Raw genomic sequence first — 72,089 nt, forward strand, 5'->3', positions numbered from 1 at the left:
CTAAAGCCGATAAGGAGAGGGGAAGAAAGAGAACAAGTAACTACTAAGTCCATCAGATGTGTATAAAAGTATATATTATCACACTCGACTAGTAAGAGTAATATCCCGACCCAACCCGAGGAACCCATTTTTCCAACCCGACCCGACCCAACCTAATTTCCATCCCGGCTGGGCTTAACCCGACTCAACCTGAATTGCAATTTCCTCAACCCGGCCCAACCCGATTTCCAATTTGGGTTGGGTTCCCATCATGCACATGTTTTTTTTTGTGGGCCCCACTTTTTTTTTTTGCTCACATTCCTACACAGGTGTGTTCATATAAATAGCCTTCTCATTTGGAAAAGAAAAGACAAGCTAGGAGGTGTAATTATCAAAGTTGTTGAAGATAAATCGAGGAAAAGACAAATGAATTGGTGCAATTATCAAAGTATAGCGTGCTAAAATCATCACAAAGTAAAAGAGCATTTGCCCTGCTCCTTCCCCTTACCCAAACTACCCATATGGGTTAAAAGAGTAGTCGTAAATCCACTACAAGGCTGTCCAAGGTAGGTGTGGGGGCTTCAATATATCATTTCCCCTAATAAGAGGCTCGATGAGGGTTTCGAAGGGAGGGGGTTTTTTCTTCTTGATCCGCCCATTTCCACCAAAGCAGCCCCCATTTTTAACATCAGCCACCATTCTCTCTTGGATACCAAACCCACTTCAAAATCCACTTTGATTTCCATCAATCTCTCTCACTCTTCCCAGATCTAAAGAGGGTTTTGATTTTCTCTCCCATTTGCAGACAAGTGGAGGGGAATAAACCAGAAAAAAAAATAGAAGAGAGAGAGAGAGAGAGAGAGAGAGAGAGAGAGAGAGATTACCTGCAACTCTGCAAGGAGGGGAGAGGCGGAGAGCGGCGGCGGCGGCGTCGATGGAGGAGTAACGAGTTAAAAGAGAGAGAGCTTACGTTTCTGTTTTTGGTTCTTTGGGTTAGGGGTTTTTTTAACCTCTTATACATATATGTTTATTTTTAGGTAATTACAAAATAGTAAAATAGTAATATACGGGAAAGATGGAAACTAGAAAATAGTTACGGGAAAGATGGAAGAAAATCCGGAAATTTCAAATTGGAATATTCACTCATTTGCTGTTTTAACTTTTAAAATTTTATACATATGGGAATACTTGTCGGGTTTCAGGTCAGGTCGGGTTGCCCGACCCAACCCGATTTCTAATTCGGGTTGGTTTTTCCCAACCCAACCTAACCCGATTTTTAAAAAAGCTTAACCCGACCCAACCCAAATTTGGGTTCAACCCGACCCGAGTTGCACCCCTAGGTGAGTCAACGGGTTGGCAGCTACACATGTGCATTAGCTGTGTTGATCGAATCGGGAAGAGTCAGAACCAAGATGATTCGAGGGTGTGTAGCTGGTACTTTGGAAGGCCAATAGTGGTTTGCAGTGATAGCGGACCGGTGGTGACATCAGCGGAAAAATCTTCAGGTGGCTGGGAAATAAGCCAATGTGGAGATTGTTGGAAAGTTGCCTTATTTCCCACCCACGTTGAGTTGCTTGGGTGGGGAGGCAAGAGGCAAAAAGGAAAACCTAAATACCAAAAGAGAGTGGGTTTTCTCTAGGGGAAGGACAACAAGAGAGGACGAGCGAGACGCTTGGGGTGTGATGGCTACCCTAAGTCTCTGTTCACTTGCCTTCCCTGGAAAGCAAATCCCTGGAAAACAACCTCTTTTTTTCTTGACAAGACAGAATTCTAGTGTTCACTTGCTTTCCAGAGAAAATAGAATTACACATGTGGAATTTCTACAATAAGTCAAAAAATGATATGGAAAAGCCCATTTTCCCCCCATTTAGGGATTTCATTTCTGACAAAAAACACACGGATTTCGTTTCCCTGGAAAACTAGTGCAAAAAGAAGGGCAAGCAGTTTCCCTGGAAATCTTTTCCTGCGCAAGTGAACAGTCCAGGGAAACCTTTTCCTACACAGATTCCCTAGATTTCTTTTCCTATTGCCACGTCAGATTCCCGGGAAACATTTTCTTTTCCTTTCCCGGGAAAACAAGTGAAGAGCGCCTAAGGGAGAGAGAAAAAGAGAGAGAAGAAGAAGGAAGAAAAGGGTTTTTTCTTGGGTTTCTTCTTGGGTTCCTCTTGGGTTTTCTTTCGGGTTTTCTCGGGTTTCTCTTGTACGGTCTTGGGTTGGGAAACAAAGGAAAGGGTTGCGGGTTTGGGGTTTGGGGTTAAATCTATTGTAATCCTTGTATATTGTTTTTCTCATAGTGGAAGATCGTGTTTCTCGCCCGTGGACTACGCTTGGCCGAACCACGTAAAATCTCGGTGTTCATCTTGTGGCTTATTTGATTGCTTTTACTTTCCGTTAAATTTGTGCACGATTGGATTGATTTGCCCCGTGGATTTTCTCAACACAACCTATTCTATTTTAAATATGAATTTTACTGAGAATCTCTTTCACTTAACAAATATGAAATGTAAAGAGATTTTCACGTCGTTTTATCTAGCATGAATTTAAAGGCCAAGATCATCTGATGGTTGTTTGTTTTCCATTTACTGTCTCTTTATCAAATAAATCGGTAGGGGTCCCCGCTAAACCCCAGCTTACCCATCAATTTAAAAAAAAAAAAAAAACTTTTGAAAAAAATACATGCACATACATACAGGTACCGTGTAATATATATTTTCATTAGGCAAGCCGGGGTTTGGCGGACCCCTACCAGTTAAAAAAAAAAAAAAAAATACATGCAGATACATACAGCCATACAGGTACCATGTAATATATATTTTCGGTAGGCAAGCCGGGGTTTGGCGGACCCCTACCAGTTCATTAATATGATAAAGAAGGTACCATATAATATTTGCTATATGAGAAAGCCCACTCCATTATCTAAAACTTTGATAGTCAAAATTATTGTTTGTACTCGAGTAATTTATAATCAAATTTGGAGTCATTTGTACACGTGGATTTTATAATCCTAGATTCAACAGGCTAAAACTTGGTTTTTTAGAGCTAAAACCTGGACTTTATAAGCTAAAATTCAGGTTCTAGCTCAAGAATACATGATAGGGGTGCAACTCGGGTCGGGTTGGGTCGGGTTGAGGCCAACCCGACCCGACCCAACCTGAGGAACCCATTTTTCTAACCCAACCCGATTTCCAACTCGGCTGGGCTCAACCCGACGCAACCCGATTTGCAATCGGGTCAACCCGCCCCAATCCGATTTCCAATTCATGCACATGTTTTTTCTGGGCCCCACTGTTTTTTTTCTCACATTCCTACACAGGCATCCACCATATAAAAACTCTTTGTAACTGAACTGAAGGATAAATTTATGTTGAAATTCAAGCACATTTCTAGCTTCAATGGGAAATGTGTTCAGTTGAAATCAGGTTTTAAGCACATTTAAGCACATATCGGAATTGGAAATCGGATTTCGGGACGGGTCGGGTTGCCCGACACCCCAACTCGACCCAACCCGATTTCCAATTCGGGTTGATTTTTCCCAACCCAAATTCGGGTTCAACCCAACCCGAGTTGCACCCCTAACATGATTGTAAAATCCAGGTTCTAGCTCAAGAATACCTGATTGTAAAATCCAGGTTTTGGGTTATAAAATCTAAGTTTTTAGTTTGTAAAATCCAGGATCATAAAGTCCATGTATCCAAAAGTTTGAAAACATTCATTTACCATTTTGTTACTTATTTAATAGCACTGCAAATTAGATGTCCATATGTTTGAGATTAAATGAAAGGATAGTTTGGGCTTTTTCTCTCAATCAAATGCAACTGTCATCAATGTTTTCATAAAAAATCTAGTAGGAAGTGTTTTTACAATATTTGAAATACCAGCTGGTCTTTTACAAATACCTCAAAACTGAGGTAGTCTTTTGCAAAAATCCCTTCTCAAAACCAATCCTCCCTAAGAAAGTGATATATCCACCCCTTTGTTTTCATACTTTCCAAACTCTCGCTATTGGCTATTTCAGTTTAAATGAGTCATCCCAACCAATGAAAAAATTCCAAATAAAGGTACCCCAATAGCCTACATATAAACCAACTCAAAACTCTTGTGTGGGCCCGACACATTAAACCTTCTGACTGTTGGTCTACACACATGACAACCATCCGATCAAGATCGGACGGCTGTTACTAATACCAGGTCAATTGTCATTTTCTTAATTTATGTTTTTTTTGTAGACTTTTTCAAACATGCCAAGACTTGAAAATAAGAGTCAAGGTCGAGACATAGACACGGTGACTCAAGTCTTCTCTTCCGAAAACTATTACAATACCCTCCATTTTAAATATAATTACAAAACTGCTCTAATTTAAATAAATATTTAATACAAGGGATTTGCTAGCTTCCTTTCGCAGAAGCATCTTCGTTCACATGCCGTGTCGAGCAAAAGTCAACATGTGCGCATCCCTTGCAGTGGACGGAGCACGAAGTTGCTTATGCAAAGGAGGCTAGCAAATCCCTTCATTCAATATTGGTGTTACATGCAAGGCTAACATGGATATTTATACGGTGTAAGCCCTTATAGTCCCGTATTTTTCAAAAAGTAATGTACGGACCACATCATAGGATGATCCAAACCGTCCATGTGATGGAACACAATGTAAATAGGTTGTGCCCCAAAAATTATTTCAATAGGATGATCCTAACCCTAAGATCTATAGAGGTTTCCATAATATGAGTTCCTTTATAGAACGGAGGGTTAGGATCAACCTATAGAAATGATTTTTTGGGCATAACATATTTACGTTGGGGCCCATCATATGGACAGTTTGGATCATCCTATAGTGTGGTCTTGACAGTACTTTAAAAAAAAAAATGAGACCATAAGGGCTCACACCATATAAATGGACGGGTAGGCGTGAAATTTGTTTGACACTTCAAACGAAGCAGCGCCGTCTAATATGTTTTCGGGAAATGTTATCAGCACTACTGTATTTTGATGAGGGCACACCTCAGTTTATTAAAAGTACGGTATGGCTCGCACCATTAGGTGATCCAAACAGTCTGTTAGATGAGCCACAACCTAAATAGGTTGTGCCGCAAAAATGATTTCCGTAAGGGTTAGGATCAACCCTCTAACATTCAAATCGGAGGGTTAGGAGCAACCTATGGAAATGATTTGTGAGGCACACAACATATTTAGGCTGTGGCCTATCTAATATAGACGGTTTGAATCATCCTATGGTGCGGGTCATACCGTACTTTTAATAAAGTGAGGAGTGCCTAACATTTCCCCGTGTTTTCCTATTGATAATTATTTTAAGGGCATTCTCTTAATTAATTCCATCTCTAGGGGCGTAAAGGTACAGTTAAAGGTTCCTTTCTATTTATAAATATCCTTTTCCCGACTGCTATTTTCTGGAAGAGCCGGACATGGCGGAAAAATCTCTAGTATTGAAGTTGCTGCTCTTTCTACTTCTTCATTTCTCTTCTCTTGCTCTCTCCGAAATCATCTTCGAAGAGAGATTCGAAGGTAAATATCTCAACATCTTTGATTCCGTTGGTCTTTTTCTCCTTACTATTTCTATCCATTCCTTGTTTATTTTCTGGGAAAAAGCTTATGTGAGATTGAGTTTCATCTTGTTTGGGTTCGATTTGTACCTGTTCAATGATAAATTCGCACCCCCTGTAGGATAATTGGCGCCCCTTTAAAAGACGGTATGGTGCAGATTTTAATGCTTTTGATGTTCAAGGGGTGCGAATTATCCTACAGGGGGTGCGAATTTATCACTGCCCAAAAAAAAATTTGTAAAATTGCCTCTCTTTTTTTACCCATGTAATCAAATCACTTGAACCAACCTTGTTCTATTTTGATTTAGAGGGACCTTCAATTTATGATGACATTCCTCTTAATTAACCACAATCCCATTATTTCCCTCTAAATTGTGGAAAGAAAGAATTTCTCTGAGAAAAGTTATTCCATTAGAAATGTTTTTCTTGGTATCCAAACAGGGCCTTAGTTTATTTCTAAGTTTGGAGGTCCTTTCTTCGTATTTGTTTTACTTTTTCTCTCTTAATTTTCTGCCCTTTTTGTATTGGAAATTCTCTATATTTTAGATAGTCTACAAGGATTAATTCCACTATTCCATTGCTACTTTTTCTTTTTGTAATTGGTACAAGTGCAATTATTGTCTATAATCTGTCATATGGCAATTTTGATTAAATAACACCAACTCTAAGACCCTGTTAGATTATGAAAAACAATTGTGGGTGCTAAACCAATTATTGGAATCAAATTTAAATGTAATTGTGGGTCCAGTAATAGGTTCGGAATTCGCAATTGCTTGACATAATCTTAAACGAACAGGGCCTAACGTAAGTCACAAGTATCGTTTTTGGGAATTTCCCGGCGAGGGAAAATCTCGGGATATTAATTGTTTTTTTTTTTTTAATTTTCGGGTTTATATCAGTAAAAATAAATTAAAATAAAATTATTAAAATATATAAAAATATATAATTTAAGAAAAATATAAAATAAAAAATATCAAAAAATACTAAATGATTAAAAATGAAAATATCGCTATATTATTTCACATGGTACCGGGCCTATTGCCTCACGGCAGGTCCTGTGCATAGTTTTAAAACTCCATCACGTCATCGTGTACTCTCCCGAGTCGACTCCCTTTTTACCTTGGCAGTGGTCCGCGTTTTGCCAACGTGTTCCACGTTTTGCCAAATGTGTTCCGCATTTCGCCCTATAAAGTCAATAAAAACTTTGACTCTCCCAAATTATGACTGCATCAACCAAGTACTCAGCCGCGTCAACCGAGTATTCAACCGCATAGTGTCAAGTTGACTAGGATTTCCTTTGGCCGTGTTCCACTCCACATCCGCATTTTTAAACATTGCCCCAGGGTTCATAACCGAACAACTAATTGATGTTAAAAATCCATGTGTATGTCCAACCCAAAAGAGGGGCCACACGTGAGGGGGAGTGTTGAAGTATAAATGATTAAATAACACCAGCTCTAACAGCTTAATCTTTTGGAGTAATTGGTTATTTCACATGTAGGACTTGCCTGCAAGTGGAATTTTTCCCTTTTGCCACAAAATAAAAGAATTCATGCCAAATGTATTCATACGCTCAAGAACATGGAAGTTTAATTGGTTTAGTACATGATTTAAGAACATGGAAGTTAAATTGGTTTGGTGCATGAGCCACTATTGAAATCGTTGCATTGCCTTGATTAAGCATGATTTTGTTGATCGTCTTTCTTTCACCTTATAGCTGTTTCTTTATATTAATCAGATGCAGGTGCTTTATCTACTTTTTTCATTTCTTTGTCATGTTGATTTTTTATTGTTGTCAAATTTAAGCATATATTGAGTTTGATTGATCTTTTTCTCTTATATGGTGCACGAAAGATGGATGGGAGAGCCATTGGGTTAAGTCTGACTGGAAAAGGAGTCAGGGAAAAGCCGGCTCATTTAAGCACACTCCAGGAAAATGGTCTGGTGATCCAGATGATAAAGGTATATTTTTCCTTTTCCTGATCAATCGAATCCTTTATTTATTTACTGGAGAAAAATGAAAGAAGCTACACAGATTCCATTCACAAGGTGCGTAGGAATCCCAAATACTGAACTGAGGGAGACTAGAGTGCCCAAAAATTATAAAAATAAAAGAGTTTACACATCGTGATGATTGACAATCATCCTTAATCACACATTGCAAATGATAAATCAGAGTGTTTATCCTTTCATTTGGTTTTTGTCTGATAAGAAAGATGGCAAATCATAGAATCTCCCCTTCTTTTAATGAATTTTGGGAAGGAGCCTAGTTTTATTTTAAATTGTTAATATGCTTTTCTGGTGATCCGGATGTGAAAAATGCACTTTTCCTCCAATATTCTGTTGTATGTAAAGTTACATCTAGCTGTAAATTTCGGATAGAGTTCATTTTTTTATGCAACTTTTGGTATAATAGCAAAAGCACCAATCATTTTTAAGGTATCAAGAAAATTTTCCTTCGCAACTATTCAAAAAAGAAAAAAATTTGATCTTTTGAACTTGATCAGGATATCTACGCTACGTGTAAGAGTCAATCTGTTTACATCCGAACAAGGTGTTACCTTTCTGTTTCATATTGGCTCCTTGATTTTATAATCAACTGTAATGCCACTGATTTAGGCCCTATTTGTTTTAGATTATGATAACTGATTGTGGAGTCCCCAACCGATTATTGGACCGCAAATTGTACTAAATTTGAGTCCAAGGACTGCACAATCGGTTGTCATAATCTAAAATAAACAGGCACATAGCAATCCAAGTTATTCACTATGGTTTGTTGCATGAAAGATTGCAAACATAGGGGTGGGGGGTGGGTGGGGGGGAATTGGTTTGATAATCCACATCATGGAAATTGGTCCCTTCCAATCTTTCATTTATTTTTTGCCGTCTGTTTTTGGCCATTTTTATAGTTGAGGAATGGAATAAGAGTCCAGTAACTGACTGGTGTTGGTATCCACCTGTGAATAAAACAATTCCCATCATCAAGTTGTATTTATTGACATGCTTTTTATTGTGGATAATTTGTGCAGGTATTCAGACGTATCCTGATGCCAGGCATTTTGCTATATCCGCAAAGATACCAGAGTTCAGTAACAAGGACAGAACTCTGGTTCTCCAATATTCTGTAAAACTTGAGCAGGATATTGAATGTGGCGGAGCTTACATAAAGCTTCATTCTGGTTATGTCAACCAAAAGAAATTTGGTGGTGATACTCCCTACAGGTTTGTCATGTTGTTCCTTGAAATATGTCATGTGCTTCCTTTATTCTTCCTAATCAAAACTTTCAGCTTGCACTGGTTTAGCTTAGAAGATAATTTTATGAACAGTAAAGGGGGAATATGGCGAATTGGGCAAGAATAGAGAGACGAATTGAATGGGTCCCTCTCTCTCACTCTCTCTATTTCTCTAGTCTCTAGTCAACATCAGTTATCAACTACCATTCAAAAAAATATATATCAGTTTTTTTTTTTGAAATGACAATATATATATATATATATATATATATATATATATATATATATATATATGAGAAAAGTGTCTCTAGTCGGCCGACTAGAGAACCTTCTCTAGTCCGCCGACCCAAAACACAGTGTGCCCACAATGTTTGGATGATCCAAAGCATTCATTTGATAGGCCCTGACATAGATAGGGTGTGCCCAAAAAATCAGTTCCATAGGACCATCTTAACCCTTCGATGTGTGGAGCTAAAAATTGGGCAAATTAGTGAAGTTTTATACCCATCCATTTTAACCTCCACAAATCGTAGGGTTGGGATGATCCTATGGAGCTGATTTTTTGGGCACACCCTATCCATGTCAAGGCCTATTAAATGAATGCTTCGGATCACACAAAAACTGTGGGCCCACACTGATTTTTTGGCGGACGGACTAGAAAACTTTTCTAGTCGGTCGACTAGAAACATCAACCCCTATAGAGAGAGAGAGAGAGAGAGAGAGAGAGAGAGAGAGAGAGAGAGAGAATGGTTGCTGCGCTCGAGCACAGAAACAGGGGGGTGGTGCCATTGCGGGGGGGGGGGGGGGGGGGGGGGGGTGATCCTAAGCATTCATTTGGAAGGTCCCATCATGGATGGGGGGCCTACCAAAAATCAGCTCCATTGGATCACCAATGGATTTCCATTTGTGGGGCCAAAAATGGATAGATACTGTTTGTCCACTAATTTGTCCATTTTTGGCCCCACAAATGGACACCCTAAGGTGATCCAATGGAGCTGATTTTTGGTGGACACCCTACCCATGAAAGGGCCCATCAAATGAATGCTTTGGATCCCACCCAAAATGTGGCCCCACCCTGTTTCTGTGCTCGAGCGCAGCAAATGCATGCTCATATATATATATGAGAAAAGCGTTCCTGCGTTGCAGCGCAGGGAGCTTAACTGCGCTTAAGTTGTTTATAAAGCCTCCCATTGGTTCCTTCTTGTGGACCCGCTATACGTTTCAAAGGGGGACCTGCTATACGAACCAATGGGAGGCTTTATAAACAACTAAAGCGCAGTTAAGCTCCCATTTGTGTTCATCTCTCTCTCTCTCTCTCTCTCTCTCTCTCTCTCTCTATATATATATATATATATATATATATATGAGGAAAGTGCCGACTAGAGAACCTTCTCTAGTCCGCCACCCAAAAACAAAGTGGGCCAACATTGTTTGGGTGATCCGAAACATTCATTTGATTGTTTTTGGGGGGCGGGCTATAGAAGGTTCTCTAGTCGGCCGACTAGAAACACTCTCCTCTCTCTCTCTCTCTCTCTCTCTCTCTCTCTCTCTCTCTCTATATATATATATATATATATATATATATATATATATATATATATATATATATATATATATCAGTTATCAACTCAAAAGGAATAAGATACAGAAATGTTTATCTAGATGAACACAAATTCATTTAAACTATATAAATAGTATATAAGTAATAGAAGGAAGCATTTTAAAAATTGTTTTAAGTTCTTTTTTCCCTATTAACTGCCTCATCATGTGTTCAACACGAGACATTCTTTATCTCATGATCTTGCAATTTTCCTTTATGCAGTGTAATGTTTGGTCCGGACTTATGTGGCACACAGACAAAGAAGCTCCATCTTATACTTTCGTACCAGGGGCAGAACTATCCTATCAAGAAAGATTTACAGTGCGAAACAGACAAGTTAACACATTTTTACACATTTATTCTTAGGCCGGATGCTACTTATAGTGTTTTGGTTGATAATCGGGAGAGAGAATCTGGAAGCATGTATACAGATTGGGATATTCTTCCTCCTCGAAAAATCAAAGATGTCTATGCAAAAAAGGTTCGGCCTTGCTCTAGGTTCTTTTTGCATTTTTGTGGTTTGTATTATAACACACCTTATGATTTTTCTCACTTTTTTTGTTCACAGCCCAAAGACTGGGATGAAAGAGAGTACATTGATGATCCTAATAATGTCAAACCAGAGGTCCTCTACACATTTTTTTTGTAAATATGTTAGGTCTTCATGCCAAATAATTGCTGTTTAAATAATGCGGTCTTACATTTTTGCTTTTGCACTGCAGGGATATGATAAAATTCCAGCTGAAATTCCTGATCCCAAGGCAAAAGAGGTCTGCTAATTGCTATAGGAATCTTTTTCATTTATTTCGAGGCCCCAAAAAATGACTACAATGTTCAAGGAAGGGTCATATTATAATGCATGTGTTCATTGTCTTCTCTATCTTAAAACCATAACCTTTTTCCTGATTTTATCTACCAAATCCTAGTTTGAGGTTATTGACAATGCACTCTCCATCCCAAATATCTGTTTCCCCTTTGCCTTTTTTTCTCATTTTACCCATTTTCTAGCCGACCCCAACTAGTTTGGGACAAAGGCTTAGTTTAGTTGAGTTTACCTATTTTCTAGTTTTTTTGAAATTTAAACTCACAAAAAAACTGAACTTTTAGCGCATGTTTTGCTTTGCTGGAATTTTTTTATGGAAAATGTTTTTCCCTTCAATTTTTTTCCTGTAAACTTTCTCAGGAAAAACCACACCTATAGTATTTTTTTTCAATGGAGTCATAAATTTGATTTTTGCAGAGAAACAAATTCATTAAGAATTTTCCATTGTAGTCATACATGCCCTTAGGATTACTTAATGTATAAATTCAAATTGAGCATATTCCTGTTTCATTTTTCTTTTCAACCAACAAACTCTGGTCAAGCTCATGGCCACTTGAGCACAAGGCTCAAACCTGACTCATATGTTGTAAAATACTACATTTGAATAAATAAGAAAGTGCTTGTTTTGCCTTTCAAAAAAAAGAAAGAAAGAAAGTGCTTATTTTTTAAGCCTAAAAAAGTGCTTAGTTTTCTAATTGATAGAAGAAATGAAATATTGCTCTTCTTTCAGCCTGACAACTGGGATGAAGATGAAGATGGTATGTGGAAGCGACCAAAGATACCAAATCCGGCATATAAGGGACCATGGAAGCCCAAGGTCTCATGATGAGCTGTTTATTAATTTCAAGAACTGCAAATAGCTTGGTGCACTTTTGTTTTTGTTTTTCATTTTTAATATATTTTATGACGTTACAGAGGATCAAAAATCCAAACTATAAGGGAAAATGGAAGATTCCGTGGATCGATAACCCGGGTATGATGTTTCTTAGCTAATTTCCGTGGCTAAATGTTAAAGCAATATATACATTGAAATGTACATTGACTATCATAGTACTAGCTTCTCAGAGCTTGTTTCCTTTGGGGAAGAAAGGTCATAAAAATTCATTGGTCATTGATTTGAACAAGATTTTAAAATTTCTGTTGGATTTGAAGAGTTTGCATTTCCGAGTTTCAAGTAAACTCGATCGAGTAATCATGTAACTACTTAAGTTTTTTCTTTTTAAATTATCCTGTACAATGTAGTTGAGTTTCATGTAAATTTTCTAAAGGATTCATTAGCTGACCCCAACTAGTTTGGTACAAAGGCTTAGTTGAGTTGAGTTGATTTGAGTACAATGTAGTTGAGTGAATTTTTTTGAGGTGTAAAGAAATGTGCTATCTTTACTTTGAAAAGAAAAAAAGAAAAAAAAAAGAAATGTGCTATCTTTTATTGGGTTGTGCTGATTGGTGAGCTCTCCAAGTGCTCAACCATGTTTTTTAAAAATCTTAAGTGCTCGTAATGCTTGGAGCATGGGTTACTCACAATTGTGTATTTACTTTTTTACAAACATAATAAGAATCTGCATTTTGAAAGCCTATCTTAGTAGGTTCACCTGTTTTTTGCAGAATTTGAAGATGACCCCGACCTTTATGTGCTGAAACCACTGCAATATGTAGGAATTGAAGTTTGGCAGGTAAGAGACTTGCCTTGAGAAACAAAATTAAAACAATATTTTGTAACTTTAACGACTGCCCGAATGACAAGGCGGCCGGTCTGGTCGGACTGGCCTACATGAGACCAATTCAACCAAAAAGATTTAGATGAATAGAAAATCAGTTAATTAATTAATGGAAGGAGAGAATCATAATGAAAACAATAACAATTGATGAAGTCGGAATATAACTAAGAAATTACAGATACTTTCGAACACTAATTGGCACTAACATGATTAACCAAAAACCATCAATTAACTTTAACAAGCACTAGAAAATAGAAACTTAAATAGCAAAGAAAACCGTAACAAAATAGTTCACTTCTCTATGGTTTGACGTATAGTTACCGGAAGTTCCCAAATTGGGTCGGAAGATCCCAAGTTGGGTTGGAAGCTTTCATCTACAGAAACTCCCCTCGGAAGCTAAATTCTTCTCTTTTCCCAAAATTAGTGCATGCTTCCTCTTAATGAAGACGACACTTCATATTTAGGTGATTATTTTTCCTAGAAGTGTACTTTCCTCTTTTGGTAATGCAAAAGGGCTGTATCTAAAAACAAAGTGTATTTAAAACTCGAAAAAAACTCATCTTAAGTTTCAAATAGAACTTAAGTGATTTTTTTTTTCAAAAACCTAATATTAAATCCAAATGAATAAGTTATCTATATGGTAAAGCCCTAAATCCTTAAAGCTTGTAATTCTAATCAACCGTGATGTCCTCTTTTACTACTTGCAACCGTAACCCACATTAAACCTTTCTCCCTTACCTACGATAACCCCATTTCGTTCTATACTCGTGTTCGCTTCTATTGAGGCTTGTTACATGCTTCATGTTCACTTTCCATGACGCTTCTCACACGGTTCCTCTCTACATTCCCTATTGGGTCTTAACGTTCCTTTGTGCTTTTTGATTCATGCATTTTCTCTTTTTTCGACTCGTCGTTTCCTGCCTTCTCGCATTTGCTTCCCACTTTGGAAACTATGGTTTGAGGTTCCTTTTTCCAGCCTTCTCTCATTTGCTTCCCACTTTGGAAACTATGGTTTGAGGTTCCTTTTTTATTTTTTATTTTCATCCATATAAAGTTCTGAACTTAGGTGGACTTCCAGCCAAAAAAGAATGAAATTTGTTATTCTCCATCCACTTCTTAACACAATGGAAAAGAGATGGATATCCTTGTGAAGCAACTGGTTCATATTTAGCAAAGTGATCAAATCTAGTTTTAGAAACATTGATCTAAAGGAATTTCCCCATGACCAAATACTGGTCAAGCCACTTTTATTTATTCATGACATATTTAGCAATGCTTGGAACATTCACAATCTGATACTTTATACTGTAATGCAGGTGAAGGCTGGATCTGTTTTTGACAACATTCTAATTTGTGATGATCCAGTATATGCAAAACAAGTTGTGGAGGAAATATGGGCCAAAAATAGGGAGGTGGGCTGAACTTCATAGTCTCTGTTGCCTTAGTTTTCAGCACAATGCCAACTTCTAAAATTTTGCCTATCTTTTTCTTACCTTTTTTCTTTTTGGGATTTCAGGCTGAGAAAGAGGCCTTTGAGGAGGCAGAGAAAGTGAGGCTTGCTAAAGAGGAAGAGGTGACTAACAAAATGTCTAATATCTAGGCTGTCAATGGTCTGCAATATCCAATAGGCTAATTAACAACCACATTTGGACTGATTTAGGTCTACATTGACAACCTATCCAACTAGATGGGTCTTGTCCTGGCTTTATAATCCACCTAAATATATGCTGATAAATTTTCTGGTAAAAAGGTCTTTCTGCCAAAACTAGGCTGATAATGAGAAAGTATTTACAAAACAAGAGGCATTTTCTTGTAGGTACTCTGAATTTTGAGCAAGCAAATGCGTTATTTTCAATAAATGCTGTTACCAGTTCTAATTGTGGTTATGCAACTAATTGGTGGGTTGATACTTGGTAAAGGTTCAATATCTTTGGGTGGAACAGGCAAGCACCTCGATATAGTTTGACTTTGACATATAAAGGGCCTCTTTGGATTTCACCCAAATTCATCCTTATTTGCAAATAAGATTATTTTAATTTGATCTTATTTGCACATGGATTCTTTGGAAGCCATTATATCATTTTGAAAACTATTATAACCATTATTTGTAAATAACCATATTTAACTTCAAAAAAGTTTGCATTAAATAAGTCTTAGTCTAAAGAGACCCTTCATTTTGACATACACCAGTTATCCCCTGGCCTGGTCCATTGATGCACCTCTGCTAATTGCTCTCAAGTTTCCGGCACTTTTGCTCCAATAACATTCTATAAAGCATTGCTGCTTTTCTGTATTTATGTAATTTGTCTACAGTTACATTCCTTCCCTTGACCTCAGGTCCAATGGCCAAGCTTGGGGAACTCTCAATTTAATAATTATTTTGTGCATCATTTGAAATCTTTTGAGCGATAATTTGTACAGGAAGCTCGACAGGCAAGAGAGGAAGGCGAACGAAGGAGAAAGGAGCGCGATCGTGATCGGGGACATCGAGACGGGGAGCGCTACCGGGACAAATACAGAAGGGTATATCATTTGCTTTCATAACTTCTGTTCACTTATGACAATTGAAGCCCCCTTACTGGTTTTGAGAGTACCCCTTTTGACTTACAGAGTTTTGAACAATGAAAATTCAAAACAAAACAAAAAACATTAATAACCTTTAAATAGCTCTTCAAATACTAAAAGACAAGATGCTTTAGTGGAAATATCAAAACATGGTAGTGCTTATGCCATTTCCCTATATATATTGTAAGTATTCTTAATCTACACATTAATGATTGATTATCTGTGAATAGAAAAGCTTTGCTAACTAAAAAGTGCTTGTTTTTGCAGCGTGATCGCCATGATTACCACGTAAGCCTTAAAAACCCTATGCTTTTTTAAGATTCTTTTTTTCTTTTTCCATAAATCAAATTCTTATTCTCCTGTGCTAATAACATTTTCTCCTTTCATTTCTATCATTTCATCTCATGCAGGATGAATTATGAGGAGCTCTACAACTATTTTTCGTTTTGTATTTTACTGTCCATCAGAAAAGGAAGACGGAAAATGTGCATTCCTGATTATTCTTACTGTGCTAAATCAGCACCATTCTCCTTTTTCTGGTTAAGTAGAAACTACTGCTTACACATTGTAGTATGATGTGCTTTTGTATCTGTTGTATGAACTGGGTAGCTATAAGGCCTTTGAAAGCCCAAGATATATTGGGTTGGTTTTGAGCCTTGATTTAGTGTATGGAAAATGTCCCTTTTTCGTTGGAGAACTACTAGGTGGATTGCCAGCAATGTGATCAAAACTGGAGATCAATTTTTGGGTCCCACATTGGAACATGTATTTGTAATCTAGACTGTTGATCTTCTAGATCATCATGAGTCAATCTAAGCTCGATACCGGGATAGCCAAAAGATTTAGATTTGGATTTCTCACATTTGCAGTTGAGATTTTGAACTGGATCAGATCCTTAGATTTCCAAATCAGCTACAACCGGGAAAAAAATCCGATTTTCAAATCTGTTCTGCAAGACATTATTTGGAAATCAAAATTTGTGGCAATTACCGTCACCTTTGCTGCTCCTCAACCTTGCTGCACCAGCAGCGAGACCTCGCTCCCTCCCTCCCACCCTCGTACAACAATGAGGATGATTGATGTATTTTGTATCCAAAACTCAAATCCAAATCCAAATACAAAAGCATGAGGTATCCAAACTTGGCCTTAATCTCAAAGTAATCTCAAAGTAATTATCACTTCTTTCTAAAAATGAATGGGCTTTTGAAAATAGGAGAATGATTTGAGGCCGCAGCAGGAGGGGGCCATGATATGATTATGGTTTTTAAAATTTTCCCATCCTACTGCAGCTTTTAAAATTTTTGAATTCTCTCTTCATAATATGGTTATCTCCAAAATGATAATGCTTGGATCATCACATCTAAGGTCATCAATTAACAAGCTCTAGATGTGATTAAATATTCTCCTATAACTTGGTATACTGTGAAAGTTTGCAATATTTTTGTCCCATTTTTTAAGTACTTATTATGAGCCCTATATCTCCGTTCAATATCCTCTTGAGAAATCATCATAATATTGCCTTCTTTATGCTTCCCTGAAGTAGAGCACAAAGGCGAGAGTGATCGGAAAATTTTCAGATTTGATCTAGGTCTGAAAAATATCAGATCAAATATGAAATCCAACATAGCCAATGTGCATGAAATTTAATGAAAAGAGGGTTGATTTTGCAAGAATTTAGTGACTGGTTTTCAATTCAGTTCTTGTTTTTGTCTCATCAAACTACGAATGGAAAACCAATTCCAAATGCAAAATTAACAATTCGAACATAAATTCATACGAACTAAGAAAAGTAAAGGAAGATAATGAAGGGAAAATATATAGAATTTCAAAGAGGAAAATTGAAAGTTACAACTCTAAAGGTAATCTTGCACTTGACAAGATTTACTCACATGATCATGTAACTCACATGAAGGTGCTAGATCTTGTACTCTACAAGATGATCCAACGATCCGAAGAGGAAATTCACACCGATTCATGATGGTGTAAATCTCTAACGGATGAAACCTCTTTCTCCTTCCTCTCTTGGAGCTCCTCCAAGCTCCATCCAAACTCTAAGTCTCCAGAAAATTACATTAAAAAAAAACACTCCCTAATCTCTACACAACCCAGCCCCCTATTTATAGACACTTCAGCCCCTTTAAGTGGCATACACATTAGTGATCACTCACATATTTACGCTTGTAAATACACAATTACACACATCCGTCATTATCAAACCACATCATAGCTTCCATGTCCAAGCCAAAATTATAGATTCTCCATCTTTAAATCACGCCTAGCCAAATTTTAGCCCTTGATCAATGCCACGCCAAGGCTTGGCCTGATCTACATCATTCTCCTCCTGAGAGAAAAGAAATGATTATCTTCTTTCTTACTATCCAAAGATATGATCCGTCTCATTGAGTCCACCTTCATTGCCTTTATCATATCCTTATTACACTAACCTTCATTCGTCGCCAAACAAACATTGACAAATTTTGGTATAATTAAATATTTGTTTTACGCCCATTGTACAGAAAAACAAAACCCAACAAAATTTAAGGAAAACAGTCATCATATGCATGGACCCATTGCCACGTGAACGATGATTGGCTCCACAAATATTGTTGGCCATCACAAGGCCTTATTGCTCTTTGTCTCACCCATAGTCAGCAAAACCCCGTTGTTGGAAAGTTGCCTTATTTCCCACCCACCGCAGCTTGTTTGGGTGGCAAGGCAAGAGGCAAAAAGGAAAGCTACTTTTTTAGGTTTTGGGGAAAACCTAAATACCAAAAGAGAGTGGGTTTTCTCTTGTGAGAAGGAAATCAAGAGAGAACGAGCGAGAGGCTTGGGGTGTGATGGCTACCCTAAGGGAGAAAGAGGAAAAGAGAGAGAAGAAGAAGGAAGAAAAGGATTTTTTCTTGGGTTCCTCTTGGGTTTTCTTTCGGGTTTTCTCGGGGTTCTCTTGTCTACAATCTTGGGTTTGAGAAGCAAGGAAAGGGTTGCTGGTTTTGGGTTTGGTTTTAAATCCATTGTAATCCTTGTATATTGTTTTTCTCATAGTGGAAGATCCTTGTATATTGTTTTTCGCCCGTGGAGTAGGCTTGGCCGAACCACGTAAAATCTTGGTGTTCATCTTATGGCATGTTTGTTTATTACTTTTATCTTTTCCTTTAATTTGTGCACGATCGGATTGGATTGCCCGGTGGATTTTCTCAACAAGTGGTATCAGAGCTCAGGTGGAGCGATCGTCGAGGTCGGGGTGGAGTGATCGTGTGTGTTGTTGTTGGATCGCGGTTTGAGTGGTCTTTGGGAGTAGAAAGATTGTCCAGGAAAGATTTTCGTTCTAGGCGGGGCGCTACACCGTGAAGTGCGGAGTAATCTGAGATGACGGTAAAATAAAGTTCTACTTAGTTCAACATCGACAAATTTGACGGAAATGGGAGTTTCACCCTATGACATATGAGCGTGAAGGCCATCCTAGTTCAACAGGGCTTGGCTAAGGTGTTGAAGGAAAAGGATGGGAAGCCGGAGAAGATGACGGATGCCGAGTGGGAAGACATTGCGTCGAAGGCGGTCATCACGATTCGACTATGTCTGGTAGATAGAGTTATGTTTAACGCTATGGAAGAGGAATATGCGCCTAAATTATGGGAGAAGCTTTACATGTCAAAAAGCTTGACCAACCGGTTGTATCTGAAGTGGTAATTGCACGGGTTGAAGATGCAGGAAGGCAGTGATCTTCTAGAACACATTACAGTGTTCAACGGGCTTGTGAATCAGCTCCACAAGGTTGATGAAAAGTTGAAGGAAGAAGACAAGGCCCTTTTGCTTCTTACTTCGCTTCTTGATTCGTATGATAAACTGGTGACGAGTTTGTTGTATGATAAGGATACAATAAAGTTAGAGGAAGTCACGGTGTTGCTCTTATCGAATGAGATGCGAAAGAAACATGTTCTTGGTGTAAGTGAAGAACAAGGGTTGGTTGTTCATGGTGGGAATCAAAGAGGAAGGTCGTCTGACAGGGGATTAGGAAAAGGCAGGTCAAGATCCAGGGTCGGCGGAAAGGGCGTGCAATGTTACCGTTGCAAGGAATATGACCACATCAAGCGGGATTGTCCAAAGTGAGCTGACCAGGTGGACAATGGTGCTACGAATACTGTGGTGACGGTAATGGATGAACATAGTGAAGAGTTTGGAGACGTTCTCACAGTCTCCACAGGTAATCGCACTTCTCCTCATGATGAGTGGATTTTAGATTCATGGTGCTCTGTTCATGTATGCTCCAGGATGGAATATTCTAATACGTTATAGGAGATAAGGGCTGGTGTAGTGTCCTTGAGTGACGGGTCTACTTGTAATGTCACGGGTGTTGGGACGGTGAAGATCAAGATGTTCGATGGAGTGGTTCGTACTTTGGGTGGTGTGGAGTATGTCCCAAAGATACTGAGGAATCTAATATCTCTTGGCCAGTTGGACTCCAGGGGTTGCAGTTTTTCAGCTGCAGGTGGAGCCATGAAAATCACACGCGGTTGTATGGTTCTGATGAAAGGCGAGAAGTGTGGAGGATTGTATCATCTGGCTAGGGACACGTTGACTAGTGTTCCTAAGATCTCGATGGTTAGTAGGAAACAAAGTGGTAACGCGTGCACGCGTAGGGTCTCTTCCGCAGTTGGTGCAGAGACAGGTTTCCAGGTTGCAGACGATTGTGAGAGGATGACAGTACCTGGGTTGGGGAGGATGGATCGAGATCCCTCTCCAAGGTTGACTGGTGAGTCAACGGGTTGGCAGCTACACATGTGCATTGGCCATGTTGATATAATCGGGAGGAGGCAGAACTAAGGTGATTCGAGGGTATGTAGCTGGTACTTTAGAAGGCCAATGGTGGTTTGCGGTAATAACAGACTGGTGACAACATCAACGGAAAATCTTCAGATGGCTGGAAAATAAGCCAAGGTGGAGATTGTTGGAAAGTTGCCTTATTTCCCACCCACCGTAGCTTGCTTGGGTGGGAAGGCAAGAGGCAAAAAGGAAAGCTACTTTTTTAGGTTTTGGGGAAAACCTAAATACCAAAAGAGAGTGGGTTTTCTCTTGTGAAAAAGAAATCAAGAGAGGACGAGCGAGAGGCTTGGGGTGTGACGGCTACCCTAAGGGAGAAAGAGAAAAAGAGAGAGAAGAAGAAGGAAGAAAAGGGTTTTTTCTTGGGTTCCTCTTGGGTTCTCTTTCAGGTTTTCTCAGGGTTCTCTTGTCTACGATCTTGGGTTTGAGAAGCAAGGAAATGGTTGCGGGTTTTGGGTTTGGTTTTAAATCCATTGTAATCATTGTATATTGTTTTTCTCATAGTGATCGTGTTTCTCGTCCGTGGAGTAGGCTTGACCGAACCACGTAAAATCTTGGTGTTCATCTTGTGGCATGTTTGTTTATTACTTTTATCTTTTCCGTTAATTTGTGCACGATCAGATCGGATTGTCCGGCGGATTTTCTCAACATCTGTTTTAAATGGCGATTTTTTGAAAAAAAAAAAAAACACACCTTTTAATGGTGTGCCATTTAAAACTCTGTTTTAAACTTTTACAACGAATAAAACTTTCACTAAATCCCATAAAGTATAGGAAACAAGGCAACTTTCTCAACAATATACAACCTATTTACACTGTGGTCCAACAAATGAACAGTTTTGGATCATCCTATGAAGTGGGCACACGATACTTTTTTTTTCAATATTTCACATTCACACACCATATAAAATCTCTCCGCCCGTGAAATCATCCGTTGCTTTAGAGGCGTAAAACAAATTTTACATCAATTTTTTACTCAAGGCTCCATTCCTTTCCACGTAAAAGTGGACACAAAATTTGTTTTATTTTGAACATAAAACAAAATTTATGTCCATTTTTACTTGTTAAGAAACTGAGCCTTAAAAATGGGCATAAATTTTGTTTTACACGTCCCTTTAAGTAAGAAAGAGAATATAACTGTGTGAATATTTTTGGCCAACACAACTTTGACCTGTTGCTATTGAGCCAACCCTTATCAGATGGAGAATAGAATATAAATGGTGTGTGGGCATCAAGTCCAATATTTTTCAAAAAGCATGGTGGGGCCCACTTCATAAGATGATCCAAACCGCATTTGTTGGGCCACAATGTAAACAAGCTGTGTCTCGTAAATCATATGCATAAAATGATCCTAACCCTCCGATCTATAGAGGTTTCTATTATCTATGGAAATGATTTCCTGATACAGCCTCTTTACATTGTAGCCCAATAAATGTGCGGTTTGGATCATCCTAGGAATGAGCTCATTTATGGTCCACACACCATATAAAATCTCCATCAGATGATTCTAGCATGTCTTTTAAGCCATTGATTTTGGACCACCTCAATCCTGCATAGACCTGGCAAACAGGTGTTCTGGGCCGGGTTTCACCTAACCCGTACGGGTCTGCATGGTACGGACCGGGTCATAAATGACCCATAATTTTATGGGCCACAATTTGGTAAACTTGGACCCCACTCGTACGGGGACTTGCGTGTCACCCAATCTTTTTTCTGCTATTTTTATTCCCACACTATAATAGGATGATCCAAACCGTCCATGTGATGGGCCATACCGTATATAGGTTGTGCCCAAAAAATCATTTCCATAGGATGGTCCTAGCCCTCTGATCTATGGACTTTCATAGATCAGAGGGCTAGGATCATCCTATCATGTGGTCTGTATGGTACTTTACTTTCTGAAAAATAGAGGACTATGAGGGCTTACACCATATAAAATCTCGATCATTTGGGTTTTTGGCCCGGCCAAATTTTGATGGGACCTGTACGGGCCAGGTCAAATTTCAACGGGTCAATAATTTAGTGACCCGGGCCTATAAATTACGGGTGGGCCGGGTGGACCCACGGGTCCAGGTCACATTTTGCCAGGTCTAATCTTGCAAATGAGATCCCTTTCTGGCACATTAGCAAAACGTGATTTGGCAAAAAAAAAAAAAAAAAGCAGGACCCCAAAAATTCGAGTTTAATACGGTACTCGTTAAAAAAGAGAAAAGTAGTAAAAAACAAAAAATGAAAACTTAAGAAAATGAGTTTAGAATTTTGTCATTTGTAAAGAATGATAGGGGTAAAATTGGAAAGTTGCCAAAAAAACGTGTTTAAAACGTTTAAGACGCATTTTAAACGTTATTAAACGGAGTTTTAAACGGCACACCGATAAAACGCGTTTTTTTCCTTTGGAGTTTCGCTTACTATCACTATACACATGCCAGCCACGCATGCATTGTATCTGGTCGTAAGATTCAAAGAGAAAGAATTCTTCTTTAAGATACGCGGCAACTTTTCGAAAAAATTTCGGAAAATTTAATGCGCGAAATATTTTTTTCCCATTAAAATTAGAAAAAGCCAAGAAAGAATGTCTGATTTTGTTTTGATGTTTGGTTTTGCATTTCTTCTCTACCAGAGAGCTCTCTCTTGAAATACTACCAAGCTGAGGTAGATCTCTCCTTATTAAGGTTTTGAAGAACACTTTCTTTCTCTCCAAAGGTTTTGATTTTAGGGTTTCTGCAGTTGTTTTTTATTTTTCTCTGCATTTTGCTATGAGGGTTTTGAATGTATTTGAAAAAGAATTTCAATTTGTTCTTGAAAAAGGGATTTTGCTAGAGGCTACATAGTCTCCATTTATTTCTAGGGTTTATTGTTTGTGATGATCATTTTTCTAAGGTTTTCGTTTAAACATGTTAGGTTTTGAATGTTTCTTATTCATTTTTCTAGGGTTTTGAAGGTTTCTTATTCATTTTTCTAGGGTTTTGGTATGTCTGGGGATTCAAGCAGCTTTAGCCATGACATTAGCAAAATGCCAGAATTTCCGCCAAAGAACATTGGCCACAGGAGAGCTCATTCAGAAATAGTTGGATTGCCTGATGACATTAGCTTTGATAATGATCTTGGCATTGTAGGCTCTGCTTATGGCCCATCTTTGTCTAATGAGACTGAAGAAGACTTATTCTCCATGTTCATTGACATGGACAAATTCAATTCATCATCTGCTACATCTGGCTTACAACTTGGTGAGCCTTCAGGGACTGCAGTTGGGGCTTCTGCGGGCGAAAATATGGTTACTGTGGCTAGTGTGAGGCCTAGGGTTAGGCACCAGCATAGCCAGTCCTTGGATGGATCCATTTCGATCAAACCCGAGTTGTTTGTTTCAGGAACAGAAGGTGCTTCTAGGGAGGATAAGAAAGCTATGTCAGCGGCAAATCTTGCGGATCTAGCCCTTATTGATCCAAAACGAGCAAAGAGGTAGGGTTTTTCTACCTGTAAATGGAAAGTAGATTATAGTTGAATTACCAATTGTTATATGATAACTCTGCATATTTCTTTGTAGTTGGAGTTCACTATTGTTCCAAAGGCTACAGTAACTTGTACATGGGCACTTCTTTTTATTGTTTGTTTTCCTTAAAGAGTATCATATCAAATCATGGATGTTATATTACTTTTATGCTAGTGTTAAGGGTAAAAATCGACACCCAATCGGAGACCGACATGTCAATTTTTTTAATTAAAATTTTAGCCAATGTCAAGTCTTTCCCATAGAAAAAAAATCTGCAAAGCTAATCTAGGTGGTTGCTACCCTATCCAGGAAACAGGCTACCTTATCCAGGTCCCTGTCGAAAAATTTTCTTCTGAACCGAATGTTCCAAGCCAATTGAGAACTCTCACCCACCATGCAATCCTTTACAAACACTTCTTTATTCATCACAAACGCAAACAAATCATGAAAAACCACCTTTAAAGAGGTATCCTCACACCACTTATGCTGCCACAATTTTATCCTTTCCCCATAATAAACTCTGAACCTAATACCCTCATAAAAAAACATTTTTGATTTACTGTTAATTAATGATTGATATATGTTTATGACACAGTAGGACAAACATAATTTTAAACCCAAGTTAGCAAAAAGCATGCAATAGCTTAAACGGGTACTCCTGAATTATAAGTTGTTTCAAGTTGTACTGCATGGAATGCCTTTGTTCTAATTGATTTCGGAATCTGCTATCAGGTTTGTATTCTATAGCTGACGTTCACTGGCTTCCTGATTGTAAGCTGCATATTTAAGCTCTGGTTTCATTATATTTAGGGATTTGCTAGCGTCCATCGCAGAAGGCATTTTGCGGATGGCCTATTGCATGTGAGAGCAGCCACCTTGTGAATGAAGACAAAATCTGCTGAAAAGTGAGCCTGTGTGGTTGCTCTCACATGCAACAGCCCATCCGTGAAATGTCTTTTGCGATGGATGCTCGCAAATCCCTTATGTTTATAGTCCACCTTCAAGTTGATTATACAAGTTATGTTGAAGGTTCATATATGTTATAATGGTGTATTTTACTCCACAACATCTATATTACATCTGTAATTTCTTTATGTCTGTGGGATAGGATTTTGGCAAATAGGCAATCAGCTGCAAGATCAAAGGAAAGGAAGATGCGCTACATAGCAGAGCTTGAGCGGAAAGTCCAGACCCTGCAAACTGAAACAACCACGATGTCTGCCCAATTGACCTTGCTGCAGGTGTTTTGCTCTCTTATGCATCATATTCTTCAAATTAAGAATGCATACTTAATTTTTTTTTTTGAATGGTGAATGCATACTTAGTTAGTATAGAATTCAATATTGTAGAAACTGTGTAGGTACCTGTGACCATTTTTTTTGAAAATTAAATATGTTATTGCCAAGAGCAAAAAGCGTACAAGGAGGGATAAGATGTCTCAGGTAATAACAGTGCAAAAAAAAAAAACACCCCTATGAACCCTCTAATGGTTCATAGCAGGTAACAATGGTACTCGGGATATTAACTCCCTCTTTAGCTAGCCCATTGGCCGTTGAATTAGCAAATCTCCTCCTATGCACGACACACGAGCCCTCCGTTATGATATTACCCTGTTAAAATTTTTGAGTATGGTCTCAGTGGAATAGGGAAAGGTCCCCTTATTCTAAATCATGTAATTAACGCCATCTTGACAGCTAAAGCAATATGATTCTAGCGCCTTTCCTTCCCCTCAAAGATCCTGTTGTTCCTCTCAGCCCATATATGCCATATGATGGCATAGGTTACAAAAAACCACAAATCTTGGCCCAAACAATCATGGAATGTATCACCCCAGTTCAGAATTACCGTATCAATACTTCTTTGCCCGACCCACGATATGCCGATTTTTTTTTTTTTTTTTGAAAAGTGACATATTTCATTAATATTCAGGTAGCATTCGGGACCAGGAGTCCCGGCTTGCCGTACAAAATATTAAGGTGAACTGGAACGGGCATACCCGAGACCAATTCAAAGTGCACAAAATATCCAAAATTACAATAGAACCCAAGCATTCAGTTTCTGTCTTATGCTTGAATGCAATCTCTTCATATCTTCTATAACCAGATTAGAACTATCACTCATACCGCCCCCCCTTTTTTTTCAATAGATATAGACCTCCTAAACAAAACGTCTAGAGACTTCATTCTAAATGAATGATCAGACACTACCTAAAACCACCTTCAAATTGGTGAAATCATTAGGACCTACAAAAACTGCATCCAGGAGCTCCACAACAAGGTAAAGAAACTACCCATGAGATAAAGCACCCTAAAAGAATCCAGATAGGATAAGCCAAGTGAAAGAACGAATCTCTCAAGCTATGGCTATTGGAAAGTGACAATTTTTGGATACTAGCAAAACAATTCTCAGTGCTTTTCAACAATAGAAAGAGTTGTATCTACCTTTTTCCAACATTTCTCTATCTTATCAAATGCAGATTCCTTCTTCTTCTGTTTCATTTATCCCTCTTCTCTTGTCCTTCATCCCCTAGCAATTTTTTTTCCAGGCCTGAAGGCCTTTCAAATAGGGTTACTACCCTCGGCCCCCTTTTCCTCATCTTTCTTCTCATTACCGACCTTTCTTAATTCCTTCAAATCCCTAATGGCCATTGATCGAAACAGATTTTTTGTGGCTTCCAAATCATCATCGAAACCTATTCCGAAGACATCCCCAATAGCCAACAATTCATCAATTTCATCAGTGGGAATGACACTTTGCTCTTCTGATTCCAGAAAGTCTATTAACCTTGAATCCGCTTCTTGTCTTTCCAAATCCTCTTCCATCTGAGTCCGAACTTCCAAACTTACCTTCCGATCCAAGGAATCCCGTGACTTTTGAGGTACATCATCTGAGTAATCCATCAGTTTTTCCAGTCGCTCAATCTCAGCCGCTCTAACCTCTTCCCAACGCTGACGACGGGCTCGTTGCTCTTCTTCTAGAGCATCCTTAAAGAAAGAAAGTTTATAGATTCTGACCAAGGCCTCTTTTGGGTCGGACTTCCCTGAAACCTTTAGAAGGCTATCCTTGTTTGCCAATGCTTCCTTCTTAAATTGTTTCCACTGTTTCTTCCAGATACCCATAGAGATTTCCTTAGGCGTAGGACATACTTCTTCCGCCATCGCTTCATCATATTGTAGAGCCCTAAGAAACTATAGATCATCCATCTCAAATGTGACCGCTTTCCTTTTCCTAGATGAAGAACCAGACTCAGTTGGCATAAAGGCTGAAGGAGTCTTGAAAGGCTTATCAAAATCTTTGAGGAGGCGACTAAAATTGGAGGCTAACTTAGATTTTCTTGGTTCTTTTCTTCGAGAATCCAAGAGGTTTCTTTTAAAAAGAGAAAGACCTCCTTTAGTGGCTAAAAGGTAATTCTCGGGAAACACGCCTCTCCACTTCTGGCTGACTTTACTTGTCTGAAATGACGAGCCCTTTTTCGGTGGATTGACACGAAACCTATTGATGTGAAATTGGGGTCCTTCAATGCTTTTAAATTTCCTTTATTCTTTTTGCTCTTAAAGAGGCGGTTTTTAATCTTAACCGCCTTTTCCACTGACGTGGGTTGAAGATTACGACAGTCGAAGATTTTCCAGTGAAAATACTTGGTTTAACTTTTGGGGTGCGTCTGGATTGATGGAATCAAAATTAAAGAATCGGTGTTTGATTCTATCCCCACGATTCTTGCGTTTGGGTGATCTTACTCGGTGCAAAGAGAATGCCCAACCGGAATTTCAGGTGGAATCTTGGGTGGATTTTGATACCGCCCTAGGTAGGTGGTATTCTAATTCCCAAAACAAAATAACCGATTTGGTTGACAAAATTAGGGAGAAAACACCTCCATGATTTAAGGGAGAAAATCTCTCTCTCTCTCTCTCCATGATTTAAAGGAGAGAATCTCTCTCTCTCTCTCTCTCTCTCTCTCTCTCTCTCTCTCTGGCAAATGCTTCGTCTCATACGTGAGACCCTAAACCTGCTATTTTTTCTGAAAATGCTTTGTTGATAACGATTCTTCATTATAATGGGTAACCAAACACAAGAATTGGAATCCGCATTCCCTTACCATGGGAAATGGAATAGGAATGGAATTTGATTTCTATACCCATTCTTGATTCCTGGTATCCAAACGCACCCTTGGGGTCTTCTGACACGGTCCTTTCCTAGGACTGACCACTTTCCTCTTCAATGATGAGACTAAATTTTTGGGGGCTTCAGCCGGCTTCTCCATTTCCAAAGTAGAAGATAATTCAAATTCTGGGACAGAGTTATCCAACGGCTCTTTTGACCTGGGAATGACAGATTTACCCCCAGAGATTTCTAGCGGCCCAACCGCAGGCAGGTCAATCACCGGCGGAGGGCTAGCAGAGACATCTGAAGAAGGGGCCAAAGGAACGGAATTTTTAACTGCTAAAGGATTATTAAAAGACCTTAAAGACTCATCCGCCATCTTAACTCCAACTGGATAAACCGTAGAATCTACCAGAAGGTTAATTAAAGAAGTCAAACAATTCCACAAAGAGGTTAGAACCTTAACAGAAGCGAATTCCAGGCAGTGGTCATGACTACCTGACATCTGAGTTTCCAGAACTTGACCAAAATGGTGACCCAGAGTCTCCACCGTGGAAAGAGACCATGCTTGGAGCGGGATGTTAAAGCACTTAAGTGTCACTGTTCTTGCACCAGTATTTAAGGCAGGTGACCACGGATGGAGGGAAACTAGGTATCCACCCAAAGCATCACCTCCCCGCCGAAGAATAGACGTGGCCTGACTTTGAGACTCAAAACAAAAGAGAACCAATGAGGGACTAATGCAAAATGGTTTGCTTAAAAGCGGCAGAGCCCATTTCCTCTTCGCCCAAGACCAGACTTCTTCCAACAAAGACTTATTCCTCAAAGAACCTATCAAACAACTTTCTAAAGTCTTCTTCCTCTCGATGATCAGATCGTTTGGGATAGTAAACATGGGGTTTTTTTTCCCTCCACTCTGGGTATGTGGTGCTCCTTATGGATCTCCTTAGGGATCGAAGACTTAGCGGCCTCGGCCTTTTTAGTAGACTTCGGCCCCAAACATTTTCTACAGATACGACAAGTCCCATAATTGCTATAGCTACACTTCAAACACCTCTAGTCAGCAAATCTTTGGTTTGGTTGTGTCCACCTTCTTCGAGTAGTTCCATTTCGAAAGTCAAATCTTCTTGTTATCAAGTCCAGATCCTCCTGACTTCCTACAGATCGAGGAAAGGATCTAGGGGGACACCATGGAAATCTCCCTCTACTCTCCCCCTGACTTATCAGGATCAGAGATCTCCGACAACAACTGTTAAAAACTCCAGATGAATAGAAAGCTTCCTCAGCTGAGTATCCGTTTTCTACTAGATCAAGGAACGTTGGGGCCACCCAGTCAATCCTGGCCTAGCGGGGGGTTCGTCTGCCGGCGATTGAAGAATTCTCGGACGGACATTATCTCCTGGCGATTATCTTATCCATCTCTTTCAATATGCCAAAAAATCTAAATGTGCTTGTCCAGATCATATGAGTATGTGCAATGTAGGAAGATGTGATCCCCTCTTCCGCCGCGCGGCAAAGCACGCACCAGCTAGCAAGCTGGATTGATCTTTTTTTGAGCCGCTCGCACGTATTGATACAACAGTGAGTGACAGTCCATGCAATACCAAAATACGCGGTGAGATAACTGAACGCCATATGCGTGCGCGGCTGGGATTCAGGTTCCGACATTCGGCGAGTTTTAGGAAGAAATAGGGAACAGTAAAACCTCCCTGAGGTTCCAGCAACCATATGAAACGATCCTGTCCGTGAGCCAACATATAAGTATATAACAAGGGGACAAAGTTTGAAGAAGATTAGTGAAACTGGCAATCTCCGATTACTTTTGATTCCGCCTTAGGCGCACATCCCATGCCAAATTCCCAGTAGCTTCACTTCTCACCAAGTTATCCGCCACTAGCGAATCCGGGCTTGATGCCAATCTAAACAAATCCAGGCAAGTCTCTCACAAGCAGGATTCTCCGAGCCATAGATCCAGCCAAAAACGTACGTTATCCCCCTTCCCAACCTGAAATCGAACCAGTGGAATAAATTCCGCTTGAACAGAAGCAATGGACGCCCAAGCACCAGACCCCTTACCCGCAACCATTGAAATCTTGTGACCATTATCAGTCACAACAGATGCTTCAACTCTGATTTTTTTTATTTTATTTTTTTATTTTATTATTTTTTTGGTCACTATCACAGGCTTATAAGATTAATGGATTTAGTTTAATTGACTATTTGGAATATGCTTTAAACCTTTTTTTTTCTAAATTTGCTTGTCATGGACAGAGAGATACAAATGGTTTGACTGCCGAAAACAATGAACTGAAACTTCGTTTGCAGACCATGGAGCAGCAGGTTCACCTACAAGATGGTAAGGTTTCATGCACTACTGTTGCATACTACCGCTTTTCTGTTTGGCTCTGCTTTTTTTATATTTTTAATGAACAATAATACAACATATACAGCAGTTACAAGTTACTCAAGATTCTTGTTGGCATGGGTATGCATCTTACCATTTCAGTGTTTCAGATATTCAGCTCAAACAGATATGGTTGACTTTAAATAGATTGATGCCTTAGTATGCAAGCATGTGTTTTTCTATGTGGATGGTTAACCCCATGCATGAGAAGTCATGGCTTGTATTTGGAACCCTCACCAGTTAATTTTGTCAGGTATTAAGCACAGACTCCTAAAAGAAAAGACCCTGCAAAACTTGGCTAGTTGTTCTGTCAGTGATCAACTTGCTAAATTTTCACCAACTCTGCCAAGTTTTATGGAAGGCTGAAAACTTATTTTCCGTTTTCCTCTGGATTTTATCTTATCTTATATTATATTGGGCCTAGTTTCTCTAAACACTATTTTTCATATCTATTCCCCCATTTGAAATCCCTCCTTGAAAAGTTGAAAGATGCGCTTGCACACTTCACTCTCTTGTACTTCTGGATTCTTCCTGAGTCTACTGCTTCTATTCTTATTCCTCCATTTTTTATGCATCAAGGTTTCATATCATCCAGGCTAATTTTGAACCATTTTCAATATCATTAAAAAAACTTTAGTGGTCAATATGGCTACAGTATTTAACAGTCACCGAAGAAGCAAAACGTAATCATAATTATGTGCATGTCTTGTCTGTACAGCAAAAAAAATATATCATATCAATGACCGGTTTGACTCTATATACGACAATAGTTACTCCTCTTTTGTTTAAACAACACAGATTCAAGAGAAATAAAGGAGAACCGAAATGAAATATGCCTAAAAACATTAAAATCAAGCATCATATCCTTAATCATCCAAACTCTAGCTTTTAGAGATTGAAACTATGGCCTTTTCTATCATTAGTGACCTAAGATCATGCGGACATAATAAGGGCCCCTTTCAGAACTTGTCATGTTGGAAAATTCTTGACAAATCTACAATGGCAAAGCATCAAATTATTATTTATTTTACTTTTTGTAGCATCCACTAATTAGATATTTATAATGTTTTCCCTTTCAAAAGTAAGCAACCCTAAAATGATATATAATATCTGTCATTATTATCGATTGTACTGTATAGTGTATACACATGTCGGTGTGCAGAATTTTCCTTTTTTTTTGTTACCTTATTTCTGACATGTAATAGACTTTCATTGCCAAAGTTACATGGTCTCCAATTATATTATATCTGCATAGAGCTGCACCAAACATCAATTTATAATAGTAGATTTGCATATAATCTTGTGGGCAAATGGTTTTGAAGTTAAATATGACTTTTTTAAAATTGGTTTTGAAGTTTACTATAACTATTTGCAAATAATGGTTATAATAGTTTTAAAAATGATATGATTTGCAGAAGGGCCAATTTTGGTGGCATCCTAAGAGGCTCTTTGTTATCTGCCCAATGCCATGCCATTGGCATTGTCTGGGGATGCTATGATTGGGTGCAAAACAAATCCCTTCTTTGTTTTGCATTCTGATAGGAACCCGTTGATCTTACATCCCTAGCCATGTATCAACGGAGCCAATTTTTGCTATTACAGCTTTTTCATCATTCACAAATAAAAATATGAAGTATCACTAAAGAAGTTCGGATTACAATGTAATCTTTCTTAAATTTACCGACTACCCCACCGAGTTTTGAGTTCAATCTAGTCCTGGTTGAGTGCAATTCATATTTCAAGTTTTCTAAATTTACCAGCCTGCTTCAATACTTGTATAATGTATATTTTATGCACGTTCTTTTCTTCCTGTTGTGGTAGCTCTGAATGATGTATTGAGAGAGGAAATCCAGCGTCTAAAGTTGCTGGCCGGGCAAGGAAGTCCCAATGGTGGACAGATGATGAATTTAGGGTCATCCTTCGAGGCCAATCAACAATTCTATCCCCACAACAATTCCATGAACACTCTTTTAGCTGCGCACCAACTTCAACAACTTCAAATCCATTCTCACCAACAGCAACACCAGCAGAAATCTCCGCCGCAGCAACACCAACAGCAGCGGCGGCAGCCACCATCTCTGCATCAACAGTGGCAGCAGCAACACCACCAACCTACTGATTTAAAGATGAAAGAACCCTTGCCTTCTCCAAACCAAGGTGACAATTCATCAGACACCAGCTGATCATCATATCATCCATTACTTTTTGGTAAATGGAGAGCTTAGCAACTTCAAAAAATGTGATAGAATACATCTCTATTTATTTATTTATTTTGGGTAAATAAAGACAGATATATGTATGCATACATCTGTATTTATTGATCATCATGTCTTCTATAGTAGCCATTAAATTCTCTTTTGTGTAAAAACAGTCTATAGATACTTCATAATAGATTGGCGGCAGGTATTTTAGTTCTCAATTCTTTAATTATCATTTCTTTAGTTTACATTCAGTCTTTTATTTTTGAATTTCATCCTGGGAGAATGATATATTCATTTCCTTTTTTTTTATATTGGCACGGTAGCACCCTTCTCTTTATTTTACACTTTTGTCATTGGCTTCTACAGTTCCCAACAAGCTATCACCATACAAGGAAATAAGTTAAAAATAGAGTGCCAATATCAAAGCCAGGGAGTTTGGAAATGCTTCTGATTTATGTTCCTTGTGTCTATTTTTGTAAAAAAAAATCTTGAGCTACGTAGTTGGAAGTACCATTTTCACAAAAAAAAGAATCTACTCACACAAAAAAAGAATCTACTTACATGATTTTTTCTTTGTATAGATTGATATAGGATCTAAGGGGCAATTACTTATAAGTACATTTTGTACAACAGCCCTTCTTATCTAATAGAAAAGGATCTCATGATCCTAAACCGATCTTACTTGGGCCCAAGTTTTTCAAAACTCCATGGACAAGCAAAAGAGAAATGCTATCACAATTTGGACCAAGACATAACTTTTATCGAAAGTTTATTTTGATCTTTTTGTTTAAATAACAATTAAGGTGAAGTAGAGTTAGGAACAACTAATCACTTTACGATAAACGGATCCATTTTGCAAGTTTGTTATTACAGGTAATTTGTACAAAGTATTGGACCAATGACGTATGCAATACTTGTGTCCTAGATCGTATGATCTCTTCTGATTGTCCTGATTGATTGATCCAATAACCAATTTGATGTAGTTGGTACCGTGTGGGGACCATCATGCTGTCTGGTTCTCTCTGTCTTTATGTTTCAGCTATTGATATTCAATTGAGAGTTAATTTATGCTTAATTGAACCTCAGTATGGTGGATGCACCACTTGATTTGGTATTTCTATTGATAAATTTAACTTTGTTGATGTTTTGAATTGAATTATTTTGATGTGTGCCATGTCTGTTGAGGTGGCTCCTGGCTCCCAATTGCTTGATTAAAGCTTGATCTCATCTTACATGATGGGCTATGTGAATGCCCATTTCTATTACTCAGATATCTATTTTTCATAAATATTTAGATTTTCCACATAGAACAACCCATGATAATCTCTTAGGTCCTATTTGGATTGACAAGTCAGACAACGGTGCTAGAAATCTAATGGACAGTAATGAATGAGTGGAACAAAATAGTTAGTGATGTTCTCACAATCTCCATATGTAATCACATTTCTCATGATGAGTGAATTTTAGATTCATAGTACTCTGTTTAATGTTTTCTCCAGGAGAGAATATTTTGATAAGTTCCATGCAAAAAAGTCAAATATTATGTTCTTGAGTGATGAATTGACTTGTAACGTCACGCGATTTGGGATTAGAAGATTAGAATGTTCGATGGAGTGATGTACACTTTAGTGTGACGTCTGTCCAAAGATGTGGAATCTAGTGTCTGTGGGATAGTTAAGACTCCGGGACTTGCAGGTGAAGCCATGAAAATTACATGCAGTTGTAATGGTTTTGATGAAGAGAGAGGAGTGCGATGGTTTCTAGTGTCTAGTGAGGAACATGGTAAACGATGGTATTCCTAGTACCTCGATGGTTGATTGGAAACGGAGTGAACTGTGTGCAGACATAGTATCTTTTATAGTTTGTGTAGATATGGGCTTCTAGGTTACAAACAATAGTGAGGAGATAATAATTTCTGCTGGTGGGGAGAAAGGATTGAGGTCCCTCTCTAGAGTTGGCTGAGCGAGTTGAATCGGTGCAGCTAAACGTGTGCATTGGGCATTTTGATGACCTCGCCGGGGGAAGGGGGGTAGAACTAGGATGATTTGATGGTGTGCAACTGGTACTTTAGAAGGCTAATGTAGTTTGCGATGACAGTGAACCAATGGAGAAGCCATTAGAAAATCTTCAAGGTGGCTAGGAAATAAGCCAATGTGGAGATTGTTGGGTTTAGGTGTCCTCTTTCCTACGTTAGTAGAAAGAGATCCCCCCTTTGATTCCTAGTTGGACGCACATCATGGTAAATCTATTTCTTTGCTCTTGGAAAATCGCTGATCTTTTTGAATTTCAATGTGTTAGGCTTTTTTGGGTCTTGGAAAAGCCCCGATCTTATTGAATTTCAATGTGTTAGGTTCTCAGATTTTGTTGATTTTTGTTTTGTTTTCCTTATTCTTTGTTCAACGATGTTTGAGCAACGTAATTTGTAACATTTTATCATATATAATCCTTGTGGGGTTTTGATTTTGTTATTTCTAATCTCGTTCTGATCAAAAGAAGCAGTTCAAGAGTTGCCGCTTCTTCGATTTTAACAATGTTTGAGCAAAACGGCCGTCCTTTTTTTCTTTATTTTTTGATTTTAATAGTGTTTATGGGTTTTTAGTTTTTACTGCTTATAACGGTGGTTGGTAACAGAAATCTGTTTGGGTTATATTTCTTTCCTTTTTTTTCGAGATTGAGGAAAGAAACATTGGTGGTCTTGTGGTATTTTGTGCTCCTAATCATGTTTGATGGCAGAAATATATGTGTATATTTGGTTTATTTGAATATAGCATATCCGATGGGTGAATTTATGTTGCTTCATGTTTTCACTTTTATGATCACGGGCAGTTCTGTGTTTAAAAAACTTCACTTGGGCCACCTTGTTAAAGATCCAAACCATTCATCTGTTCGCCTCAATATAAATAGGTTTGCCCATAAAATTTTCTCCATGGGATGATCCTAACCTCCAATCCGGAGATGGACGACACCATATATAAACCTCTACAAAATATATATATTTCCATATGATGATCCTAACCCTTCGATTTATATATAGATGAAATCTCGTTGCAGAGTAATTTAAAGGATGATCCGTGTAACCTTCCAATCTGTAGATGAATGACACCATAGTCCGACATATCAAAGTGAGATTATTTCTAGAGAAAGGCCTATTTACATTGAGACCAAATAGATGAACGGTTTGGATCTTCCAACAAGGTGGACCCCAATGATATTTTCTAATAAATACGCGTTATATGGTGTCCGTACGTAGGTGCACTTACTTTTTAACAAAATTGAGTGGGACCTACCTTGTTCAAAGAGCTAAACCTAAACCATTTAGTTGGTTTGGCTCAATGTAATTTAGTTGGTTTGGCTCAATGTAAATAGGCCATCCCCAAAAATCAGTATCTCTAGCTCAGTTGGTTAAGGCTTTGTTCTCCAACCTTCAGGTCAGAGGTTCAATCCAGCTTAGCTACCAAGAAAACCACATTAATTGTATAAGAATGCGTTAATTTAAAAAAAAATATATAAAAAATAAAAATAAAAATTAGTATCTCCTCTTTTGTTAGATATAATAGGTAGGCCTCATTGTACAAGGGACCCCACTTTGTTCAGAGATCCAATCCATTCATATATTCTGCCCCAATATGAGTAAGTCATGCCCCAAAAGTCATCTCTATTGGACGATCGTAACCAACTACAACATATTGAAATCTTTACAGATGGGAACATTAGGATGATTTTATTGGTATAGCCTATTTTGTTGTGCTTCAACAACTTATTATTTAGATGTTTTGACAACACGGGCCCCACTTTATTTAAAAAAAAATACATGCACCTATGTACAGACCTCACATAATAAGTATTTATTAGAAAATTCATTGGGGCCCACCTTTTTTAAGATTCAAAATCTTCATTTGTTATTCCCAAAAAATAATCTGCATAGGATGATCCTAACTCTCCGATCTTAGAGGTTTATGTATGGTGTTGTCTGTCTAGTGATCGGACGGTTCTGATCATCCTATAGAGAGAGAGAGAGGAGTGTTGTTGGCCCCACCAATGGTGTGGAGAGAGTGCTATTGGGCCCACCAAAGGTATGAAGGAGAGAGAGAGAGAGAGAGAGAGAGAGAGAGAGGGTTAGAGGAGGGTATGTGTCAGACTTTAACAATTTTCATGTTGCAAGTCACATTAAAGGGAGAGAATTTATCATACAACATGGGAATTTATCATCGTCCTTTATCAATCTTACAGTTTTCAATTCGCAAGTGTCACGCACCAAACCATACTCATGGGCTAAGACATAACAACGCCGTATACCTGGAAAGTTACCTCTAAAAGTATATAAGGCTGAGCAACTAATATCAGATCCGATCATAGTATTATCCAACATATCAAGTCTTACATGAATTTCAAATTAAAATCACAACTATCTCACTCTACAACTACTCAAAGATACACATACTCACTAATCTAAATAAATCAAAAAGTTCAAAATCCACTATGATGTTCAAGCACCCGCTCCTTGGACATCTTCACTAGGATCAAAATTTGGAAAGGTTAAGGGAAGTGATATTTGCGCCCCTTTTCATCACCAAGGACACCCAACGTCAGTGTATCAATGACAAAAGAGGGGCTATTGTACTTGATGTCAGAAAAATTCGGTGGGATTGATTGCAATGTACACTTGCACTAGGTGTCCTTGGTGATCAAAAGGGGCGTAAATATCATTTCTCAATTTTTATTCTATACGATTTTTATTCCGCTGCGCATTGCAATTTTTCTCGGGGATGACAACCCTCTCTAACACTCTTGTCTGTGAGTATTCTTTGAACTTGTGCTATTCTGCTATGGCATGATGAATTGCTATAACCTTTGTTCTCAAAGCTTGTTTTGATTTTGAACTATGAAATATCTTTAATCATTTGAGATTTGACTCCGACTTCGATAAATAGATGTTCTACCCTTTTGATCTTCATATAAATCCTATGAACTATGAACACTTCTGTGAGGCTTAGATTTATTATGAACTTGGAATAGCCCTCGCCAATGGGACTACAATGCGTTGACCATTTTAATATAAGAAATTAGATCCCGCCAATGGGGGACATACGTTGGCCCTGTCGACAGCTATATGTGAATAAGAATCGGAACTAGTTCCAACATCGTTGACTGTTGGTGCAAAATAGCAGGTCATTAGAACCATGATATAACATGGTATTATATGATTAGGCCGATGACATAGAAGTGCTATAAGAACTTTATTCATTTGACATTTGCATATTTTTCTTTGAAACGTCAACTTATGTGAATCCTTGGAACGTACACCTTTGACCACCCATTCATTTGGATATGATCCCCTTGTCTTTTGTCCACAATTAGACCAATTGAAACTTGTTAACAACTTTGTATTTCTGATTGGTTACATTCTTCATTTATGATTTCCTTCTTTGAACTCTTTATGGCATGTGTGACCCAACTAAAATGATATGTTATTATGCACTGGGCTTTAGTTGACTATGGATTTAACATTGGGAAATGATATTTACGCCCCTTTTGATCACCAGGGACACCCAGTGCAAGTGTACGTTGCAATCAATCCCACCAAATTTTTCTGACATCAAGTACAATAGCCCCTCTTTTTGTTAGAGTAATTAGGTCAAGCAAGAGGTTGCTTGAAGCATTACACCCAAGGTATCTAATTTGGAATACCAAGTTTGTTGCCTCCAGCCCCTATATATATTAGATACACTAGGGTTTTAATAGGTTAGTAAGCTCTAGCCCAAATAGGCCCACTACACTGGTCCATTATCTTATTCGGCTTATATTAGAACATACATGGGTTATATTATATACCCAACAATCTCCTCCTATGTTCTACATATAGCACAATCCAATAGATAGATAGTGTAATGTTCAAAACAAAATATTGAATCATCCACATCACCATATGGTCTATATCATAAAAGATCTGTAATCCAACTGAAAACACGAATCATTTTATGACAAACCAAGAGTTTTAGATATACAACAAGCTAAACTCAACCAAAAAGTAGTTTCACATATAAGTGAACCCCACTGATCTTAGAGGAATTCATCCATGGGGTATGATTCTCATCGAGATCCAAAATAAAGTTCCACAAAAAGTGAACTCTATACATACTGAAATAAAAGCATAGTTTTTATGACTTTCGAAGATTTAAGTAAGTCATCTTCATCAAAGTTCAAATCAAGACAAGCTCCTCCTTTTTCGTCAATCCCTATGAATTACCAAATATGGATTTCATGAAAATAAATCCAATCATTTGTGTGTAAAACACTAAAGCATCTAGTTCTACCTGAAGAAGAACTTAGCACAATTTCATAATTCACGAAAGTATCTAGTTCTACCTGAAGAAGAACTTAGTACAATTTCAAAATGACTGAAAAAGTATCAATATCACTTTCACCATAAGCATCATTTTCAAGTTTCAATAAAGAACAAGACCTAAACAGCTTCTTTTGCAAATAACCATTCCTAGTTGTCAAGTTTCAATAAAGAACAAGACCAAATAGTTTCTTTTGTAAAGAACCATTTCATGTTTCTTTTTGGAATGTTACAGTCATCTTATCCGTATTTGAGTTAAGCTGTATCATCAAGTTTGGAATGTACAACCTTTCCCAAAAAAGGACATGTCATCAAATGTGGAATGACATACAACAACTGTAAACATCATTGAAACATATCAAGTGCCTATCTTGGCCAAAACAGAGGGAGATTTGAAAAATTCAAAATAACATGGATGTAGGTTAAGACATGTCTACAAGGTCTTTAACCCCATCTCCCCCACAATTTTGAATTTCGATCTTTGGTCAGTCCCTGTTGTGAGAGCTTCGGCCTATTATCCTTCAATTTCGTATCAATCAAAGTGATAATCCCCTGTTCTTGAGATAAATCAGCATATGGCCTGTTGCACCCTAAGATGTCTCCTCGTACCATTAAAGAGTGAGTTCTTCACAACCATTGTTGTAGCTTGATTATCACATAACACACATAAGGAACTAATCCTTAACCTACTAATGAACTAATCTTTAACCGGGTCAGTGGAATGCCATAACCATAATCAGATTCTTTATCCCTTAGCTTTCATCTATAGCTGAAATTAGGGCATAAAGTCCCAATTCGACTTCCACATAACAACAATAAATTGGCTGTCCTCTGATGCTGAGCCCCATGATACATCAGAATAAACGTCCACAATAAGTGGATGGACACCATAGTTCTGAGCATACTCTTGAGTATACAAAGGTATCTCATCAGCCTCATAAGGGCATTTCTATGCTCATGGCCAGGAGTGCTAGTCAAATGACTCAGCATGCCAACTATAAAGGCTATGTCTGGTCTAGTGCAACACATAACAAACATGATACTACCAATCAGTTTAGAATAATCTAACTGATCCACACACTGTCTCTGCCTTAGAGATCAGCTTCTCGATATAATCAAAATGGTGTCTCAATCGGTTTGCACTCACTGCATCCCTAAAAGGAAAGTAGTTTTTCATATAATGGGCTAGGCCAAGGGTGATTCCTTGCCTTTCAAAAACTTACTTTCATACCAAGAATGGTGTTAACAACACCCAGATCTTTTCATGTCGAATGCTTTACCCAAGGTTAGATTCACATTACTCATCACAGAGAGAGATTGGAAACAAGAATCAACATCTACATTCAAGCAAATAATCATGACCTTATTCGACACAAAAAAGGTAGTAAAGGCATTTATCCGAGTAATTTGTCAGAAACCCAAAGCTCTTTACTATGTTGTCAAATTTCTGATGTCATAATTTATGTGCTTATTAAGACCATAACAAACTTTGTATAATCACATACAAATATCTACTTACAGCCATAGTCTTAGCCCCTTTTGGCAAATCGACTAGTTGCCAAGTTATATTTTCTAACAGAGAGCTCATTTCATCATGAATGACTTATGCCCACAACATAGAGTCCCTAGATCTCATCACTTCCTGATAGGATGATGGATCATTCTCCAAAGGATAGGTCACAAAGTCCTCACCAAAATTATTGGGTACTCTACCATATATAAATAAAGTGCATATACCAAAATAATAGTAACTACTTTAACATCTTTTAAAGTTAGTTGTTTACCTGAAGAAAGGGCCAAGTTCGCAGTACCAGTGTGAGTGACCTCCATGTCTGTTCCACTAGCCACTATACCAGTCTCCTTTACTTTGATAACACCAGTGAAAAATTTCTTTGAGTTGTAAACATGACAAATGGCTTCTGTATCCGACCACCAATTTGAAGAAGTACTGGCCTTATTTTTTCCAAACATGGCAATGAAGCTTTTAGGCTCAGCCTTATCTACCAACATAATCGCTTCCTTATATGGTGTGTCCAAACGATTAACGTTTGACCATCTCAAAGGAATTGCAGTCTTGTCCATTTTAGTCTAATTTACCAAAATAAAATATGGAAAGAGTGCACCTGATTTGCGAAGCGCGATAACCAAATAAGAATAACGAAGTCGTGAACCAAATCCAAACTTGAATCCGAGATATCCAAGATGAAACCCAACAACTAGAGATTACCACCAAGGGAAAAACCCAAACCCAACCTATTGGGATTTACAGGGGGTGAACCAAGAACAAAGAACCAGCAAAGGCGAAACCCGAGGCGAGGGTTGTTCAGACTATCCAACTGTAGGCAAAACTAGTTGGCAAGAACTGGTCTAAAACCAATTGCAAATCCCAAAACAGATTGGTCTTTTGTATAACTCGCAATTTACAAAGCTGTTTTCTTGTAAATCTTGTCCAGATTTCTCGCCAGAAATAGCCCTGCGGCAAAAACACCAACTGCCGTGAGTAAACCACCAATATGAGCAACAACTGGTTGGAGGATATCTCCACAGTGCAGAGAAAGACAAAATTGGGGTTTTTTAGAGGAGGGAGTGGAAAGATAGCCACACGATTTTGAGGGAGGGAGAGATAACCACACGCCCAAATGATTTCCTATCTTGATTTGTGTCTTCTTCCTCATGAACCCAACAACTGGATCTTGAATCCAACAACTTCACTGGTTCGGTATGTGAAACCCAAGTTGGAAGAAACCTATAAAATTAGAAAGGTATCTATATTCCAAACAGGGAGAAAATCCTTCTTCAATGGGGATCGAACCAATCGAACGAGAGAGGCAGACCTCTTATCTGTTTCGTTTTGCCAACAACGAGAAACAAAGAAACCCACTGTAGACACCCCATTTTGACCGTGCCCTAAGCACTCCAATTTTGTGTAAAACCTCATCAAATGATTGAGTTAGGGTCCTAAATTTCACCCTAAGCTAGCTTAGAGTCCCAGCTAGCTCCCTGCAAAATTTCGTCGAATTTCGAGCGCGTTTGCCCAGCGAACAAGATGGGAGAATGTCCTTAGTGTAAACCAAAAGGGAGGTGGATTATCCTAGAAGGGGCTGTCCAAGGTAATAGAAGAGGTGCAAATTTGGTATTTTCCTATATAAAGCAGGTTTTTCGTTACAAAGGAAAAGATTTTTTCATTTTCATAGAAAAGCTTTTTTAGAGAGAAAATCTAAGAGAGAGAGATCCCCAATTTCGAACCTTCATGTTTACCTTCTTCTCTGGCCAATTCCTCAAATCTCCGATCGATCACCGGCTAGTCTCCGGCAAAGCTCCGGTCAGTGGCCGATCAAGGATAGATTCGGTTCTGAGAAGTTTGTAGCTTCAAGGATCTTCGTTTTATGAGCGAGATCCAGGGATTCTGATCAAGATCCTCATTTTCCGGCTTCCTTCTCCGGCAGATTTCTATTTTCTGGCGGATCTGAGTTCCGACGAACTTCGTCTTCCCCGAGCAGATCCAATCATCTTCTCCGGCGAGGAGCAAATTTTCCCGGCCTTTTCTCGTATAGATCCAAGATCTGCGCAGATAAAAAAGAAAAGGGAGAAGAAAGAATTCACAGAAAGATCCGGTTGAAACCCATTTTCTCCGGTCACCTTCTCCGGTGAGCTCATCGGAGCTCCGTCTGACGTATTTCTCCTCCGATCTTTCCTTCGATTCTCGGAGAGAGAGAGAGAGAGAGAGAGAGAGAGAGAGAGAGAGGAGGAGAGTAGAGAGAAAGAGGGTTTAATGTTCTTCTTCTCGGATTAGCCATTGCCGCCGATCATTTTCCTCCGGTAGCCGCACATCTTCTCCGGCAAGAACAAAAGCTCTGATCTGAGGCAAGGATTGCGAATTTCGGCAATTCCGCCATCACCGGCAAGTTTCTCTACGATCCGTTAATTTCGGTGCATCAAAGTCTATGATTAGAGTCTCTCGATCTTGAATCAAGAGTAGGAGGAGCAACAAGCAAAATCAATTCCATCCATGACTTGATTCCTCTTCTGGATATTGGAAGTTTGAATGTAAAATTCTGATAATTGCCTACTGGAGGGGATTGGGATGGCCTGTGTATATTGGAGCATGGTATTATCTACAGCAGAAACTTTGAAATAGAGATGGCCTAAACGACACTAAAGCACCGAAGGATCTTCAACATAGGATAGAAAGTGCACAGTTTCAGGTCATTAAGCAATTGGACCTGCTGAGGAGAGTGAAGCTAAGTAAGTCCATCGAAAAATCTTCATATTAAGGTAAGGTTCCATATTATCCTCATGTTTTTGTTTTTTAGTACAAGTGAGCCAATGTTCTAGGATAATTTCATTACTGTAATTTTCTTTTAGGCTAATTTAGTATTGTTTTTTTTATGGATCGTCCAATATGTTTTGGATTGGTGAATATATATGTAGAAATTTTGCATAGATAGGATACATCAGTAAGTTGGATTGGCAACTTGAAGTTTATGATTTTTCTTTTATGTATCTGATGGTATTATATTCATATTATTGTTTGAAAATTTTTATTTTTTGTATGGGTGCTAAGATCAAAGGCGTTACATCAGTTATGTTATATGGATGATTTTGTGCATTTGTTGGCAGTATATATATGTTTTGAGCCTTTGAGTGTGAGACCGTATGCATTTTCTCTTAATATTATAGTAATATACCTGTGAGGCTTGTATATAGAATCATTGGATTGTTAGATAACTGTTCCTATGATGAAGATATCTCAATACTTGTTTGGTTCTAGTTTGTATTGTGTGAGTATATAGGAATGCAAGTTGGGCTGTACTTTAGGTCATTATTAAAATCAAGGTGGTGATAATCGAATGACATGCAAATGACTTGGGTTATGTTTTTGACTTGAATAAAATTGTAGTTTAGGCCTGATCCAACTGATATTTTAATTCGGGTATCCTTGTAAAATCCTTATGGTGTATGGTTTACTTTTTTAGTGAAATAGCATATAAAGTGTTCAGTGTGTGCTAAATTTCAGTCATGACAAGCTGTGTATGCATTAATCTCACATGTGCATATTCAGGAAGAGAAATGATGATAGTGGCTGAAATTCATATGCTCTGTTTTCCTAGGATTCATTTTAGATAAATATGATTGGGTTAAAATGATAGTCTGTTTCCTCACACCCATGATTTGGCAGCCCTCATCTTATTGATAATGGCATCCCTCTTTATGTTGATATTTTCAGCCATCACACCCGTGATTTGGCAGCCCTCACCTTATTGATAATGGCAGCCCTCACTATTTTGATATTTGTAGTCATTACACCCATTTGAAATTGACAGCTCTCACTTTATTGATAATGCCAGCCCTTTCGGGGCTTTGTTTTTTTGATAAGTCATCTCATTGATAATGATAGCCCATTTATGGTCTTGTTTAGGTAGCCATCTCACACTATTTTGATATGTACAGCCTTCTTGCCCCTTTAGTGTTAACATCTAACACCATTTTGAAATGTACACATTCTTTTTATTAATATTTGATGATATTGTGGCCACATTTTCCTGGAAATAAGACACTTGAGGATCACCATCACTTTTCCTCCAATTCAAATAATCTCCCTGTTCTTCAATTTATAGTTTGTTCTATCTTCGTTTATAGAAATGCTGAGTGGTGAATTTGGTAGTCCAGGTTGTATAGTATTTAGGTGGAAAAATGGGAGGTATACTTAAAATATTCAAAGATTAGAAATTTGTTGAGTAGGTGAAATATAGTGAACTTCACATAATGTTGTAAGGTCAGCTATTATCTTTTATTTAATGCTAGTTGTGCTAATGTATTAAGATTTAGAGTGAAAATTTTTGAGTAATGAGTGCTAGACCGATGCTTTTCTTTAAGAGGTGCTTCACTAGTTTATTTTAGCCTTATTATGACATTAAAAGAAGTTTAATTATTGGGATGAATTATCTTTAGTAGCCTTCATTTTAATAATATGCTGATTCCTAATCGCCAAATTGGGTGTTTGAGCCACAGTGTGGTAAAAATTAAAAATGAAAATGAAGAGGATGACCTTTTGTTTCCATTAATGTCAAATATTAGAAAGTGAGCATAATGTAGTAGATGACTTTGAATCCTTTTACTCTTAGATATTAGGTCCTCCTCATTCATTGCAAGGGCGATGAAGGCGATAGCCCAAGCCCATTATTCTATACATAAACTGCTGCCCTTTGATCTTTTTCACTAGCATATAGCTGCTGTCTATTAATGGTTCATTACTTGCTACCTCTTATTTTGCATAAATTGCTGCCCATTGGTTGTTTCACTAGCACATAATTGCTGTCCACTGATTAGTTTACTACTTGCTGCCTTATTTTATTTAAATAAATTGTTTAATAGGAAGAAGGAGATCAGATGACTACTCTATTCGATATTATCGACATGAGTACTGTCTGATCTCAAGGCGGGATTAGAAATATTATTATGTGTATGTGATATCAGATGATTACTTTGGCATCATCTGATTTCATTGGAGTCCCCGTATTGGGGTTTGTGGTTGGTTTAGAAGTGTTTGATATTGTTTTTTTACTTTATTAGGCTATCCAGCGGCTGGTCTGGACTAATTAATGTTAGTTATCATTTTATGATTACAATTAAATTGTATATTCTTCTTTGCTTAGCACTTGATTTGTTTTTAGAGTGAAATTTGCAATTATCTGGCAACTTTTTCTTCTCTCTTTGATAGACTAACACAGTCTTATAGATTGCTGTTAATTTTCTTTAGATATTAGAATCCCCTTTTCTTGTAGGGCGATGAAGGCGCTAGCCCAAGCCCATCTCTAGGGGACTTGCTCAGTCCAAATAGCATTCTATTTTCTCAAAAGACTTGCCTAGTCTTTTAGATCCAAATCTTTGGAGACAGGCATTGTCTCATTAATGAATCAACCTGAGTTAACCTCTAGAAGACTATCTCTAGTCTCATAGGTCTTAAATCCTCTTTGTGCATCATTTGGTTTTGGGAGAACACCCTACTCGGCTTGGCTTCATACCCCTATCCTATATGGGTATCTGGTTGCACATTTGTTGCACCCTAGGGCTAGGTAGCTGTCCGGCCCGGCTGGGTGTTTTACCTAAACCAAATATGCACAAGGTCTCTTTTTCCTTGTTAGCATTTTTCTCTATCCTACCTATATGTCTAAGAGACTTGCCCAGTCTCATTCTATTAGCATCCTCCTCTTTGTGCATCATTTGGTTTTGGGAGAACACCCTACTCGGCTTGGCTTCATACCCCTATCCTATATGGGTATCTGGTTGCACATTTGTTGCACCCTAAGGCTAGGTAGCTGTCCGGCCCGGCTGGGTGTTTTACCTTTGCCAAATATGCACAAGGTCTCTTTTTCCTTGTTAGTATTTTCTCTATCCTACCTCTGTGTCTAAGAGACTTACCTAGTCTCATTTTCTTGCTAAACCTTCTCTCTGTGTATCATTTGGTTTTGGGAGAACACCCTACTCGGCTTGGCTTCATACCCCTATCCTATATGGGTATCTGGTTGCACATTTGTTGCACCCTAGGGCTAGGTAGCTGTCCGGCCCGGCTGGATGTTTTACCTTTGCTAAATATGCACAAGGTCTTTCCTTATTACTTGTGAGCTTTATCTTAGCTTGATAGTCTCACTAGCACCCTTCTTTATCTCATTTTCTTTTAGGAGACAGGCTTTGTCTCATTAGCACCTCCTTCTTAGAATCCTTTTTTTTCAGAGTCAGTCCTTTGCCTAGGAGTCTGTCCTTAGCTAGAGAGTCTATCTTTCTTTCAGGTTTCAGTCCTATCATCATAGGGGTTAGGATTTTATCCAACCTCTCATCAAATCTTGTGTTTTTCTATCCGCTCTTGTAAGGTATAGGATGCTGTCCAACCCTTGCAGAGTCGTGTTTCTGTTCTTTCTCCCGCAAAGCATAGGATGCTGTCCAACCTTTGCGGGATTTCAGGAGTCTGTCCTCCCCTTATGATGATAGGATTCAGTCCTCTTGCATCAAAAACTCAAAAAAATACTATAAAACAACCAAAATATCAAAAACATCTGAAAAGCTAAAAATCTCAAAAATCTTGAGTCATTTAGAAGTAGTTAGGAAAATCGTTTTCCGAACTACGTTGGCTTGATCCTCTTCCACGAGGTACGTAGTGCAGCTTGGGATCTTTATCCCAAGTCCAGCCAAACCTTTAAAAATAAACATTTCGAACCTTCAAAAATACAAAACTTCTTCAAAACCTTTTCAAAAAGATCTTCCTCTAGAGTTAGGAGTTTGTCCTAGATAAAGAGTTTTAGAGTTTTGAGTTTGTCTTTGATGTGTTGTGTGGTTTGTTTGTGTTTGTGTTAGAGTTAGGAGTTTGTCCTAGAGTTATAGGAGCGCCTCCGTCTAGTCAGTTGGCGATTCATATCGCCGACTGAGGTTTAAGTCTTGGATACGCTAGTGATCCCATTGTTTCCCTTAGGGCGTACAGCCTAGCTACACATAGATTATAGGAACCACCTGCATTAGCTTAGGGCTAACCTGCATTTAGTTAAGGCATATAAGGTGTCCTAAAATCTACAATCCATTGGAATTTAAATAATCACACAAGAAGTTTTAAGAACTAGTCCGGTCTTTTAGATCGAGTCTAGGATAGAGGTCTAGATGTCTTAGGCATCATAGCTTAGAATAGGTGCGAAGAACTACGTTGCCTTGATTCTCGTGGAGGCGGGGATACGTAGGCTTCTTTGGATGAACATCAGATCATCTAAAGACTCGGGCCTAGGTATAGATTAGAGTCTTAGGGTTGTATGGTATCGAGTCATTTTTCTATGTTTTGCAGTGTTTTCTTACTTTATTGCGCAGACCTTATACTTTTTTGGTGTGTCGTGCATGTGTTTGTTCATCAGAACTTAGACACCCATTAGGCATGTCACTTATAACCTAGTTTTTCTCAGGTGACACTTTTATTTCTTTTATGTGTGTTTATTATTCCTCCGAGACATGCATGATTAGATAGACGTCTTCTCGGAGATTTGTGTTCCCATTTCATATGATTCTCGTCCAAAACTCTTCAAAATTATTAAGTAAATGGCATAAGAGACCAGGTGTTTGCACTTGGGCGGATGAGGTGCTCTTTAGACCTTCCGAATTCGTAACCAGGCACGAACCCTCTTTTATATCTCTGGTTATCCGTTGCGACAGAGCATAGTATGGGATCCTTGGACCCTTTTTCCTTGGATGGCGACTCTTCTTTGTTTAAGGTACGCCTCGAATCTGGGCTAGTCCCCGAATCGAGAGGTATCTCCCTTTGTATCGCCACTCATGCTGTGAGAGGCACATTCTTTCGAGAGTTCCTTGGTAGAGCTCTCCATTCACGTGGATGATTCATAGAGACTGTGACTCGTGTGGGGGCACACGTCCTCCAACGCCGCGCCTCTCTCGGATCGGGGTCCACAGGCTGGCGACTCTGCTGGGGAATTCTTTCGAGATATTGCCTAACTCTGTTAAAATGCCATTTTTATTAATTTTGAAGAATTTTGAACTAAAGTCATTATCAATGGGAATTTAATCGATTAGAATCCAGGGGCACCAAATAGGTGTTTAAAACAAGGGATTCACACACTGCACAGAGACATACATCATTTTGTTCTTTATTTTCTTTTATTGATTTTATTATAATTGGCTCCACGGGATAGAAACAATGCGTGCCACATGGGATGTCATTACCCTATTGGTGCTGTTGTATCTATTTCCAAGCTATGCGCTCGTGCTGCACCCGTAAACACTCGGTGCACTTGTGTTTACAGCAGCCGATGAGCAATGAAGCATACTATGTATAGCACTCGGTGCACTTGTGTTATACATACTAAGTATGGATCATATGCATAGTACCTAATTGAGTCCGGAGCTCTACTTTCCTTTCACATATATTATGTACATGAGTATATTTGCTAACCTAGTAAAAACCCAATTAGGACTTGCTTGTACTAATATATGTATTTTATTCATATAGGAGCGAACATGTGTTGCTTACACATGTTGGAGCCTAGATTTAGGAGCCTTGTCCTGTGTATAGATTATTGTAACTCACCTTATGTGGTTACAATGCGGTCCTAGTACACTCACATGTCTGTCTTGAGTCAAGTATCTTGACTCTGTTTGGATATATTTAGAGCTGGTGCCCCTGGTTAGTATATATATATGTATATATATATATATATATATGTATATTTTGATTGTTAGATTAGGGTTCTCCTCTCTCCCTTTAGTTAGGGATCCTTATTCATTTCAGTAGGTTATCTCCACTTATTATCCAGTCTCAGATCTAGTCTTTGACTCTTATTTGTCCATTATCATCGTCATGATCTGTTATTCGATCTTTCGGCTATTGGATTAGACCCTGTGTCACATAGACTCAACTTTGGTCAAATTTTATCCAATTACTTTCTTTTCGTAACACTGTCATTTCGAGATGATTAGTATTCTTGTTCAGAGTGCTACATTACTGTTTCTTTTTACCCATATACCCTTCGTAGCACCGTTATGCTGTCAAATTTTACCTAGAACCTTTTGTGATAGAGTTAGATAACCATGAGCCTATCTTATCATTGCCTCATGAGTTTACTTTACCCTGACCTCCCTGTATAGCCGTTATGCTGCCGGATTTTATCCAAATCATTTTTGAGCATGACTGCTAGTCTTTAGAGTCAGTTTGCATTGTTTCGATTCCCATTTTCATGTATCAGTTAGCTTAAAATTTCACTCTTAATGGGAATCTCTGATTTGATCAATTGCGTTCACGTTCTTTCGTCAGTGACCCATACATGTCATTGTTGGTCATAATCTATTTTGTTATCTTTTTTTTTTGGAGGATAACCATTCTTGTGTTGTATCATAGATTCAATTTGTGCATATATTTGTTGTCTACCTGTTTCGTTTTGAGATCTGGCCGATGGCTTCTTTGTTATCCTCATGACCATGATCTATCATCTTGATCTCCTTGATCGTAAAGTTAATATTCATCGCAGATTTAGATCCAGCCTATGACCTACTTCTGTCATTCCATGACTGTGTTCTATCTTCTGATCTGTTGATCATTCTGATCATAGATGAAAAATCCATTGTCACCAATCGTATCCTTCCTATATAAATGATTGTCAAATTATTCTTATCATTTGCAAGGTCCTTCTTATTCCTTCGTAATCTCTATCTTATCTGAATGTCAGGTTCAATCATGTCGAATAATATGTTGAAGATTTGGATAAGTGAAGTCATCAGAACCCTTCCGCGTGAGCATGAGCGAAGCATGATCGATCGGTTCATAAGCACGTTCAATTACTTGAGCGTATCTGGTATAAATTGGAAATTTCTTCAGGCAGTTGCAAAGTTTTGGGATCCCATTCTTCATGTGTTTCGATTCGGTTCTTTTGAACTTTGCCCAATCTTTGAAGATTGGTGCGCCTTGCTAGAGATCACATCTGAAGGACTCTGGATTCAACCTGCAAACATAAGCTCTCCTAATTTCCTCTTTTGCGGGTTATTCAAAAATGATATCGTTGATGCCTTACCTTGCTTCAAAGGCACGCATGTAGAGGTCCATATCCTTATTGAAATTTTTTCTAAAAACATTGACCCTACTAACTCCCGTTTCCAAAGCTGTCGACGTAGTGCCTTAATCTTTGGAGTTTTTGCTCGCCATATCATTCGTGGCGACCCCCGTGTTGCCCCATTGGCTTTGTTGGGCATAGTAGACCAGATTAACAAAGGAAGAAATCCTATTCCTACTATGTTGGCAGAAACTATCTTAGGACTAGATCGTATTGATCCTTCAAAAGTCCAAAATAGTTTCTATGGGTGTGCTAAACTGCTTTATTTGTGGCTTTGTGAAAAGCTTACTATTCTTAAGCCACAAAATTCCATTAAGTATACCCTTAAGGATCATTCGTCATGGCAATCAATGGCCAACCAACCCCAATCCATTGACGAATGGCACCATTGGTTGCAGCATGTAGACCATGACAAACTTCACATGGTGAGTCATTCATGCCTTCAGGTCATTACTAGTACTTACCCATATTCCTTTGTATATCTTATGGGTTTGGAAAAATCAACCTTCTACGCACCCATGCGTTTGCTTTACCAGATTACGGGAAAGCCATATCCTCCCAGAATCGTAACTCCTCCTCTTTGCGAGAAACTTACTCCTGATCTCATCCAGTCTATTGTAACTGCCTGGAGAAACAAAGTCATCAGTCAGAGATTTGCTCTATCGTCTAAAATCGGGCGGAATGATTTTTCAGAAGAACCCGAGGGAAAGAGAGCCCGTATCGAAAGACCTTGAAGACCTTATCATATTTTTGTCGTATAGATTTCTTCAATTACCATTTGTTTATCTAATTGAAGTCAAAGACTGATGTTTTCATCAATTGTAATCCCAAATTTCTATCAATGAAAGTGTGTTTTCTGTTTCTCTTGTCATTATTTGATGAGAATAGTTTATCTCAATTATTAAATTTTTTTTAATCTAGTGTTTATATTTCCATATCAGGATTCTTGATTGAGCAGCCATTGCTCCTAAGAAAATCCTCGTTTCAAAATCAACCTGGTCCCGTCAGTCCGCTGATTCCAGGCTGAGTCGTTTTTCTTCCTCACCAATTTCTTTTACCTCCCCTGCATTACCTTTCTCCAATATCCAGGAAATCCCTTCGCCTGTCCAATTTCCTATTGCACAGATGGCTGACTCTGGAAACGCTATAGCTGAGATGAGTGAGATGATGAAGGCTATGCTTCAACAGATGAATAATATGAATGAAGAGATAGCCCGTCTGAAAAATGACAGAGAGTCTACTTCCAGAGAGCATGTAGCTCAGCACCCATCAGTTATACCTCCTCCCCCTCCTGCAATGGCCGGGCCTGCGGTCTTGAACGTCGAAGACGATCTTGATAATGAGCAGTATGAAGAAGAAAATCGTCATCCTAATCTGAATAGAGCCAATGAGGACAGAGCGATGGCAGACAGAATGGATAGGCTGGCCCAAGAGATGGAAAACATAAAATTTCAAGGCCCGAAAAAGTTGAACATGGCCGATTTTATGTTGTATCCGGGAGTCACATTGCCTCCTAGATTCAAAGTTCCGGACATGGATAAATACGATGGGACCGGGTGTCCTCGAAGCCATCTAATGTCAGTTCTTCCGCTTTTACAACAGCATGGTCTATCTCCGGAGCAAGTTGCTCTTTTATTTCCCAGATCTTTGGTCGGAGTGGCTAAAAAGTGGTTCTTGAGCTTAAAGTCAGAGGAGATCCGAACCCTAGAGAATATTGCAAATAGGTTCGTCGAGCAGTTCTCCATGGAGGAGGGAATCGACGTGACTAAGAGAGATTTGAAGGCTTTGAAACAGGGCCATAATGAAACCTTCACTTCCTTCATCCGTAGATGGAGAAGGAAAGCCGCCCAGATGACTCATCGTCTGTCAGATGAGGATCAAATCAAGATTGTGGTGAAAAATCTGTCACCACAATATTATCACCATATGGCTATTCAGTATTTCCTCGATTTCAATCATCTCATTAAGACTGGGACTCAGATAGAAGATGCATTGGCTAAAGGCTTGAAATCAAGAATTCCATCTGATGGCAGAGAAGGGAAGCGACCTGTGATGGCGCCGAAAGAGGTCCATAATGTCAATTATGTCAGGCCGCCCCCACCCAGAGTAGTTACTGAAGTAAGAAGGCCGACAATGGAGCAGAAGCCTCTTCGTCATTTCGATCCCCTTCCGTATTCTTTGTCCGTAGCTTTGAAGAAGCTATTGAAGGACAAGAAGATCAAGTTGCCTGACATTAAACCTCCTCCCAACCCGTTGCCAAGAACCTGGAGAGAAGATCAATTCTGTGATTACCACCGTAACACTGGCCATATCACTGACAGGTGTTTAGCTTTGAAACACCAAATTCAGAACATGATCGATAGGAAGGAACTGTCAATCCAGTTACCAAATGTAACTAGAAACCCCCTTCCTACGCATGCGATGCCGCCTCCATCCTCGGTCAATGTCATTTGCGCCGAGGAGTCTGTCATTGATCCGGCTTCCTTCATATGTGCTGTGGAATCCGAAGAACCCTATGTTTGGAAATTTGAAGAAGAAGATCAGTGTTCAGAATCTGAAAAACCCTATGTCTTATCCTGGAATGACCCTGATGTGGCTGGGCCATCAAACCAATCCTATATTCTCCAGTGCGAGGATGAAAAGAAAGAAAGCGAATCTCTGTATGTCTTAAGGGTGAGTGATGATGAGGAAGAAGAAATACAAACCCCATACATCCTTAAGATAGATGATGAAGATTTGTTGTTATTGAACGATCAGTGTGATGAACTCCGCCACGTCACACGGGGTGGACGAGTCTTCAAACCAGCTGAGCTTAGAGCTGAAAATCCCGCTGAAGTTGCAAGAGGGGTTGACAGTCAGAGGCAGAAACAAAGACTTGATGAAGAGGAAGATAACCTACTGAATCAGCTTAAGAAAACCCAAGCTAATGTTTCAATTTGGGGTTTACTGATGGCATCGCCGAAGCACAGACAGGGTGTACTTCGTGAATTGAACTCGTCCCAGGTATCAGTTGAGATCACTCCTGACGAGCTGGTCGGTTTGGTAGCCATGACCAAAGCTTCAAAAGCTTTATTTTTCTCAGATGAGGACTTGCCTTCAGAAGGAAAGGATCATACTCGTCCTCTCAAGATTACCCTGCTTTGCAATCAGAAGAAAGTATCAGAAGTACTGGTAGACAATGGGTCAGCTTTGAACGTGTGTCCCTTGAGCACTGCCACTACTCTGGGGTTTGGGCCTGAAGATTTTATTCCGTCTGAGCAGGGTATACTAGCATATGATGGTACCCGAAGGGATGTGATTGGAACGTTGGCTACTGAGATTGTCATTGGAGGAGAAACCTTTGACATTGAATTTCAGGTGTTAGATATCAAGACTTCCTTTTGTCTGTTGCTTGGTCGACCTTGGCTGCACAAGGTTGGAGTTATCCCTTCCACGCTTCATCAAAAATTAAAGTTCATTCGAAACAATCGGGTGATCACAGTCAAGGGAGATCCTGAGCCAGAAGTCGGACAAATATCTCAAGAGCTTGTTACTGAAAATACAAGAGATATCAGTCTGACAGGATTTTCAGTAGAAGTTTCGGCTATCACCATGAAAGAGGCTATGAGTGAAGAAATTATGTTTCTCTCTAGCACTAATACTCGGGTAGTCAAGATGATGCGCCGATTTGGGTATCTCCCAGGGGCAGGTTTGGGAAAGAATATGCAGGGTCCGACTGAGCGGCCCGAGTTGAAAACATCTGATGGGTTGTTTGGGTTGGGATATAAGCCGACTCGCAAGGAGGTGCAGGAAATGAGAGCCTACATGTTTAAATGGGCGGAATGTCGCCGCAAAGGTTTAGAGTTTCCAATGGGACCTTTCAGCAAAGTCATGAATGGTAGATTCCGAAAAGAGGGAGCTGATTGCCCTTATTATGGTTTCTCAGAGCCATGGTATGATGAGAATGGGACCAAGCTGCCGGGTCTTGAGATTTTCTTTGCGGATGAGCTGCCAGCAGAATTTTACAGTAAGCAGATTGCAGAGGCAGTAGTGACAGAGGAACCAGACTCAGACTGGGTTGAAAATTTTGAGCCAGAATTCCTAGATTCTTTGTTTCAAACTGAGGCACCAGTCATTGCTATGATTGGAAGAGACGCACCTTTTCTGAACCCAGAGGACTATATCACCCCAGCCGAGGGACCTCTGGATAACTGGACCTCACAGGTTATACCCCAAGTAGTCCTTCAGTATACTCCAGTCTCTTCAAAAGAGTCAGTTGTTTCAAAATTTGTGTCAGTTTCTGAGTCTGTCCCAGAGTCTGTCATTTCTAACTTTTCTTTTGATGCAGGTACTGTAGAGGTCGGGTCTACCTTTGGAGTGGATGACGAGTCTGTCCTTGATGGTGTCAAGTCCGAGTCTGAGGGCGTATTCATTGATTCTTTGGCTGTACATGTTTCTCATCGCGTCGATACTGATGTCGGCTTATTTTTTCATTCTGTTTCAAAGTCTGTAACGCCTGATGTGGGCAAGTCATCTGATGTAATCATTCATTCTGATGAAATAAAAGATTCTTTTGCTTACATTCCTGTACTTGTCTCTTCTACTGATCCTGCTTCTAAACCTGATCAAGTAACAAATAATGATAATCAAGACTCCCCCTCTAATGAGGTAGCCGACGAAACTCCCCTTGAAATCAAGCATATGATTCAACAAGAGGAGAGTCGCCGCGCTAAACCACTTGAAGAGGAAATTGAAACCGTAAATATAGGTGATGAAACCTTAATTCGGGAAATACGAATTGGTAAAATTTTATCTCCTGAGGAGCGTGAAGAATTAATCACCTTGCTAAAAGAGTTTAAGGAGGTTTTTGCTTGGTCTTACGACGACATGCCGGGATTGAGCGAGGATATTGTCCAACACAAATTACCTCTAATCCCTGGCATCAAGCCGAAGAAGCAAAAACTCCGAAAACTTAAAACAGAATGGGAGTTGAAAGTTCATGACGAGGTTAAGAAACTACTCGAAGTGAAATTCATCGAAGTAGTCGAGTACCCTGAATGGCTTGCAAATATTGTACCTGTGCCCAAGAAAGATGGAAAAGTCAGGATGTGTGTCGATTTCAGAGATCTGAACAAGGCCAGTCCGAAAGATGATTTTCCGCTTCCGAACATTGATCTCTTGGTTGACAATACCGCTGGACATGCACTCTTATCCTTTATGGATGGATTCTCAGGGTATAATCAAATCAAAATGGCGCCTGAGGATATGATGAAGACGGCATTCATTACTCAGTGGGGGACGTATTGCTACAGAGTGATGCCATTTGGTCTCAAGAATGCTGGTGCCACCTATCAGAGAGCTGCGACTACTCTTCTTCATGACATGATTCACAAAGAAGTCGAGGTTTATGTAGATGACATGATTGTCAAAGGCAGGACTCGGCCAGAGCATACAATCGCTTTGAGAAAGTTCTTCGAGCGAATCCGAAAGTTTCAGCTTCGCTTGAACCCTAATAAATGTGTATTTGGGGTCACGTCAGGGAAGTTGCTTGGATTCATGGTCAGTGAAAGAGGAATCGAAGTAGACCCTCAGAAGATCAAGGCTATCCAAGAAATGCAACCACCAAAGACAGAAAAGCAGATTCGTGGATTCCTTGGCAAAGTGCAATATTTGAGGAGATTCATATCTCATTTAACTATGACGTGTGAACCCATCTTCAAGTTATTAAAAAAGAATTCTTCCAAGAAATGGAATGAAGAATGTCAGGAAGCATTTGAAAAAGTCAAGCAATGTTTGTCTTTGCCTCCTGTCTTATCCCCAGTCATTCCTGGTCAACCGTTGTTGATGTATTTGTCCATCACAGATACAGCAATGGGTTGTATGCTTGCTCAGCAGGAGGCAGGGTCTAAGAAAGAAAAGCCTATTTACTACATCAGTAAGAAAATGTTGGAGTATGAAATCAAGTACACTGTCTTGGAAAAGACATGTTTAGCATTGGTCTGGGCGACTCAAAGGCTTAGACATTATCTTCTGTCGAACAAGATATTTTTGCTCTCACGGATGGATCCGTTGAAGTATTTGTTCGAAAAACCCGCTCTTACTGGAAGAACAGCCAGATGGTTGCTATTGCTGTCTGAGTTTGACATCACTTATGTCACTCAGAAATCAATTAAGGGGCGGGTCATCGCTGAGCAGCTAGCTGATGCTCCTATTGAAGAGAATGCTTTTCTGAAGGCTGATTTTCCTGATGAAGAGATTATGGACATTGAAGAAGAGATTCCGAGTTCCAAATGGCTTATGTACTTTGACGGAGCTGTCAATAATCACGGTCAAGGAATAGGGGCTGTTTTGGTATCTCCAAAGAAGGAGTACATTCCGTTATCCATCAAGTTGCAATTTGAGTGCACCAATAACATGGCAGAATATGAAGCATGCATCGCAGGACTTGAGGCAGCTTTGGCTTTGCGAATTCAAGACATCGACGTATTCGGAGATTCAATCCTGATCATTTGTCAAATAAATGGGGATTGGAAGACAAAAGAGGCGAGGTTGATCTCATATCACACTTATCTCGAATCTCTGGTCAAAAAGTTCAGGAATGTCACCTTCACTCATCTGTCAAGGACGAGAAATCACTTTGCTGATGCTCTGGCTACTCTGGCATCAATGTTGGACATTTCTGCTACAATGGAGGTTCAACCTTTAGCTGTAAGGTTGCAATGGGCTCCAGCACATGTGAATGCCATTGAAATATCTGCCAGGTGTCCAGATGGTAAGCCATGGTATACAGATATCAGAAATTTCATTTCAGGCAAGGGACATCCGCCTGAAGCTTCCAGCAAAGAGAGGAAAACTCTTCAGAAGTTCGCTGCCAACTTCATCATCTGTGGTGAAGAATTGTACAGAAGGTCGTTTGATGGGATACAGCTTCTGTGTGTTGATGAAGATCAGGCTGCAGAGCTCATAGAGCAAACACATGAAGGTGTTTGTGGTCCTCACATGAATGGTAAGATGCTGTCAAGGAAAATCCTTAGACTTGGTTTCTATTGGCCCTCAATGGAAACAGATTGTTTCGCATTCGTGAAGAAATGTCATAAATGTCAAGTCTATGCGAATCTTATTCATGTGCCTCCGTCAGAGCTGCATTCTATGACCTCGCCGTGGCCGTTCTCAGTGTGGGGAATTGATATCATTGGCAAAGTCTATCCCAAATCGTCAAGTGGGCACGAGTACATCTTGGTGGCCATTGATTATTTCACGAAATGGATAGAAGCTGCTTCATATGCTTCCATAACTTCCAATACAGTTGCGAAGTTCATCCGTGCGAATATCATTTGCAGATATGGAGTACCTCATGAATTGATCTCTGATAATGGATCTCATTTCAAGAAAGAGGTAGTGCACCTGTGCGAAGAGTTTAAAATCAAGCATCACAAGTCATCTCCTTACAGACCGCAGACAAACGGGGCTGTAGAAGCAGCGAATAAGAATATCAAGGTCATAATCAGTAAGATGACCGAGACTTATAAGGACTGGTCGAACAAGCTTCCTTTTGCTTTATGGGCTTACAGGACATCGATCAGATCCTCTACAGGTGTAACTCCGTACTCTCTGGTGTATGGAATGGAAGCAGTTCTCCCTGTTGAAGTGAGAATCCCGTCTCTAAGAGTTATGATGGAAGCGAATCTGCCAGAGTCTGAGTGGGCCAAAGCCAGACATCAGGAATTACAGATGATTGATGAAAAGAGGTTGAGAGCCTTGTATCACATCCAAGGGTATCAGAGAAGAATTGAAAGAGCCTTCAATAAGAAAGTTAAAGTCCGAGACCTGAAACCAGGAGATCTTGTCTTGAAATCCTACAGGGCACCAGTATTTGACCCCAGAGGGAAATTCAGACCGAACTGGTCTGGTCCTTACATTGTTGATGAAGTCCTGCCTGGAAAAGCCGTAAGACTCCTCAATGAAAATGGAGAAAAATTAACAGAACCTACAAACCTGGACCAACTAAAAAAGTACTATGCTTAGATACACCAGGAGGCCGTCTTTGATCGATCAGAGCTCAAAAACCAACAACCTCAAAGTCAAAAAAAAAAAAAAAAAAAAAAAAAAAAAACCATTTGCAAACACTTTGGGCCTAAATAAAAAAAAAAAAAAAACACTTTCATTCTTTGATAAACTCAAACCAGGGGCATCTTTTATGACTTGCGTCATAAAAGATAGTAACCTGAACTACGTCATGACCTGATCCCTCTCTACAGGATACGTAGGTAGCCTGATTAATTCGGGTTCGGTCAAATCCTTCAAACCTTTCAAATCCTTAAAAAAAAAAGAAGGAAAGAAAGAACAAAATAAACAATTTTTGAAACCCAAATGGGCGAACTACGCGGACCTGATTCTCATTTCTTTGGGGATACGTAGGCAGTCTGGAGGGCCAGATTCGGTCAAATACATGAAAACTTACCAAATGTTAACCTGTTTGAACCCAAGCCTACCTAAAAGTCCTTCTGGTGTACTTAGGCCCAAGTTTGTAGAGAAACAGAAAGAAAATAAAAAAATATAATGGAGTCTTAGACCCGCTAGACTGAAAACCCGCAAGGGCGGTCTAGGCAAAAGTTAGGGTCATTTGCCCGCTAAGCTGAAAACCTGAAAGGGCGGCTTAGGCAAAAATTAAGGCATGCGGTCCGCCAAATCGAAAACCTGAAAAGGCAATTTGGTCATGGCAGTGACTTCATAAAGGACAGAACCTCTGGAAGCCAGCAAGACTTTCATTTCTTCGGCAGCACTACTTCAAAGTCTGAGTAAGCACCGGCAGAAATTCTTCTGACACTCTCAAGGCTAAGGGGGTTAAGACTAAGCAATCCAAGGGAATAATAACCATGATGGAAATACCGGAAAAAGGAATGAAACACCTTTAAATATGGTTTTCAAAAGATTTTAAGAGTGGTAGACTGTACCATTTTAAAAATACTTATCAAACTAAGAAGCAGATTCAGTCTCTCTTAGAGTTTAAGTCATTGTGCCCATCGAAGTTCTCATTTGCTGGTTGTCCAAGTCTTTTTATATGTCGAGTCAAGGTCAAATTCCAGAGTCCTGTGTGGTTAATATTCCTCCCAAGGCTGGGGTGATGAAAAAAAATGATGAATTTGTATCCCCTCAAGGGTGATGCGCAGCAGAGTGAAGTTCAGAAGATGATTGATTCTCAAGTCCATATGGCAGGCTTTCAAACCCATATGAAATGGCAGAGATCGTCAGAATTGAAAGGCAATTGTCGGGCAGATGCAGCCTGTTATAAACTTGAAAGCTTTGTAACCTCAGATATTCAATGAAATAAAATTTTTTTTTGACCATTTCCCTGTGTTTTGCTCTCTTACGAATCTGTCATGGAAGTATTTCATACTAGGGGCATCTTTTATGACTTACGTCATAAAAGATATCAAACGTGATGATAACTGGGATAACTATTCTCAGCAAATGAAAACCAGAGAAGCTTGAGCATAATCTTTGAGTCAGGCTCTTCAATCAAATTGTTTTCTTTTGAAGTCCAGTTTTCAGAAAATTTTATCCCTAGTGGAGTTTAGAATTTACTCCTGCAATCGTCAAACCCTCAGCAAAATGCTTTTCACTCATTTTAAAAGGGTTAATACCTGAAATTTTCTTCAAGTTCCTTGAGTTTTATCTTCAGCAAAGATCATGCATTTTCAATCATTCTTGGCAAAGAATGACTTATTTACCTTGTGAAATCGATCAAAGTTGGTCATTTCTTCAATCATTTCAATGAATTTTCCTTTCATTCACCAAAAAAATATAATAAAAATATATGTCCGCCAATGGCTCCGCGATTTGGAGTTTGGTCTTTTCTTTCACCATTTGAAAGATTTTAAAAGCTGTTTTCGCCAATGGCTCCGCGATTTGGAGTTTGGTCATTTCTTTCACCATTTGAAAGATTTTAAAAGTTGTTTCCGCCAATGGCTCCGCGATTTGGAGTTTGGTCTTTTCTTTCACCATTTGAAAGATTTTAAAAGCTGTTTTTGCCAATGGCTCCGCGATTTGGAGTTTGCTCATTTCTTTCACCATTTGAAAGATTTTAAAAGTTGTTTCCGCCAATGGCTCCGCGATTTGGAGTTTGGTCTTTTCTTTCACCATTTGAAAGATTTTAAAAGCTGTTTTTGCCAATGGCTCCACGATTTGGAGTTTGCTCATTTCTTTCACCATTTGAAAGATTTTAAAAGTTGTTTTCGCCAATGGCTCCGCGATTTGGAGTTTGGTCATTTCTTTCACCATTTGAAAGATTTTAAAAGTTGTTTTCGCCAATGGCTCCGCGATTTGGAGTTTGGTCTTTTCTTTCACCATTTGAAAGATTTTAAAAGCTGTTTTCGCCAATGGCTCCGCGATTTGGAGTTTGGTCATTTCTTTCACCATTTGAAAGATTTTAAAAGCTGTTTTCGCCAATGGCTCCGTGATTTGGAGTTTGGTCATTTATTTCACCATTTGGAAGATTTTAAAAGATGTTTTTTTGCCAATGGCTCCGCGATTTGGAGTTTGATCATTTCTCTCACCGTTTGAAAGATTTTAAAAGTTAAAAAAATGTTTTCAAGGTATTCAAGTCCATTTTCACATGGCATTCAAAGTCCGTTTCCAAGCGGCATTCAAGACCGTTTTCACACGGCATCCAGATTCATTTTTCTCTTCAAATTTCAAGATCATTCACAATCCAAATCTATCCTTTAATGTTTTGCAAGAGAGGCTATCTCGTCAATATGTACTGAGTTAAGAGTTGGAGAGAGGCTATCTCACCAGCGTTTGCAGAGTCAGAGTCCGGCGAAAGGCTATTACACCGTGTTATCTTGTGTGTATCATTTTCAAAAATCAAAAATCAAAAAAAATTAAACTCTTTAATTTTGGGCCAGTCAAAATGTGTTGTCTGTTCAGCTTTGACATTCGCGCGACAAGCACGCTCTGCCAAAGAGGGGCATCTGTAGACACCCCATTTTGACCGTGCCCTAAGCACTCCAATTTTGTGTAAAACCTCATCAAATGATTGAGTTAGGGTCCTAAATTTCACCCTAAGCTAGCTTAGAGTCCCAGCTAGCTCCCTGCAAAATTTCGTCGAATTTCGAGCGCGTTTGCCCAGCGAACAAGATGGGAGAATGTCCTTAGTGTAAACCAAAAGGGAGGTGGATTATCCTAGAAGGGGCTGTCCAAGGTAATAGAAGAGGTGCAAATTTGGTATTTTCCTATATAAAGCAGGTTTTTCGTTACAAAGGAAAAGATTTTTTCATTTTCATAGAAAAGCTTTTTTAGAGAGAAAATCTAAGAGAGAGAGATCCCCAATTTCGAACCTTCATGTTTACCTTCTTCTCTGGCCAATTCCTCAAATCTCCGATCGATCACCGGCTAGTCTCCGGCAAAGCTCCGGTCAGTGGCCGATCAAGGATAGATTCGGTTCTGAGAAGTTTGTAGCTTCAAGGATCTTCGTTTTATGAGCGAGATCCAGGGATTCTGATCAAGATCCTCATTTTCCGGCTTCCTTCTCCGGCAGATTTCTATTTTCTGGCGGATCTGAGTTCCGACGAACTTCGTCTTCCCCGAGCAGATCCAATCATCTTCTCCGGCGAGGAGCAAATTTTCCCGGCCTTTTCTCGTATAGATCCAAGATCTGCGCAGATAAAAAAGAAAAGGGAGAAGAAAGAATTCACAGAAAGATCCGGTTGAAACCCATTTTCTCCGGTCACCTTCTCCGGTGAGCTCATCGGAGCTCCGTCTGACGTATTTCTCCTCCGATCTTTCCTTCGATTCTCGGAGAGAGAGAGAGAGAGAGAGAGAGAGAGAGAGAGAGGAGGAGAGTAGAGAGAAAGAGGGTTTAATGTTCTTCTTCTCGGATTAGCCATTGCCGCCGATCATTTTCCTCCGGTAGCCGCACATCTTCTCCGGCAAGAACAAAAGCTCTGATCTGAGGCAAGGATTGCGAATTTCGGCAATTCCGCCATCACCGGCAAGTTTCTCTACGATCCGTTAATTTCGGTGCATCAAAGTCTATGATTAGAGTCTCTCGATCTTGAATCAAGAGTAGGAGGAGCAACAAGCAAAATCAATTCCATCCATGACTTGATTCCTCTTCTGGATATTGGAAGTTTGAATGTAAAATTCTGATAATTGCCTACTGGAGGGGATTGGGATGGCCTGTGTATATTGGAGCATGGTATTATCTACAGCAGAAACTTTGAAATAGAGATGGCCTAAACGACACTAAAGCACCGAAGGATCTTCAACATAGGATAGAAAGTGCACAGTTTCAGGTCATTAAGCAATTGGACCTGCTGAGGAGAGTGAAGCTAAGTAAGTCCATCGAAAAATCTTCATATTAAGGTAAGGTTCCATATTATCCTCATGTTTTTGTTTTTTAGTACAAGTGAGCCAATGTTCTAGGATAATTTCATTACTGTAATTTTCTTTTAGGCTAATTTAGTATTGTTTTTTTTATGGATCGTCCAATATGTTTTGGATTGGTGAATATATATGTAGAAATTTTGCATAGATAGGATACATCAGTAAGTTGGATTGGCAACTTGAAGTTTATGATTTTTCTTTTATGTATCTGATGGTATTATATTCATATTATTGTTTGAAAATTTTTATTTTTTGTATGGGTGCTAAGATCAAAGGCGTTACATCAGTTATGTTATATGGATGATTTTGTGCATTTGTTGGCAGTATATATATGTTTTGAGCCTTTGAGTGTGAGACCGTATGCATTTTCTCTTAATATTATAGTAATATACCTGTGAGGCTTGTATATAGAATCATTGGATTGTTAGATAACTGTTCCTATGATGAAGATATCTCAATACTTGTTTGGTTCTAGTTTGTATTGTGTGAGTATATAGGAATGCAAGTTGGGCTGTACTTTAGGTCATTATTAAAATCAAGGTGGTGATAATCGAATGACATGCAAATGACTTGGGTTATGTTTTTGACTTGAATAAAATTGTAGTTTAGGCCTGATCCAACTGATATTTTAATTCGGGTATCCTTGTAAAATCCTTATGGTGTATGGTTTACTTTTTTAGTGAAATAGCATATAAAGTGTTCAGTGTGTGCTAAATTTCAGTCATGACAAGCTGTGTATGCATTAATCTCACATGTGCATATTCAGGAAGAGAAATGATGATAGTGGCTGAAATTCATATGCTCTGTTTTCCTAGGATTCATTTTAGATAAATATGATTGGGTTAAAATGATAGTCTGTTTCCTCACACCCATGATTTGGCAGCCCTCATCTTATTGATAATGGCATCCCTCTTTATGTTGATATTTTCAGCCATCACACCCGTGATTTGGCAGCCCTCACCTTATTGATAATGGCAGCCCTCACTATTTTGATATTTGTAGTCATTACACCCATTTGAAATTGACAGCTCTCACTTTATTGATAATGCCAGCCCTTTCGGGGCTTTGTTTTTTTGATAAGTCATCTCATTGATAATGATAGCCCATTTATGGTCTTGTTTAGGTAGCCATCTCACACTATTTTGATATGTACAGCCTTCTTGCCCCTTTAGTGTTAACATCTAACACCATTTTGAAATGTACACATTCTTTTTATTAATATTTGATGATATTGTGGCCACATTTTCCTGGAAATAAGACACTTGAGGATCACCATCACTTTTCCTCCAATTCAAATAATCTCCCTGTTCTTCAATTTATAGTTTGTTCTATCTTCGTTTATAGAAATGCTGAGTGGTGAATTTGGTAGTCCAGGTTGTATAGTATTTAGGTGGAAAAATGGGAGGTATACTTAAAATATTCAAAGATTAGAAATTTGTTGAGTAGGTGAAATATAGTGAACTTCACATAATGTTGTAAGGTCAGCTATTATCTTTTATTTAATGCTAGTTGTGCTAATGTATTAAGATTTAGAGTGAAAATTTTTGAGTAATGAGTGCTAGACCGATGCTTTTCTTTAAGAGGTGCTTCACTAGTTTATTTTAGCCTTATTATGACATTAAAAGAAGTTTAATTATTGGGATGAATTATCTTTAGTAGCCTTCATTTTAATAATATGCTGATTCCTAATCGCCAAATTGGGTGTTTGAGCCACAGTGTGGTAAAAATTAAAAATGAAAATGAAGAGGATGACCTTTTGTTTCCATTAATGTCAAATATTAGAAAGTGAGCATAATGTAGTAGATGACTTTGAATCCTTTTACTCTTAGATATTAGGTCCTCCTCATTCATTGCAAGGGCGATGAAGGCGATAGCCCAAGCCCATTATTCTATACATAAACTGCTGCCCTTTGATCTTTTTCACTAGCATATAGCTGCTGTCTATTAATGGTTCATTACTTGCTACCTCTTATTTTGCATAAATTGCTGCCCATTGGTTGTTTCACTAGCACATAATTGCTGTCCACTGATTAGTTTACTACTTGCTGCCTTATTTTATTTAAATAAATTGTTTAATAGGAAGAAGGAGATCAGATGACTACTCTATTCGATATTATCGACATGAGTACTGTCTGATCTCAAGGCGGGATTAGAAATATTATTATGTGTATGTGATATCAGATGATTACTTTGGCATCATCTGATTTCATTGGAGTCCCCGTATTGGGGTTTGTGGTTGGTTTAGAAGTGTTTGATATTGTTTTTTTACTTTATTAGGCTATCCAGCGGCTGGTCTGGACTAATTAATGTTAGTTATCATTTTATGATTACAATTAAATTGTATATTCTTCTTTGCTTAGCACTTGATTTGTTTTTAGAGTGAAATTTGCAATTATCTGGCAACTTTTTCTTCTCTCTTTGATAGACTAACACAGTCTTATAGATTGCTGTTAATTTTCTTTAGATATTAGAATCCCCTTTTCTTGTAGGGCGATGAAGGCGCTAGCCCAAGCCCATCTCTAGGGGACTTGCTCAGTCCAAATAGCATTCTATTTTCTCAAAAGACTTGCCTAGTCTTTTAGATCCAAATCTTTGGAGACAGGCATTGTCTCATTAATGAATCAACCTGAGTTAACCTCTAGAAGACTATCTCTAGTCTCATAGGTCTTAAATCCTCTTTGTGCATCATTTGGTTTTGGGAGAACACCCTACTCGGCTTGGCTTCATACCCCTATCCTATATGGGTATCTGGTTGCACATTTGTTGCACCCTAGGGCTAGGTAGCTGTCCGGCCCGGCTGGGTGTTTTACCTAAACCAAATATGCACAAGGTCTCTTTTTCCTTGTTAGCATTTTTCTCTATCCTACCTATATGTCTAAGAGACTTGCCCAGTCTCATTCTATTAGCATCCTCCTCTTTGTGCATCATTTGGTTTTGGGAGAACACCCTACTCGGCTTGGCTTCATACCCCTATCCTATATGGGTATCTGGTTGCACATTTGTTGCACCCTAAGGCTAGGTAGCTGTCCGGCCCGGCTGGGTGTTTTACCTTTGCCAAATATGCACAAGGTCTCTTTTTCCTTGTTAGTATTTTCTCTATCCTACCTCTGTGTCTAAGAGACTTACCTAGTCTCATTTTCTTGCTAAACCTTCTCTCTGTGTATCATTTGGTTTTGGGAGAACACCCTACTCGGCTTGGCTTCATACCCCTATCCTATATGGGTATCTGGTTGCACATTTGTTGCACCCTAGGGCTAGGTAGCTGTCCGGCCCGGCTGGATGTTTTACCTTTGCTAAATATGCACAAGGTCTTTCCTTATTACTTGTGAGCTTTATCTTAGCTTGATAGTCTCACTAGCACCCTTCTTTATCTCATTTTCTTTTAGGAGACAGGCTTTGTCTCATTAGCACCTCCTTCTTAGAATCCTTTTTTTTCAGAGTCAGTCCTTTGCCTAGGAGTCTGTCCTTAGCTAGAGAGTCTATCTTTCTTTCAGGTTTCAGTCCTATCATCATAGGGGTTAGGATTTTATCCAACCTCTCATCAAATCTTGTGTTTTTCTATCCGCTCTTGTAAGGTATAGGATGCTGTCCAACCCTTGCAGAGTCGTGTTTCTGTTCTTTCTCCCGCAAAGCATAGGATGCTGTCCAACCTTTGCGGGATTTCAGGAGTCTGTCCTCCCCTTATGATGATAGGATTCAGTCCTCTTGCATCAAAAACTCAAAAAAATACTATAAAACAACCAAAATATCAAAAACATCTGAAAAGCTAAAAATCTCAAAAATCTTGAGTCATTTAGAAGTAGTTAGGAAAATCGTTTTCCGAACTACGTTGGCTTGATCCTCTTCCACGAGGTACGTAGTGCAGCTTGGGATCTTTATCCCAAGTCCAGCCAAACCTTTAAAAATAAACATTTCGAACCTTCAAAAATACAAAACTTCTTCAAAACCTTTTCAAAAAGATCTTCCTCTAGAGTTAGGAGTTTGTCCTAGATAAAGAGTTTTAGAGTTTTGAGTTTGTCTTTGATGTGTTGTGTGGTTTGTTTGTGTTTGTGTTAGAGTTAGGAGTTTGTCCTAGAGTTATAGGAGCGCCTCCGTCTAGTCAGTTGGCGATTCATATCGCCGACTGAGGTTTAAGTCTTGGATACGCTAGTGATCCCATTGTTTCCCTTAGGGCGTACAGCCTAGCTACACATAGATTATAGGAACCACCTGCATTAGCTTAGGGCTAACCTGCATTTAGTTAAGGCATATAAGGTGTCCTAAAATCTACAATCCATTGGAATTTAAATAATCACACAAGAAGTTTTAAGAACTAGTCCGGTCTTTTAGATCGAGTCTAGGATAGAGGTCTAGATGTCTTAGGCATCATAGCTTAGAATAGGTGCGAAGAACTACGTTGCCTTGATTCTCGTGGAGGCGGGGATACGTAGGCTTCTTTGGATGAACATCAGATCATCTAAAGACTCGGGCCTAGGTATAGATTAGAGTCTTAGGGTTGTATGGTATCGAGTCATTTTTCTATGTTTTGCAGTGTTTTCTTACTTTATTGCGCAGACCTTATACTTTTTTGGTGTGTCGTGCATGTGTTTGTTCATCAGAACTTAGACACCCATTAGGCATGTCACTTATAACCTAGTTTTTCTCAGGTGACACTTTTATTTCTTTTATGTGTGTTTATTATTCCTCCGAGACATGCATGATTAGATAGACGTCTTCTCGGAGATTTGTGTTCCCATTTCATATGATTCTCGTCCAAAACTCTTCAAAATTATTAAGTAAATGGCATAAGAGACCAGGTGTTTGCACTTGGGCGGATGAGGTGCTCTTTAGACCTTCCGAATTCGTAACCAGGCACGAACCCTCTTTTATATCTCTGGTTATCCGTTGCGACAGAGCATAGTATGGGATCCTTGGACCCTTTTTCCTTGGATGGCGACTCTTCTTTGTTTAAGGTACGCCTCGAATCTGGGCTAGTCCCCGAATCGAGAGGTATCTCCCTTTGTATCGCCACTCATGCTGTGAGAGGCACATTCTTTCGAGAGTTCCTTGGTAGAGCTCTCCATTCACGTGGATGATTCATAGAGACTGTGACTCGTGTGGGGGCACACGTCCTCCAACGCCGCGCCTCTCTCGGATCGGGGTCCACACCCACGGCCAAAAATCAATTCAAGCGTGATGTATTCTTGTCGTTTCTTCCAAGTAGAGAAGTGTCCCAAGCGAGAGGGCTTCTAAACACGACCAAAAAATTTGTTCGAAGGATTGAATCCACGCCTAAAAGTTTTGAGGTAGAATTCGCCAATGGGTCTTGCTCGATTCTCACCGATCTAAGAATAGAAAACCCCAATACTTTCAGCAAAAAGGGTTTGTGAGAGAGGGTTGCATCCGATGGGACAAAACCCACACTCAAAACAACACAGAGAGAAGCCCAAGGCTAATCAATTTCGAGTGGAGGAAACAACACCAAAGCAATTCGGCCACCAAAGCAATTCGTGTCCACCAAGAAGAAGAACCACACATGACTTTATTTGTGTCAAGAAGTCCCAACGGTGGCTGATATCCTTCTTGAGAAGGGTATACCTCACTTTATTTGCTTTAGCCACTTGGCACAAGCTTTAAATAAAAAAAATCAGATTTAGCTTCACCCACTTGGTTCGTTTTCCCTTGGAAATGACACAACAATATTTGATCGAGAATATCGAAAAACGTTTCCTCTTCGTTAGAACAGGTGGGTTGGTTTTTGATTGGGCGAGGAGATAACAACCAAGAATATTGAATATCCTCCAACGAGAGAGAAAAAATCAGACGCCCTTCTTGAGAAACGAAGATCCAAAAGAAACAACGATCCAAGAGAGGCGAACGAAAAAACAAAAAAAAACTGAATTTAGGGTTTTCCATAATGCTTCAAGATTGTTAGAGTAATTAGGTCAAGCAAGAGGTTGCTTGAAGCATTACACCGAAGGTATCTAATTTGGAATACCAAGTTTGTTGCCTCCAGCCCCTATATATATTAGATACACTAGGGTTTTAATAGGTTAGTGTGCTCTAGCCCAAATAGGCCCACTACACCGGTCCATTATCTTATTGGGCTTATATTAGAACATACATGAGTTATATTTATATTATATACCCAACACTTTTGTCATTGATACACTGACGTTGGGTGTCCCTGGTGATGAATGAAAAGGGGCGTAAATATCACTACACAAAGTGAGTGGGATCATTGGTTCATCGAGTTGTGAGTGGGATCATTGCAGGGATTCAATCGGTCGATCCTGCAGAACCCAATGGTGGCCCCCCTACGATCTTGCTCCGTAGTCAAAACTACAATCTCATTGGATCAGTACCCTTCATCGAGAAATAATTCTGAAGATAACGTCGAATCATCATACCCATAATCACATCAAATATGTGCAAGTCCCTTCTCCATTTCCACATCTACCGAGTTGGGTCCTACGGAGGGTGGACATATACTGCCTCCTGGGCCCACTCATGATATATCTTTTAGTCAAGTAGTTTGGGCCAACAAATGCATTTGCTAAAAATTATTTCAAAATATATTTTGCAAAACATTTGATAAACCTTTTATCAAATCCACCTGGCCAGGTAATTTTATAGGCCTACTGCTTTGACCAAAACTGTAGATGATTTCGAATAATTTAGGCGGGGAATTCTATGTCGGGTATCCCTATTACTCTCGTAGGTTTGTCCAACATTCCAGTACTACCCTTAGGTGATCCTCAAAAGAACCACTGTTAGATAGACCAAGAAAGAAGGACGGGCCGACAGACTAATATGATCCCTTGAAATCTCGATAGGCAACCAAAGAGAGGGTGAATTGGGTAATTAAAAGCTTGTCTTCTTTTTAAGTGGGTTGATACAAGATTGAAAATAAGTTTCAAGTTAAGTGCACAAACCACAATAAGTAAATCACAAACTTCAAGTTGAGTTATTTAACAAGCCCTTTTTAATTAGAAATGTAAAGTTCAACTACGCCTTGTTAATTTTAAAGTGCAAACAAGACAAAGAAAGGTTTAGATGTTACCAACCACAAGTAGAGGGACATAGATTAACTTACCAACTTCTCCAAAAGCTTAAGCTGTTGGAGAAAGGCATTATTTATCTTTTATACTTTAACACTCCCCCGCACGTGTGGCCCATTTGGCAAACATGTGGCACATGTGATCCCACTTTGGGCTGACCATCGCATGTGGATTTTTGCCATCCAGGAGGTTTGAACTCGAGACCGTTGGCTCTAATACCATGCTAACTCACCAACTTCTCCAAAAGCTTAAGCTGTTGGAGAAAGGCGTTATTTATCTTTTATACTTTAATAAATACAAATATTTTAAAGTGGTTCGGTACTTGGATCCAACACCAAGACCTACATCCACTCGCCAAGAACTCTTTGGCCCTTTCACAATCATGATCCTCCTTTCTTAACGGGCCGGACCGGAAAACCCTCTTACAATGCCGAGATTCAACTTTCTTAGCAGACTGAATTGGAGATTCTCTTACCATGTAGTTGGAGAACGAAGAAGAACACCCTTAGGATCTTTGAAGCCTTGATTACAACTTGTAAATCTCACAAAAACTCTCTAAAGAATGAATACAATGAAGCCCTATGTAGATCCTCTTCAAATAGATGTGCAAGTTCAAAGCTCTTCGAAGAATTCCAAGAAAACTTGTAGATTTGAAAGTTCTAGATCAAAAATGATTTTCAGTCTTTCCAAAAATTATTAAATGTGTGAATAAATGCCATACTTATAGTCCATAAGGATTCATGACAGTCTGGGGCTCAAATGGTCTTTTTCCAGCTTCAAAAAGTCAAAAATAAAAGTAGCCGTTACTCCCAAAGGCTATACTTCTTTATCACACCAGACATCTGGCTTTGACTAAAATGCATACCAGCTGGAAGACCGGATGTCTGTTCCTTCATCTGGTTGCGACTAGAAGCTAAATTGCCTAGCAGATGATGGACCAGAGGTCTGGTCCAAGATATGGTCTCCATAACTTGTTGTTTTTCATTTGAAACTTCTTCCCTTTTTTGTGTGCTTCAAACTTAAGCTTTGGGAAGGTTTTAAACCAGTTTTGGCTCATTTTTGAAGACTTTTTGAAACCCCTTTTGAAGGATACACCTTGAGAAACAAAAGGGCTTAAGTCGTGGTTTTGAAATCTATTTGTAAAAGTGGACTTTAAAAGTAGTATCTGAAAAACCTTTGCAAACCACACTTGAAGTTGATCTCCATTCAACCTAAAATTGACGATCCCTTGAGTCAGATGATTGAATGAGCTTGCTTGGACTTTCTCTTTGACTTGACTTGCATGATCTTCATCTTTAGACATTATTTTTACTTGAATTTATAGTTCTGTTTATCCATCTTGAATATGATTGAGCTTCAACTTGGTTCATATGACTTTGCTCTAATCTTGAGAAACTTCGATGGAACATGAGAAGCGCCACCTACACTAGTTCATCTCCAAGCTTGTCTTTGGCACTCTACAAGTGATGCTTCTAGGATCCTCAAATTGAGCTCTTGACTTGTACTAATGTGCTTGAAATCCCAAAGGGCAACACACAAGAGGAGGTGAATTGGGTGTTTAAAATTTTTTAATTCAAAAGTTAGGGCTTATGAAATTAACCTAGTTTGTTCTACCCCTTGGTCAAGATTATATGCAAATAGAAAATGGAAAGAGATTACCAATTACACCACAAGAGAGAGGAGAGGGAGCAAGGAGACTACACGATGATTTTATAGTGGTTCGGTCACAACTTGACCTACTCCACTATCAAGTACTTGGTCTTTCCTTGGGATTTTCTCCACTACGGTGAGACTCCTCAACGCTGCCTCACAAAGCGTTTACAAACGATCACCTCCTCCACAAGGGGATACATCCTTGTTTACAATCCGCCTCCGAGGACGTTCTTATTCGTTGCACCACCGCCTTGAAGAAAGAAACTCTTCTTTGCAACACCAAATACAATAAAGGAAAGAAAATAGGGAATGAAAAGCTCTCAAGCCTCTTTAAGGCATATACAACTCTCAAGCTCATAATTTTCTCCCAATGATTGAAACTAAATGCTTGGGGAGATCCTCTTGGCAAGAAATGAATGCAAGTTTAAATGCACAGAGGTTTGAAGAAGGTTCCTTTTGATTTCAAAGATTGAAGCTCTAGGGTTTGAAAGATAAATGCCCAAAAGGTGTAAAATGAAGTCGTTGATGGTGTTTAAATAACCCTAGTTCATTTGGGACCCTTCAAGGGCAAAATCGTAATAAACTGGGTAAGTGTACCTACC

General features: G+C 39.1%; 3 protein-coding genes and 1 pseudogene across 3 annotated transcripts; all 4 read left to right on the forward strand.

The window, feature by feature from the left end:
- Positions 1-5,344: 5,344 nt before the first annotated feature.
- On the forward strand, positions 5,345-16,175 carry LOC143858400 (calreticulin-3-like). The gene is made up of 14 exons (XM_077369053.1): positions 5,345-5,500; positions 7,393-7,500; positions 8,568-8,760; positions 10,595-10,853; positions 10,941-10,997; positions 11,095-11,142; positions 11,926-12,012; positions 12,111-12,168; positions 12,801-12,868; positions 14,230-14,325; positions 14,430-14,486; positions 15,335-15,436; positions 15,746-15,766; positions 15,889-16,175. Exons 1-14 carry the CDS (start codon positions 5,401-5,403, stop codon positions 15,898-15,900), a joined length of 1,266 nt encoding a protein of 421 aa, XP_077225168.1. The 5' UTR covers positions 5,345-5,400; the 3' UTR covers positions 15,901-16,175.
- Positions 16,176-22,754: 6,579 nt separating this feature from the next.
- Positions 22,755-32,709, forward strand: LOC143858589 (putative transcription factor PosF21). The gene is made up of 5 exons (XM_077369269.1): positions 22,755-22,947; positions 23,258-23,754; positions 24,894-25,026; positions 30,158-30,242; positions 32,112-32,709. Exons 2-5 carry the CDS (start codon positions 23,267-23,269, stop codon positions 32,471-32,473), a joined length of 1,068 nt encoding a protein of 355 aa, XP_077225384.1. The 5' UTR covers positions 22,755-22,947; positions 23,258-23,266; the 3' UTR covers positions 32,474-32,709.
- On the forward strand, positions 31,748-31,894 carry LOC143858862 (small nucleolar RNA snoR2/U65; annotated as a pseudogene).
- Positions 32,710-52,354: 19,645 nt separating the features above from the next.
- On the forward strand, positions 52,355-54,764 carry LOC143858450 (uncharacterized). Its single transcript, XM_077369104.1, has 3 exons — positions 52,355-53,289; positions 53,398-53,956; positions 54,756-54,764. Exons 1-3 carry the CDS (start codon positions 52,355-52,357, stop codon positions 54,762-54,764), a joined length of 1,503 nt encoding a protein of 500 aa, XP_077225219.1.
- Positions 54,765-72,089: the final 17,325 nt, after the last annotated feature.

Source organism: Tasmannia lanceolata, unplaced genomic scaffold, assembly GCF_043159265.1.
Source record: "Tasmannia lanceolata isolate RefF3 unplaced genomic scaffold, GAP_Taslan_0.1 ptg000026l, whole genome shotgun sequence".
Classification (NCBI taxonomy): domain Eukaryota; kingdom Viridiplantae; phylum Streptophyta; class Magnoliopsida; order Canellales; family Winteraceae; genus Tasmannia; species Tasmannia lanceolata.

Coding starts and splice junctions, on each gene's coding strand:
- LOC143858400 (XM_077369053.1), top strand. CDS start 5,401: ATGGCGGAAAAATCTCTAGTATTGAAGTTGCTGCTCTTTCTACTTCTT. Junction 12,869..14,229: donor TAGGAATTGAAGTTTGGCAG/GTAAGAGACTTG, acceptor ACTGTAATGCAG/GTGAAGGCTGGATCTGTTTT. Junction 15,437..15,745: donor ACCGGGACAAATACAGAAGG/GTATATCATTTG, acceptor TTGTTTTTGCAG/CGTGATCGCCATGATTACCA.
- LOC143858589 (XM_077369269.1), top strand. CDS start 23,267: ATGTCTGGGGATTCAAGCAGCTTTAGCCATGACATTAGCAAAATGCCA. Junction 23,755..24,893: donor GATCCAAAACGAGCAAAGAG/GTAGGGTTTTTC, acceptor TCTGTGGGATAG/GATTTTGGCAAATAGGCAAT. Junction 25,027..30,157: donor CCCAATTGACCTTGCTGCAG/GTGTTTTGCTCT, acceptor TGTCATGGACAG/AGAGATACAAATGGTTTGAC.
- LOC143858450 (XM_077369104.1), top strand. CDS start 52,355: ATGGCTATTCAGTATTTCCTCGATTTCAATCATCTCATTAAGACTGGG. Junction 53,290..53,397: donor AGAGGGGTTGACAGTCAGAG/GCAGAAACAAAG, acceptor GCCGAAGCACAG/ACAGGGTGTACTTCGTGAAT.